General features: G+C 39.2%; 7 protein-coding genes and 1 long non-coding RNA gene across 9 annotated transcripts in view; 4 read left to right on the forward strand and 4 right to left on the reverse strand.

The window, feature by feature from the left end:
* The first annotated feature begins 6,359 nt into the window (after positions 1-6,359).
* lbx1b (ladybird homeobox 1b) lies at positions 6,360-8,738 on the forward strand. Its single transcript, XM_077571277.1, has 2 exons — positions 6,360-6,687; positions 7,521-8,738. Exons 1-2 carry the CDS (start codon positions 6,360-6,362, stop codon positions 8,006-8,008), a joined length of 816 nt encoding a protein of 271 aa, XP_077427403.1. The 3' UTR covers positions 8,009-8,738.
* A 3,547-nt stretch (positions 8,739-12,285) lies between these two features.
* On the forward strand, positions 12,286-19,173 carry cenpk (centromere protein K). The gene is made up of 10 exons (XM_077572142.1): positions 12,286-12,472; positions 14,491-14,592; positions 14,676-14,732; positions 14,986-15,049; positions 16,232-16,278; positions 16,354-16,436; positions 16,512-16,610; positions 17,775-17,904; positions 18,028-18,081; positions 18,688-19,173. The coding sequence occupies exons 1-10, from the start codon at positions 12,305-12,307 to the stop codon at positions 18,841-18,843; spliced, it is 960 nt and encodes a 319-aa protein (XP_077428268.1). The 5' UTR covers positions 12,286-12,304; the 3' UTR covers positions 18,844-19,173.
* Positions 19,174-19,729: 556 nt separating this feature from the next.
* On the forward strand, positions 19,730-29,158 carry LOC144055414 (stromal membrane-associated protein 1-like). 2 transcript variants are annotated; one of them, XM_077571345.1, is made up of 10 exons: positions 19,730-20,020; positions 20,413-20,546; positions 22,703-22,788; positions 22,998-23,073; positions 23,187-23,252; positions 23,342-23,420; positions 25,158-25,288; positions 26,931-27,141; positions 27,406-27,743; positions 28,496-29,158. In XM_077571345.1, the coding sequence occupies exons 1-10, from the start codon at positions 19,903-19,905 to the stop codon at positions 28,628-28,630; spliced, it is 1,374 nt and encodes a 457-aa protein (XP_077427471.1). In that variant the 5' UTR covers positions 19,730-19,902; the 3' UTR covers positions 28,631-29,158. The 2 variants fall into 2 exon arrangements, with proteins under 2 accessions (XP_077427471.1, XP_077427472.1); XM_077571346.1 differs by having other exon boundaries at positions 23,345-23,420.
* Positions 29,159-35,730: 6,572 nt separating this feature from the next.
* LOC144055000 (keratin, type I cytoskeletal 19-like) lies at positions 35,731-38,654 on the reverse strand. The gene is made up of 8 exons (XM_077570526.1): positions 38,110-38,654; positions 37,881-37,963; positions 37,228-37,384; positions 36,989-37,150; positions 36,787-36,912; positions 36,223-36,443; positions 36,123-36,136; positions 35,731-36,029 (listed from the first exon to the last, which is right to left on the reverse strand). The coding sequence occupies exons 1-8, from the start codon at positions 38,563-38,565 to the stop codon at positions 35,980-35,982; spliced, it is 1,269 nt and encodes a 422-aa protein (XP_077426652.1). The 5' UTR covers positions 38,566-38,654; the 3' UTR covers positions 35,731-35,979.
* Positions 38,655-52,791: 14,137 nt separating this feature from the next.
* Positions 52,792-56,191, forward strand: krt98 (keratin 98). The gene is made up of 8 exons (XM_077569923.1): positions 52,792-53,189; positions 54,442-54,524; positions 54,601-54,757; positions 55,182-55,343; positions 55,421-55,546; positions 55,626-55,846; positions 55,944-55,954; positions 56,051-56,191. The coding sequence occupies exons 1-8, from the start codon at positions 52,854-52,856 to the stop codon at positions 56,146-56,148; spliced, it is 1,194 nt and encodes a 397-aa protein (XP_077426049.1). The 5' UTR covers positions 52,792-52,853; the 3' UTR covers positions 56,149-56,191.
* An 821-nt stretch (positions 56,192-57,012) lies between these two features.
* Positions 57,013-58,987, reverse strand: LOC144054704 (keratin, type I cytoskeletal 50 kDa-like). Its single transcript, XM_077569922.1, has 7 exons — positions 58,484-58,987; positions 58,322-58,404; positions 58,070-58,226; positions 57,831-57,992; positions 57,624-57,749; positions 57,305-57,522; positions 57,013-57,218 (listed from the first exon to the last, which is right to left on the reverse strand). Exons 1-7 carry the CDS (start codon positions 58,919-58,921, stop codon positions 57,122-57,124), a joined length of 1,281 nt encoding a protein of 426 aa, XP_077426048.1. The 5' UTR covers positions 58,922-58,987; the 3' UTR covers positions 57,013-57,121.
* Positions 58,988-67,600: 8,613 nt separating this feature from the next.
* Positions 67,601-68,717, reverse strand: LOC144055181 (uncharacterized). The gene is made up of 2 exons (XR_013294783.1): positions 68,490-68,717; positions 67,601-67,861 (listed from the first exon to the last, which is right to left on the reverse strand). It is a non-coding gene; the product is annotated as an uncharacterized LOC144055181 (long non-coding RNA).
* Positions 68,718-70,036: 1,319 nt separating this feature from the next.
* Positions 70,037-70,188, reverse strand: part of LOC144055180 (keratin, type I cytoskeletal 17-like) — a 4,945-nt gene continuing 4,793 nt past the window's right edge. The window contains exon 9 of the mRNA XM_077570955.1: positions 70,037-70,188. This exon is cut by the window's right edge and continues 281 nt beyond it. The gene's annotated coding sequence lies outside the window, so the exon portion shown is untranslated.

Below are 70,188 nucleotides of genomic sequence, written 5' to 3' on the forward strand. Positions count from 1 at the left end.
GAATACAGATGTCAGCAGCAGCATCCCCTTCCACACAAAGGCCCTTCTCATGAATACTCAGCTCCACCCTAATGACTATTCAATACAGTCTTCAGGCTGCAGATGAACGGCCATTCCGCAGCGGCATCTGCTGTGGGCCCGACTCGCCAGACGCCAGCCTTGTAAGAGGCTAATTGAAAGACTGAGGCCACCTCTCGGTGTTTGTTTGTATTTATGTGTGCGTGTGACTGAAAGAAGAGAAACAAGGGGAACACAAGTGTCAAAGGGTGGAGAAAATGAGGAACAGCGAGTGCCGGTGAGTGGGGAGAAGGAGGACAAAAATACCGGCCCCCACAGAAAGAACAGCTGACCTCTCGCCGTTTGTTCCCATGCGGCCATATTGGAAAAGCCCAAATGGGCTTTGAATGATCTCAAAGGAAACCTACTTCATGTATGTAATTAGAGTGGCCTTTTTTGGGGGAATTCATGTTTGAATTACAGAGCACTTGACATACATGAAAAAAGAAGCCATAATTACTACAACAGGTGCTGCAGGTAACAATGGCTTACGATGAACAATAATTTATGATGTGTATAATATACATAGTTGTGTCTAGAAAATTCAGCACTTATTTCCCTTCTGTTAGTTTTCCTACTTTTCACCTCAAGGCATCTTTTGCCTACTTTGTAAGACTTTGCATTAAACAAAACAAAACAAAAGCTGCGCAAAGGAAAACTGAAGGATTGCTGTCATAATTCTCCCCAGTTCTCCTCTGGCAGTTTTTACTAGCAAAGGCAGTGAATAATCTTGAGCATCCAGGCCATCCCAAATAACACAATCCTTCAGCACTACAGCTTACTGTGTTTTATGGTGAAGTGCAGATGAGAAAGAAAAAACATTGAAATGATGCACTGCTCCTGCTGCTCCTGCTGCTGCTGCTGCTGCTACTGCTGCAGGATAGCATTCAAATAGTGCAGAGGAGGAATTTGCGAGTCATCAAATGTGGGAAATTAAATAAGAAGAGTGGAATATACGCTTCGTAGTTAGATTGTTTGGTACATCCATAGTAAGAGATCTATCAAAACATTGGGTAAAATGCACCAGTGATGACATTGTAGCTAGATTTTAAGTCATTAACAAATAATTAAGCACTAGACTTTACAACGATGTGATCGTCTGGATCGGACAATATTTAGCATTTTATGCAAAATTGGTGATCAATTAATTTGCCCGATCCCTCAATGATGTCATTGATCTGCGCCGCGAAATCAGACATTACATGTTCGAAAGAATGATCAGTTATCCTTTTTTTTCAAGTTCGCTATTTACTGATCAGCCAAAAATTCTGATTGTGTAAAGCCTATTAAAAGTACGTTTGATCATTTACCGGCAATATGTGTTGGCACATTATGTTGGCAAATTTAAACTGACACTTTTTAATTTTCTATTTTCTGTTTTCGCTGTAATCCTGCCAACACTGTGAACGTCTACTATTCATAACAGGGAAAAAGAGAGCCTTGGTGTAAAGTGTAAGATTAAATTATTGCCCCAAAAAATAGCAAGCACTATTTTTTAGGCACAGCAAAATACAAAATGTAATTCTTGATGTTCTTAAGTAATCGCAATTAGCTGGAATAATCATTATATAGTCAGTCATTGTAAATTGGTCATAAAAACTTTTCCTTGACAAAGATCATGCTTAAAATAATTAACATAATTAAATGAATACTTCTCTGTCTGTCTATGTTGCACTTATCTGCATCCTCCTGAAGTCTTTCTATTTTCTACCCCTCCTTTGTCAGTAAATACAATAACAAAAATATTACAAACATCTCTTGTGTGTAGTGCAGTACTACATCACTACAGACTACAATTACAATCATGAACACATTGTAAATTAGTACCTCATTCCAAGCTGCACTATTATCCATTAAGGTTTGATGCAGGTCTCCTTAGATTGTACTAGCAAATAAAGGAATCAGTCTTCAGGAGTCAGTGAGTGTCATATATCCTAAATAAGGACAACAATATTTAAAGAGGATTTACAGTACAAGTCAAAACATTTCTGACTGATGGCCACATGCAAATGCAGGAAGATTTTTTTCCCTCCGGATTAGGAATGCTCACGTTCATGCTACACTGACAACAAGTGTACATGCAGGCCCCAAACCACACCAGTATGGTCAGACATGCTGTTAGTGCCTGGCAGGGTTGACAGAGGGAAGCAACCCACCAGTGTGTGCTTCATGCACATTCTGTTAATCATGTCAAAACATTATTGTTAAAAATCGAATGGCTGAAGCTTTTGCCGCAAAATCCACAACAGTGACTTTGTCCTCCATCCAGAGAGTCATGAAAAGGTTTCTTTAAAAGGGAGTAAGACAGCATTATGCACTCTCCATGGGGCAACGTCTGTGCTTCTTGGATTTCTTGGGAGTCGGTGCACCTGTTTGTGCTTTTCCTTACATTGGGGGGAAATGTCCTGACTTGTAATTTATTGACTGTTGTGTTCAGCTGCATTTTATGTCCCTGTTTATCCATTCAACCGCCTTTCAGGGAGTTTGAAAGCTATCAGATCAATTTCATGTCACATTACCATGAATCCGCTTAGTGAATGAATCTTTAAAAGGTAGACGTGTGATATATATCATTAGCCTAATACCGTAATTGACTAGGCATTTTTAGCTTAGTGTCACAATATCAATAAAAAAAATACCAGCATACTTGCTAAAAAAAATTCTATTTTTCTCCCTCTCTTTATTCATTAAAAATTAAATATGACTGAGGCAACTATGCTATTAGGCTAACCGGTTAGTATTAATAGACATAATAGTTAAACGGTATTAATTATTGATTTTTTTTCCTCTCAAAATGGTAAAATATCCATAAAATGTGTTTTTATCCAACAATAACATAATCATATTTATTTTTACATGCACAATTTCAGTGATTTGTTGTACATATTTGAACAATTTTGGTGAATTATTTTATGACCTGTGCCTGCGGTTGTTTGTAGAGGATACTTGTAATTAGATGTTACACCAGTCTGATCAGATGGACTGGGATTGGAAGAAATTTTGCATTTATGCAAAATCAGTGATCGAATTGAATGTCTTAATTTGCGTTATCGATCCATGGTGTCATTGATCGGCTCTGCGAAATGAGACAATTACATTCTATATTTAATGTTTATCAGCACTTTTTGAAGAATTTGTGTGCTTTATTTTTTCCATGCATTTCAATTGCCACCAATTACTGTATATGTGGGTTTTTTCTATTCGTGGGCCAGGCCAGTTCCTATGTTTTTTGTTTTTATTGGTGATCGGCCAAAAATCCAGATTGTGTAAAGCCTACTTGTAATAGTTTATTGCACTTTCAAAAATGACTGTATATCACATGGAGATATGTGTGATTAATGTCCATTTATTGCCAATACTCCTGAGAAAACATAAAAGACAATGGATTAGTTGCATGTAATTATTATTGGGAAAAACAAAACTGCAATCAAGCTTGACAAAAATGTATTAAAGGTGAAAAATAAGCACCTGCCTGCATGTCTAGACATTGTACAAGAGACACGTTGGGGGATTTGAGTGAATTGACCTTGATCAAGGCCGTTGTAAAGGTCACAGCGGCATCCAGCTAAGACAAAAGGTGTGCTGAGAGGCGCAGTGCTCTTACATTGAAGGACTGTTGTTGTGAGGTTCCAGCAATACTGCCACTGTACTGCAAGGCAGGAAAAGGCGGGCCGTCAGGGATTTGTTAGGGGCCTGTTATTACATCTCCAGTCACATAAAATATGGCCGCCTCTCCACGGAGGCGACTGCCAGATAAATCCACTCTCCTCCAATCACACTGGCCCTTGCGAGGAAAGTGCCCAATGGTGCGCCTGCAGAGAGTGACCCTCTGGTAATGACGTGTGATTTATACAGTACATGTTTTATACAGAGAGACACAAGCCTGGTATCACTCTGTCTCTATTTCTTGGTATCTATATATGGTGTGCGGTGGGAGTTAAGGGGCCTTTGGGAGACTGGAGATCTGACACCCAACTTTGGGGTCTCACAAAATGGCTACAATGTGGATTGTTCCCCTGCAGCTGTCAACTAACAGCCGCCTAAGCCTGCAGTGGGTGCTGCGTCTCCTTGCATGAGGTCACTAACACATAGTAGGATGGAGCTTGGAGCTAACAGACTGCAGTGTGGACGGCCTAAATCAACACCTGGTTGGGAAGAGGTGAAAGAGGAGAGGCTATGTGCAGACTACAGAAGCACTGGGAAATGTTACAGACAGATTAGATGACAAACATGGCTTTGACTGAAAACAGGTCAATTAAGATCACACCAGCAAAATCATCTGACACAAAATAGCCAGTGTCAGGAATCACGAGAGAATGACTAATATTGTTGTCTCCTGCATGCACAGTAGAAAGACATGAAGCCACTGTGTAACAGAGCTAAGAATCGTCTCGTTGCATTAAATTAAAAATAGATAAACTTTTACATTATACACTTTAACATACGCACACACACACTAATATATATATATATATATATATATATATATACACAGGATATATTTATATGTTATAGTTTTTTATTTGAATATATATATATATATATATATATATACAGTATATATTTATATGTTATAGTTTTTTATTTGAATAATTTGCTAGGCAATTATGCAATGGATAAGGACTTATTTCTTATTTAAAATAATAACTGCTTGATAAGTATGGCATTGACTAATACAGCAATAAGCCCTCAAATTCTCATTTAACATTATTTATAGGTTTATAGGTCGAAATTTTCTGAGACTTGCATCATGAAAAAAATCATTTTACATATGCTGTGAATAATTGAACAGGGATGCGAAATGTGTCCTGTATTATTTGTGATGTTATCTCACTATATAAACCTCAAAACACATTTGTGCATAAACACATTTGTGAAGCGACAGAAAATAGGTCGCATCTCAACAAAGTACCACATAAGCAGTTACCTCTGAAATTAAACCTCAACCCCCCGCAGCAGCAAATAAAACTGACAGGATCTATTATTCTCCCCCGAGCAAATTATTGTTTTTTTATTTTGTTTTCTTATAGCATACATTTTAATATTCTCTATGAAAATAGGATAAACAACTATTAACATTCAAGCAACAAATTATATACAATATTGCAATTTACACTACACATTTTTTTTATTATTATTAATAATAATAATAATAATAATTCATCAAACAGAATGTAATGATAACGAATTTTTGCGCCAACACTTTTTGCAAATCAAATATCATTTATATTTTTGTTTTTCAAAAAAAAAAACGAATATACACAAAAAAAAAACCAATCACAATTAAATCGAACAATTTGGAACAAAATTAAAATGATGCCATGCATTTTTTTTTTTAAATCTATGTTATAAGTGTCGTAAACCTGTGATGCCAAACCTGCACGGCGCGGGGACATTTGAGAGAAGATGAAGTATTTCTTGCAAGTAATAAAAAGGAAAGTAAAGGGGGGAAAAAAAGAAGCCCATTGCCTGAATTATGAGCGGGCTTTGGTGATGCTGAGAGGGCCGCATGCTGCTCTTCTCTGGCGCCCCAGAGGAGGCATCATCAGAGCTGATATATGGCTCAGCTCGACTTTACCTTTACAAAAGAAAGAATCATCCAGCTTTGGTCGAGGGGGGAAAAACATCCTTGTGACTAACTGCGACAACTAAAACAAACCTGTGTCCACTCGTCGAATAATCCAACCTTAAAATGAAAGAACGCAAAGTGACGCCAGCTGAAAGTGAACTTTTATGCGTAAAAAGGCTTAAATAGGCTACGGATTGTGATTTCTCTCCCTCTCTCTTCACCGCCACCCTCCTCCCCTCCTTCTCCACCCCCCTACCTCCCCCCTCATTGACTCCACAAAGCTATTCTCGTAAGTCACCACACGACTAAATTAGACCAAAGATGATATGAGTACAACGCATGATAATTCCGCCGGGCTCCTCCTCCTTGCAGCCATGCATCCTAATTAATGGGACACCCCCCCCCCCAGTCGCAAAAAGCTCCGCGCTGGACTGCAACATAGTCAAAGAGTGAAAGGGAAGAGGGCGAAAGTGCCACTGGAAATAATTGATTAGCTAGCAGTCAATGATAACTTGTTAGTAATCGTCAAGTGTTTGGAGCTCGCCATTTTCACGGAGGCTTCTCGTTGCAGCGGACTCCGGAGGAACACTTTGAAGGCATCCCGTTTTGGAATAAGATTGTCCACCTCCAGTCTTCTTCTGTTATGTGACTTTTGCCACCCTTCTCCCCCCCTGCATAGCCTCTGTCGTTTTAAGAACCGATTCCCCCCACCCCGACATCCAACTCACCACCAATGATGACATCCAAAGAAGTGGCCAAATGTGATGCGGGGGAAAACAGGAGGCGAAGCCCGCTGGACCACTTGCCGCCCCCCGCCAACTCCAACAAGCCACTGACCCCCTTCAGCATCGAGGACATCCTCAACAAGCCGTCGGTGAAGCGAAGTTACACCATTTGCGGCACGGCGCATCTCATTTCATCCTCCGAGAAGCACCGAGCCTCCAGCCTGCCTCTGACCAGCCGAGCTCTCCTCACCCAAACGTCGCCGCTGTGCGCCCTCGAGGAGCTGGCCAGCAAAACCTTTAAGGGGCTCGAAGTCAGCGTACTACAGGCGGCAGAAGGTATTTGCGACTGGAACACTCTTTCAACTGCTGCATGGGTCACATATAGCCTAACCCAATTTTGGTATTTTTAAAAAATTATAAAAATGGACTGACCCGCTATACAATTTTTTCTTTATTTATATATTTAATATAAGCAACCAAAATAATAATAACAATAATAATAATAATACAGCATTTTATATTTTACAGTATTTTATTATTATTATTATTATTTTACAAAACAACCCAATATTGCAAAGCAAACCAAAGTTTGGTCGTATTGACTCAATTAACGGGTCAGTCCAATTTTTGGACCAAAAATCGGTTCTTTTTGACCTAGCAGTTATAACGGATGATAAATAATAATCTGTCTGGCAATATATTAAGACACACCTGCAAACTCGATGCTAATAAATACAGGTTCAATTGCTTTTGAAGTCATATTTTTATTTTGTTTATTCTGCTGTGGTCTCTTATTTTTTCCTTAGAACTGATTGGGGCCTTACTTGCAAAATAGATTTAATATAGGCTACACTCACCGGTCACAGCGGATTTGTTTTGATTGGTAGTTACATATATTAGTCAAACAATTGTGGTTGTAGTATGTCATCATTTTTACCACATCAAGCAGTCAAGAAAAGGCCACGTGTGCTGAAAGACTGTAAACTGCATGCTACTGCAATAATTGCTGAATAAGACCAATCAAATTGAATATTGTGCGATGGTGACTTCTGCAGGTGGTTATGATGTTGTACATTAAGCCCAATTGTGGAGTAAAACATCTCCTTTTTTGCAAAAAAAGGTATTGATATTTATTGATTTATTTTAACGCTGTCCTTCCTCCTCCCCAGGCCGGGACGGCATGACCCTATTCGGCCAGCGAACCACCCCGAAGAAGCGCCGGAAGTCCCGCACGGCCTTCACCAACCATCAAATCTACGAGCTGGAGAAGCGCTTCCTGTACCAGAAGTACTTGTCCCCGGCTGACCGGGACCAGATCGCCCAGCAGCTCGGCCTGACCAACGCGCAGGTCATCACGTGGTTTCAGAACCGCAGGGCCAAGCTAAAGCGGGACCTGGAGGAGATGAAGGCGGACGTCGAGTCGGCGAAGGCCATCGGCCAGGTCCCCTTGGACAAGCTAGCCAAGCTGGCCGACCTGGAGAAATGCGCCAATGGCACGCTGGGCCATCCGCGAGTTGAGTCCCCCACGCGGGGGGTACAGCAGCAGCGCGATCTGGGCCAGAAGCTGACGAGGTCCCCGCTGTCGCCATTCTCAGACCACACAACGAGCAAAGAGTGCTCGGAGGACGAGGATGTGGAGATTGACGTGGATGACTGATGGGCCGGCGTGGCGAGAGCCAAAAACCGATTTATCAAGAAAAACAAAAAAAGACGATGGACACAAACGGCGTCGAGGACTTACTTGTATAACTTACTGCTTATATTGTGTACCACTTTTCTGAACATGTACCAAAATGTAATTATACTTTTGTATGGGCACACATAAGCATGAATACACAACGAGAAGAAATATGCAGTGGTAATTCACAATGTAACAGACAGTCTTTGCAATCAAAGCAATATGGTCAAAAATGACACGTGTAACTTATTGTTATTATTATTATTATTATTATTATTGTCATTGTTACTTTTCAAGACTAACACACACGCGCGCACACACATACAACCTGTTCGTTCCATTACTTTTCAAAGGACCTCACCCAATTATGTTTTGCATGCAAATGCATGATTTGATTTGTGATTACTGTTCTATTTATTTTTACATTAGTTTACCCCCCAAGTTTGTTTATGTTTAATTTAATTGTTTTGTGTTGGGTGTTTGGGCCAGTGCAGACATCCCTCCTCTTTTCATCTCGTGCCGCCGCGCATGAATATTGGGATTTTTTTTTCCCTCCCACGATGATGCATTTTATTTGATGGCGATAAAACGACTTTTCATTGCGGTGATTTTTAAGTTGCTGTTTTTTTAGATTAATTTGTTTGCATACCGTTTATGATTTGAACACCTGTAAGTGCCTTTCTAAAAATCAGGATTTGAAAACCAATTAATGCACAGACTGCAATGTACATAGGCAACAATGGGAATAAAAAATGGCTTTTTTCCTGAATATTTTATTTACGTTGTAATTCTTAACTCAACATTTTTACTTTGTCGAATGGTGACTAATAAAAGCCGTGCTATAAGACACACAGCTCGGGCGCGTAAAGCCTTCAAACGCGTCTATTTAAACGTATTATACTGCACTATTTAATCCCTTTGTGTCCTTTTCTACGAGGATGCTCTAAACATATTGTGGCTCGGTCTCTCCCATGTCCTTTCACGTCTTAAATGCGTATCTTGGCTTCTTGACCCGAAGACGTGTTTCTCCATTCGGGCCAAAAATTTATGTGAGAAACACAAATCTGGCCCCGGCAAATAAAGACGAGGATGCCACGAAAACACAAAGTTTTGGCCCACTTTCTGCCGGCCTTTGGGGGTCTTTTTTTGTTCTGCGGGCCCGGGCCGTAATTTTGAGCGTAAAGCATGAAAAGCGGGGACAAATGAGCAGCGTTCCCCGATGGGCCGAGCCACAAAGGCGCAGGGCCGCCCCCCGCTGCCCGCAATACTGAGACAAGTGTGTCCCACCGCACAAAAAGGTCGCAAACGTTTGGAGGCCATATGGTTTTGGAAATTTCCTCACCATTTCAGACAATTTGATGGATTGAGTTAACCCTCCTTTTAAACAGTTGACGTGAGTGCGAACAAAGGCCATAATGCCTACATAGACTCTCCCTTCACGAGGGCATCTGCGGCTATTAATGTCTGGCCCTTTTCTTTGCCTGCCGTTTTGAACAAGTCAATGAATTACAATGAAAGTGGCCTTTTTGTGACTCGCTTGTCTTTCTCCGCTTTTGCTGCGGAATAATATGTTTGACTTCTGTCCAAGAAGGGATTCTAAACAAGAAATGATTTTTTTTACAAAGTGCTTTTAATGTTAAGTAGGCAGTCCATAAAGAGTTGAGACTGTGGCATTGATGCCAAAGTCTGGTTAGGGAGCCTTTTGTTTGTTTTCTTCCTTTTGCCTCTTTATTCCTTTTGTCTTTAAGGGGTTTAATGAAGCTGAAAACATGGTGATGTGAGAAAGAAAGAGTGTCACGAACAGCAACTCAAAAGGCTGCCTCTCGTTCAACCTCCTTTGTTCAAAGAAATGATAAGTAGACCTGTCTCTTTCTGTAGGCTTGTTTTATAGTGTTTCCCCTTTTTCCTCGTCTTAAAACTTCAATAAGTTTAGAGGACTGTGGCTATTGTCAACTGGAAGTTATAATTGAAAGCCAATTAATCTTTGGGCCATTATTAGGCACACCTATCTTTCACTGTTTCTAAAATAATGTCACGAATATATGATGCGACAACACCATACATTAATGAAGATGATGATGTGCCTATAGAGGCCCATAAGTTGTTTATATAGCATCAGTGCAAAACCCCCGGATTACTATTCATTTTAGGTAAGTCCCATCCTGAATCAAGCATATGCATGAAAGGAGAGAGTGTTAAGGCAGCCCAAGTTTATGGATTTCACTTGTTTATTTTATGAGGGCTTGTCAGGAGGCCCCATGATAAGTAATATTACAGTCTGTGGGACCACTTCATGGTAATTAATCTGGAGGTCTTAAGTGTATTTCAGTATTTCACTTCAAAATGGGAGGGGAGAAAAATCACTACTTCAATCGTCCGGAAAATTGAAGTTTGATGCATGAGTCCCTACTGAAACAATAGTACAGTCCTCCCATTGGCCCCGCTCTCGTTTCTCTCCCCCACTCCCCTTTATTTTATTATTTGCACCTTGTGGAAAACAGTCTCAGGAGGAAAGCTAAATGAATTTTTTGAACCACTGATGGTCAAATGACAGCATTGCAGCAAAGCAATGGAAAGGATGAACTCAGTGTTCAATTGTGAATTATGAAATTAATAGCCATAATTAAGACCTTGTAGATTTAACAAGAATGTTAAAGATATTTTAATATTATCAGCAATAATGACTATTATTAAAAAAATAATCACAATTGCCTTTGTTGTTAAAAAAGAAAAAAGACATATACGACTTTATATTTGCCTGGAGTTAAATCACTCTATATATCTAAATAGAGTGGGATTGCAGAGTTTTAATCATAGCCTTCCTGCAGAGCCAGTTAATACTTCAAACTTCAATTTTACGGGCGATTGAGCTAAGCATGTTTCTGACAGAATTGATGTATGTATTAATTTCCTTTAACTGTTGATTAATTAGGCTGCGCTGAAGGCTCACACGGAACGGTTTGTTGGCAAATTTGCATATTAATCAAATTCTAGTTGATCATTCAAATAAAATATCGTTGGACTTTTAAGGAAGCTTTAAAACAGCTGGAATACGCTGACCTGTCCCCCCCCCCCCACACCCCAAATGTAGGCCTATACATTTCAAGATTAGAAGGCAATAAAATGAGCAGATTGCAGTACTCCGAAACATTCTTATTATAAAGAGCTGCAGTCAATTAGTGTATTAACCCCAACCACACCTTTAGCACAACAAAATAGCACATTGCAATATATCACTGAATGAGAAGAGAAGATGCACTGAATACAGTGATAGACCTGCTGCATGTTTTACTTTGTTGGTCTCATGAAAACATATCTTCAACCTAATAATAAAACTAATTTGAAAAAACGTGTATTTATAATAATATTTTAATATTAATATTCTAGAAGTGCCACAGTTTTAGTGAAAGCAGCACTATTTGTAGGCTATTTATAAAAGTTTGATGGCGATAAATACCACACAGAGCGTAACATTGTGTATTGACATCTTTATTTAACTTTTACTGTTATCCAGGTAAGGCAATTAGAAAAATAATCTAATTTGCATTTCCGACCTGCATGGCAACAGACAACAGAGTAGAATAAAGATAAAGAAAATAAAAGAAACACAATGCAGTGAGATATACAATTAGCTTGGAACATTCTGGTGTAATGAAGATTTATGGGTTTAGCATCAGCATACAAGTCATCAGGAGTTAAGGTCAGGACCATGTAATTTTTTATAAATGTTAAGTTTATTATCAACAAGTCACTTTATTATGTATGAATATGTTAACTGCTATCACTATTGGCCGAGGTGTATATTTTATTCATATTAAAGATGTTTGGCGAACTCTATACAAAAAGTTTAACATATCTTTATCATGTTGCTTGTAGTAGATTACCTGAGGGCACGTTCACCCGATGATTTATCTTTTAATCATATAACATTTGTGATTCTTGAAATAAAGTTTGTATTCAAAGAACATCTAATATTCAGAGAGATGGATACTATCAAGGGTGTCTAACCGGGGAAAGACAACAACTGTCAGCTACTGTACTGGTGAGGAGACGAATAAACAGAGACACCTGCTGGCCAGTTGTGGCAATTCAAACCCGCGACATTAAACGCACTTCAGCCACATTTTTAGGCAGGACTTACAACAAAAGCAGCGGCAGCGGCAGCAGCAACAACAACAACAATAATAATAATAATAAATGTGAAAGTGGCCAAAGAGACACAAAAAATATTTATTTAAGATGACTCCTGCTAATTTGAAGAAATGCAGCGCAGAAATGAGGGATTATTTAACAAGAAAAGAAAAAAAGAATGCGCAGTTGTACGCAGCAGTGGTTCTTCTGAACGCCCTGCTGTTACGATGTCGCATATTAGACGACGTCATCAGCGTTGGCGGCATTTTGAAAAAAAAGAAGCGTTTGTTGTGTCTTCCTTCGTCAGATATGGTAAGTATTGAGTTCCTTTTTGCTTTGTCTGTATATTAGCTTGTGTACTATACATTTACTTGCATTACCACGACTAGTTTATGTTGGTTCAACAGTGTCACATCGCAAACTACGATCTACCGTCTTGCTACTTAACATAAGTATGCTACAACGCCGCCTGACCATAAAGTCCCAGCCTGCATTAAACTACGTAAATAAGTAAGACTAGTCCTTTGTTTACTTAATCATACTTTATAGATTCTCATTTCTAAAACAAGCAGAACACGCGTATCAGGCAACGAAAACATCTTCGAAGTAGACATTTTGCCGTGGACAGCAACTCTCCACCAAGCGCTATTTTGCCGTGAATCGCGCGAGAATTTAACTGTTTAGTTGATAATGCCAATAACAGCCTATGCTGTGATGGTGTATGGTTAGGCAGGTAATCCCGATAGCAGCAACCTACCTTCGGTGGCAAAATAAAAATGAACTTCGTGAAGACACAGAAGAGGGTGACGCGAACAGGAATTACGCCCAGTTGCATGACTCGGTACGCCGATTTACCAATCGGAGCTGTTCACGGCAAAATAGCGCGAGTAGAGTTGCCCGTCACGGCAAAAATATCCAATGCCAAACAACTTTAAATGGATACTTGACTCATTGAGCTACTTTCAGTAATAAAAATAAATAAATACAAATTCTCCAGAATTTATTTGGTAACGTCATTGTTTTTCACGTGCAATTAACACATTTAAAAACTACCGTTTCCACTTGCTGTAGACTGAAGATGACCTCACCTGTGCTGAGGAAGTAGGTATTAAAGACTAATCACGGCTCACCTGTTTTCTGGGTTTGGTCAGCAAACGGAGCCATGATTGGTCGTTAGGCTCGTTACCTACTTCTCAGCACAAGTGAGGTCATCTCACTGATCTGAATATATGACTGGATAGCCGATAGGCCAAGACGATCCTATACATTTACAGTATCGAAATTGGAAAAATTTTGAGACAGTACTTTGTAGAAACAGCATGATTTATGGTGTTTTAAATTTGTTAAACATAAACAAGAGGACTTCAGACATACGTATAATACATGTATAAGATATGCTTACTGATGTTTACAAGAGGAAACCTTTATATTTGTATTAAAGAATTACAACTGTAATTCAATGAAAGATGCCTCTGCCAAATCTAATATTGGGGTCTAAGGAACTGAGCGATAAAAGAAAAGGAGGGTCTTTAAAGCAGCACATACCGTCCACTTGTTAATGTATTTTTTTTAACTTGATAAAGAAATGGAGAACCACCCCAAAACAAACCTGCCCCCAACCTTATACTAACTACCTACAAGCTGTATATGTATCATCTGTACGTATACCGGATAGTTTATACAGTAGTCTGCTCGCGAGGTGGGAGGAGCAAGATGGCCACCCTGTGACTTCAACGGCTTGCACGGGCATGTATGGGCTATTGGCTATCTAGTCATACATTCAGGTCAGTGGGTCATCTTCAGTCGACAGTGGGGAAAAACATATTAGTTGTACATGAAACATAATGAAGTTATCAAATTAAATCTGGACAAAATATTAACTTTTTATTGCTGAAAATGGCTCAGTGAGTCAAGCTAACAACCTAAATTAGATTTAACAACTCTGATTGAAAAAAATCTTTCATAGTAATTACCTTTTGATTTTATAAGACCAAAACATTTATATTACTTCATGTAATACAGATACATTTATTTAGATATACATGGGAGGAGCACCGTGAAAAAAAATCAAATATTAAATAGAGCGATTAAGTTATTTTTTTTTTTAATCATTCAGCCCGATTTGAGATATTCATTTTGGCTTGATGGGAAGAACCCTGGAATGTGATAAATATATTTTCAAGGCAATGCACATCTTAGAGAAAAAAAAAATACACAGTGACCTCTTGTGCATATGTTTAGTGTTTCTTGAATAATGACAGTCAAAACATCACAGCACTGACTGTTAACATGACTTGGCATCCTGCATAAAGTTGCTTCTGTGTATGTAGGGTGAAGTTGGGCAAGGCAACCAGGCTCTATCTGAACTGTCAGAAGATGCCCAGAAGGAACTGTTGAACCAATGCAAGCATCAGTTTGCGCAGTTTGAAGAGGTAAGTATTTATAAATTTAAACTGTATTGATGACTTAAAATACAATTCTGTGGAAACTGAACAAAATACTTACCCTGTTGCAGCTTCAAAACAAGATTTTACTGTGTGAGCCAGACCAAGGTGAAAATACTCAAGAGCAGGTGAGATGACTGCACAGTGCACAGAACTGATTTTGTAGAAATGTTTCAGATACTTTTTAGTCTATACCTGTGATATAGTAAGGGTAGAAAGAATTGAGTTTCTTTCTGCTCTTGGTGTTTCCTTTAATCGTCCTTGCTACAGTCTAGCAATCTTTTTTAGATTGATCAATATTTTACAATGTGGCCTGACCTTGTTAATGAGTTAAAAGCAATGGTGTTTTTTTTTCTCTAATGACAAATGTAATGTTTTTAGTCAGTTAATCGGCTGTTTGCAACAGAAGCGGAAATGAAGAAGTGGCTTACAGTGGAACCGAGACGTAAGTAACCATTATAACATTTGGGTATAAAGTTAGTATGACTTTTTTTGTTTTTGTTTTACACATACAGGTTTAAAAATATCTTTGAATGGCGTAGACTTACTTGCATAATAAATCAAAACTAGAATTGGCATCAAGCGCATTTTTGAGGCGGGGCAAACCTTAACAGTTTTTACTTGTTGCAAAGACATTTCAAACATATTGAGACAATTTTTCACTGTCTGCAATGATCTTTTGAAACCTTTCACGAACCCCGACGAATACCCCAAATTAGCTAAGTTCAAAACTTCGCATGCGTTTGTTGCTCAGTGAGATACAGAGGACTTTTAATTTATGGATTTATTTAAATTTCCACTTAATAAAGGATGATGCTAACACTGAGAACTCCCTACGCTTTTTATGTTTAAAAAATAAATACAAAATTATGTAGAAATTTTCAAAAACTTTATTTACAGTTGAAAACTTTAGAAAACTATTTACTTACTTAGTTTTTGGTTTGCTGATGACCTTGGAAGCTCCCTGCTGGATTTTTTTTGTTAATTTCTTAGCAAAGCTGTCTATTCGTTATATGTTTCTTTAAAATTAAAAGAAAATACTTTTTTCTGTCTTTTTCTTTTTTCTCTTTTTTTCTTTTGACGCTAATATTTTCTGTTTTACTGCAAATACTGGTTTTCAGCCTCCTGACTACTAATAATTGGTATCGATATTGGCCCTGGAAAAAACATATCGGTCTATCACAACTTCAAATTTGCGTGTGTTTTTTTTTGGGTGGGGGGGTGCATTTGTGCAATTGTTAATATATAGACTGTTTATTGCTTTAATGAATAGATATGGAAGACTGTTGTCATTTTGGACTTCAGGCAGCAGAGCAGCTCTAAGTGAAACACACTCCTTTATCAGGATTCACGCAAAAGTGTAATGGCTTCTTCCTCGGCCCATGCACTACAAGGTGCATTTTGTCAATCTGCTCCGGTAGATGTGAATGAGCAAACATAGTGATTCAAAATGGTGAAAGGGGAAAATGATTCTGTATCTATACCTTCATTCACATCCTCATTATCCTCCACAAAATGTTGCTGTTTAACGTCCTCACCAAAAAAAAAAAAAAAAAATGAATGTACTGTATATGAATTGTGGGACTTGCATCTTTTTGATTTCCTCTATTTGTTTCAATTCATATAGTGCTGGCGGGAAACCCAGAAGTGTTACTGAAAGCTGGAAAGGAGGAGGTATATGCACCAGAAAAGTACAGCACTAAAAAAAGGAGTCGGCGTCTGACATGCCCACTCTTTTTTTTTCCGCAGATGCTCAAGCTATGCTCTGAAATGGAGATGGCTCACACTTGCTGTGAAAAAAAGAGAGACAAACTGCAAGAAACCAAAGAACTGTGCGTAACCTTTTAGTTTGCGTGCGTGCATTACTTTCTTTTGTGACGCGTTTTGTTGATCATTTTGCGTTTCAGTGAACTGAAGTGGTTGGAGGAAAAGAAAGAGGCTCTAATGGCTGTCATTGATCATGCGGAGCGACTACAAGAACAAAGTGAGAAATTATCAGAGCACGGGTGAGTGTGGCGTTCTCGACTATGGATATGGACTGCAAATTCTTGCTCTTTTCCAAGGCAAAACTATCAATACTTATTATACTTATTTATTTCTGCTAACTAAACTGTACTTGAGCAACCGTTGTCAAACTTGGAAGAATCTCGTCTTAGTTTTAAACTATTTTATTGCTTGTCCATCCATCCAAATAACCAGTATCCTTTGGTGTCATTAGTTTGTATGCAAATTTTTGTTGTTGTTGAGGGACCAGATGTGTAATTTGGATCTGATATTGTACAAAATCTGGAACGTAAATTATTTTCTAATGGTTTTTTTTTGTCCCTTGGGGGCAATGGACTATGCCACAGTAATAGTAAAAAGGTGGGGTGGGGGAAACCCACCTAGTATCAGTGAAACTAGTGAGTCATGCCAAATGACATGAAGAAAAAAATGTATATTCTTCATTTTATTTGTATTGATTTATTTATTTTTGCCAGTGTTTGTCTAGTGCTGTGGGTAAATTCTGTCCGCCCTGATGGATTTGGCGTACTTGGATAGCTTTTATACCGTAGTAAAATGTTTTTTTGTTTCAGTTTTTTGGATGGATACCAATAATTTTCCTGCTGACTTTCACTTATATTTGTGACTCTCCAACGTGAAACCGTTCTGAAGTAGCATGGAGCTAAAGACCAAAAAGCATTGACTATGTGAAAATGCTTGCTTTTTAAAATTTGGGGGATTTTTAATTCCCTTTTAGAAAATGTAGATACCCCAGTTTCTTAAATTTGACCCGGTTGATGTGTTGTCACTGTTTTGTAATGGAGGGTCACATTTTGTGTTGGAGGCTAAAAGAGCCAACCAGCAGATCAATGAAAGGTAAAAAGTTAAAACGGGTTCCTGAAAGATTAAGATAAAGTCTTTAATTCTAGAAGTTTGCTCAATAGTCGGTCAGCATACCCAACTGCAGTATTTAGTAGGGTTTAGTAAACATTTCAGTTTCTTGTCAATCATTTGAGGTGTGAATTAGTGTAAAGCTACTTTATGTATAACTGTACTAGGCTTTCTTCCGCTTTCATTTCTACAAAGGCATTACTGCACTTATCTGAAAGTACTTTAAAATGAATAGAAATGTCTGTTATTAATAGAATCCGTTTATTGTGGTTTGTGTGCGTCGACATGGATTCCAGTGTTCTGCTAGAAATGAAGGAGAAGATCAATACACTGAAAGAGTACAAGGAAAAGCTGATGAAGTCTCTGGGATACATCCTTGAAACACATGTTCCTCCTCCCTGCGATGACCTCAGCACAAACAAAAAGGTGCTCTCACTTTTGTGGTGTTTTTAACCACGTGTTGTTGAAGCTCAGACACAAGGTTTATACATACAGTATGTGGTGTCAAGTCTGATATGCTGTGGCTCATCATGATCCCAATTTCCCCAGAATATTAGGAGCAATCTAAATGAAGACTTGATTTCACTCAATGAAATTCTGGAGGTGAGTTGTGTTGCACTACTCGCTACTCAGATTTCAACGTTTAGAATTACAAAGAAGAGATTTTTGTGTCATTATGCTTCTCAGATATTTGAATGGATGAGCCGTTGATCGCTGTATGCAAAATAGCATCAGCTGCTGGTGACAATTCAGCATTCTGATTGGCTGTTATCATTGCGTGAGATAGATGTAGACAATGAGAAAAAGTAAATTAAGCTCAGTTGCTTTTTTTTTTTACTTGGTTTTGAACCACAGGAGGGCCTGTGCTTTTGTTCATTTTTGAAAATATTTTCTCTTATTTACTGTAAATATGTCTGTTTGTAAAACATGATACATTTATTCTGTGAAAGTTAAGGTTACTTTAAGCAAAAATAAAATGTGATCAAAATCTGAATCTACATACACCCACCTATCTTAAAAATGAAAAATGGTACATTCCACTTTAACCACAAAGCAACTATTTTGTATCTGCACGGTAAAGTAATATTTTTTGAGGCATCAAGCTCGGGGGCTTCTGTTGATGCTGTAGCAGAGCATAAGGCCTTCTTGCTTCATTCTTTGAGGATGGAGAGGGTATTGAATCATATCACTGCTTCCTGTTTCCTACAGTTGCTCATGAACAAGTTCCTGAAAACGCCACACGACCCTTATGTGACAATAGACTCCACTTTCTGGCCACCGTATGTAGAGATGCTGCTCCGCTATGGTGTCGCTGTAAGACATCAGGAGAATAACTTCAAGATTCGGCTGGAAACGTCTTTCTGAGGCTGTGGTGTATCGACCAATCCTGAACCTGTTTGTCCTTTTTGTAAATATATATATATTAGTGTTGCGTTTTTGCATGTACGATATACTGTACATAAGCACGTGCCAAAATGCTTTTGTTGTACACCTGCACAATCTTTTGGCATCCAGTACAAGTGTCTTTTTCAAAAACAACACGACATAATGTTTTAATTGAATATTATTTCAACAAAATGTTGTTTATTGTAGATGTTTTTTGTACCATGGAACCATAATTATTGATGCACTGCAGTTCCACTCCACTGCAAATTATAGCCATGAATCTTACAATAAAGACCCAGGCTACTTAAATTATGAGTTGAAATGGTTCTGTGACCAAGTTTGTAACCCAATTTACTTGCGTATATAAATCAGCTTTCCTGATTGAAATGTCATTGATTTGTTGGAGCACCCCCCAATTTTTTATTTTTTTTGGTTACTTTTTGTCATCAGCTCTAACTCCAGCTTCGGTTGGCCATTTATAATTACGTGAAGTTAGTTCTGTGTTGGTGTCTTCTCTGTGCTCATTGTGAATGTTTGCATTTTGTATTTGTGTCTGTTCTGTTCAGTAAACGCCTGAAAGTTTGGGCAGTCTTTAGTCAAGGTACCACGATTGATACAGCTCTGGTATTAGATTTTGCAGGTGTACTTCATGAGGTGTGTGTGGTCAAACTGTTATGGTTTTAATGTAGTGTTGTTTTTTCACATTACCGCACTAGACGTGTTCTGGTTTTAATTGTGTACAAGTTACATAATAAAAAAAAATACATTCCCAAACCATGCGTAATATTTCCTTTTATTGCAAACGTGAAGAAACCTCGTGCGTCATATAACGTCATCGGGGCCGTCCAATCCTGTGTGGCCGCCGCGTCAGCTTGTGAATTCCCGTGGGCGGAGAAGCGATTCCGGTTCCGGGTGTCTTCATACCAGTCGGAGGCGTTCGCTTTTCTGATTATGGTCTTTTATCGGAAACTTTTCTCGACTTTCGACGGATTACTGTAGTTGCTATTTTATTCGACCAGTTAAACGGAAGAAGCGAACATGACGACCCGCTCAGAGAGAGAGAAGGCCCAGAAACTGAACGAGCAGCACCAGGCCATCCTGTCCAAAATGCTCAGAGAGGAAGATAACAAGTATTGCGCCGACTGCGAGGCGAAAGGTGCGACATTCACGCTGGCTCGTATTTGTCATATTTTGTCACACAAACGATGACTTGTATTCACCGTAGGCGATAAGAACAAAAGTAGCATCGAGGTACGGAAGCGGCTCCGGTAGTCAGCTGACACCGCGTCCCTTAAAGCTAAACTAAGTGGCTAGCTAGCAGGCTAACCGTTTTCGTCATCGTTAAGAACATGCAGCAAGAAGTATGTCCTTTCACAATGAACCCGTGTCTACTTTTTTAAACGTCACACAGCATGTTTATCATGTTGTAATAGAGGCAAATCTAAAGGATCATTGTCACGTCACACAGAGATGTATAGGGCAGGATCTGTTTTTGCTACCTTTCGGGGGCTTAAGCCACCTCTTACTTTTCCGGTCCAACTTTTTCAGGTCCGAGATGGGCGTCTTGGAACCTGGGGGTATTTATCTGCATTCGGTGTGCGGGCATCCACAGGAACCTCGGTGTCCACATATCCCGAGTGAAATCAGTCAACTTGGACCAATGGACCTCAGATCAAATTCAGGTACAATATTGTTCATTTTTCTACTATAAGACTTGTATGAGAAACATGGATAAAGGCTACTTCCTGTTGTGTTCTATCACAGTTTGTCAAAACACATTCTAATACAACTCTCACAATGCAATGGGTGAATACAGTAATGCAGTAATTCCCAACCAAGGTGGCACACCACATCAACAGGGGTGGTGCGGTGTATTACCCTATTTAACATAATTTGGTCGAGACATATTAATTACAATTATTTTTGTTCATCTATTAATGCGAGCGATAGGCAGACCAATTCAATGTGCTTCCATTTAATGGCAGAAGGTAGAATGAACCTATGTATCCACCTGTTGCCATTCAAACAACAAAATAAAAGCCGTTATGTTTACTGTGTCACAGTGATGTTTGAAAGCACCTTCACTAGGAGAGGGGCTGGCAGAGTGATATTTAATTGCTATTCTGACTTTTTACTATAAATGGAATTAGGGATGGCAGCTCACAAATGAGATTAAACTCTCTAAATTCCTGCCAAGCCATTAGAATGGGATAGCCACATTCCTGTTTTTTTTCCCGATGCTCATCTGTTCCTCTTTAAAATGTGCAAAGTCGGGGCTTTTTTTTCTAACAGCAATGACAGTACATTTTCCCCAGCAGAAAAGCCTTTACTGTTTACTTCTTAGTAGAATAGAATGCCTTTATTGTCATTGTACACCAAGTGTACAACTAAATTTGGAGCACTGTTCTGTTTGCTGCATAGGAAAAAGGTAATAAAATAAAAACAGTTGAATAAAATATAAATCAGGTGGCAAAGCAGCATTAACACTTATGAATGTGGACAAGGTTGCACCAGGAAGCCATCGGCTTGTCGTCTTTGTAGGTTTCCCCACGTAAGTACCGGTAAGTGCGGTGTCAGAGGACCTTAAGAGAGATGTGGGCATTGTACAGCCAGCAAATCACATCCAGCCTATCCACAGTCTCTGACTGGCCCTCACAGAGAACACGAAGTCAAAATACAGCATAACATATATGCTTTTTGAAAGTTTTTTTTAAACCCCTCTAGTGATTATTTCCCCCCAAAAAGACTCTAGCTAAAATGACAACATTCGTCCTAATCTTATCAACATTCTTATTTCCTGCATAGTGTTGGGAAAGGGGTTCAAGAGGATTTGGCCTGATAATGCTGTATGCAAATTTACATTTTCATAGACTGTACATTTTGCTTGTATTCTAAGTCATTACTGTATTGTTAGACATCACTTACTGTATCTAAATACTGTATTTGGGAGTATTGACTAGGAGCGGCTATTAAGATTTGGTGGTCGCCTGGGGCACAAAATTAATATTAGAATTTTAAATGTGTAAATATATCATTTTAATGGATTCTTATAATTTTCTTTACAATTTATATTTCCTAATTATAACAATATATTCCTTATATACAGAGCATTTAATTGAAACAAGGTTTTTTATAAATAGATATAAAAAACAATATTAATATTGAGGTTAGCATGCTGGCCCTCGGCAAGCGCTCCAGTTCTTCATGTGATCCCATTGCAAAATTAATTGCCCACTTCTGGCATCCTACAAGTTCATGTGCTCTGTGTTTAAGAAAACAGGCCCAGAAGTCAAAGCTTAGACTATGCAGGGATAGAAGAAAGACACATATCTTAAATGATAATTTTTCTGTCTATTCATGTGCAATTGGTTAATTTCACACACTGCACCTGGTCTGTCATACCTCACGTAGTGCAGGTTTGCGGTGCCACATATTTGAGTATCACTGTACTGGACTATAGTGTAGTGTTTTATAACTTTGTATTTACTGTAACAACTTTTACAGAACTAGCCTGTTTTTTCATGTAATTGAATTTAATTTTAGCATTTACTTTAAAAGGGATAGTGCATATTAATGAACATTTACATGTAAATATGACAGTATATAGCCATCTGCTAATCTCCATTTGTAGTCCCCTGTTAGGTTGTTGCAGCATTTGGAATTCAAATATTGATAATAATTTCTGGAACTTGATTGTTGTTCTGATGTTTTTCAGGATAAGACTTTTTCAAACAACTTTTTCTTGTTCCATAAAGTATATACAGTACGAACACATGAGCGTGTGCCGATGAAAGAGTTCTGTGTTCACCCCTCTGTGGTCTCGTCTCTTTTTTTCCAGCGTATACAAGATATGGGAAACACCAAGGCCAGGCAGCTTTATGAGGCTGACCTTCCAGCAAACTTCAGACGACCTCAAACAGACCAGTATCTTTCAGTGTCTGCATTTACCTGAAAGTGTCACTTGATGTATATAAACACACTGGCCACAATTTTAGCTACACCATCCAGCATAATAATAATGACATAGTATACTTTATCGATCCCCACTGTACTGTACTGTCAACTGCGGTGTACCTCAAACTGTGGCCAATGTATTGCGTATAGTTACTATTTTTCCTTGACACTGGCCTCAGAGCAGTTGAATTCTTCATCAGGGATAAATATGAGAAGAAGAAATACTACAGCATGAATGTGACCAATGGAGGCAGCGTAAGTTTTTTTTTTTTTTTTTTGGGATGTTGCTATTTGGCCACTCTTCACTACATGTTTTTTTTTCTGGGTTAAAAACCAACTGATTAAATGTTTTATGTTGCTTTTCTCAGCCTAAAGATTGTATCAAGAAAGAGAAGGAGACAGAGCGAGGGAGCAAGGTGTCATCTTACACCAAGGTAAGTTCTCATGTACACATTCGCACAGCTCGTCTCAGTTTTCACTCATTTTTTATCCTCTTACATGACTGTTTACTTATTCATTTAAGAAGAATGAAGAGTCAAGGCCAGTCCCAAAAATCAGCCCGGTTAAGACATCAGAACCTTCAGTGAACCTACTAGCACTTGGTAAGTCTACTGCTCGTTTTCATCAGCCATGGATCCATTAAGGTATACAGGGATGTGATTTTTCCGCTAATTCGCGGAATTCCGCTTTTTTTATCCCCCCCCCCAAAAAAAATCCATTTTTTTAATTCATTTTTTATTTATTTATTTATTTATTTATTTAGTAGTTCATTGTGTATGTACATGACTCCGACAGATAACATCTTCTGCTATAACAAAGACATTTGTGGTATGCTCTAATATGAGTTACTTTTCATTTGGTCATGATACAATTATTTGTTCATGAAATTTGAACTCTTCAACATTATTTATGTGTTAACTTAATAATCACATTAGTTAGATATGATGATATTCTCAGTGATAGTTTTTAAAAGCAAAGGCAGTGCAATGTTTTTGAATGTGACTGATTTTGAGTTGACTAAAACTGCCATTTTATATGGGATAGTTCAATATACATTGAAAATTTATGCTGTTGTTTTGTCTATTTCTTTGTCATGTGAGTGCATTGAAAGTACTTAAAAACACGGAAAACCCATGAGCTCCGGGGGGCTTCGCCCACCAGGGCACTGCCCTGGACCTAGCTGGGTTCCAGCGGCCCCCAGACCCCCGGCTAAATTTTCAGATAATTTCACTTTGGTCAAATCACATCCCTGGGTATATTCTTTGTCCCCCCAAAAAATGTGTGAGGAGGCTTATGAGGGTAATGTCATTTGCACTGCATCATCATATTACCAGTAAGTTAAACTACATTATAGGGAGAAAGTAATGCATAATGCTCTTCAGATTGCCATGTTTGCAATTGTATCGTGGAAGCCAAAGCCCCGTCTGTATCAGCTACGTAAATAGTGTGACGTAATAAAATAACATTTGAACCTGATATGAATTGAACAAAGTAGAGGAACATGACACACTAAGCAAACACCGGCAGTGCACGACATGCAGCTTTTTGTGTTCTTTATTGTGTGGCTATTTATTACAAGAAAAAGGCCGAAACAAAGACCGTTTTCGTCCTTGCCATTCCTGTTGTTGCACACATATGAAGATTGTTGAGTAATCACTAACTGCTCCTCTGTACTCAGTACCATTTTGGTTAGTATTTTAACAAAAGGGCAGCAAAAGTGATATGCGTTTATTGGTATCCTTCACGACATTTTGACAATGTAAGTTCAAAAGCCATAGTGTCTATGCAAATACTACAGAACGGCACAAAACTGTTGTGTTTAAATTCTCATTAACAGCTGACAGGCAACTGTAATAGACTAAGTTGCTTGTAATGCAAGTAACTTGTTCATCCAGAAACGTTGAAGCAGTGAACCATTGTAAGATTTGGTCTGGCAGGAAGTTGAAGTTCCTGATTCAGTTTCTGACGCTTGCTGCTGACTTTTGACTTTTTTATGTTTCGACATGGCAAACAGACATCTGTGCTGGACTACATTTCCTTGATATTTACTGTTGCTTTTGTAGGATAAATTGCAGGTTGCTGCTGTTTTCTTGTGGAGCCTAAGATTTTTGGGAATTTTCTAAGTGGTCTTGCTTAACAAAAGTTAGACTGAGTGTGTTAGTCGGAAACGGGTCATAAAAGATGTTTTTATTTTTATTTTTTATTTGGGCTGTTCCTCCATTAGTTTTGTGAAAATTGCATTTTATACTTGTGACTAAGTGAACAGTTTTGTGTATGCGCTTGACAGTGTGTGGTTATTTTGCACCTGTAAAACCAGTCTTTTCACTTTTCTGTGGTAGACACACCGGCAGCTGCACCAAGCAACAATGGGATCACGAGCACAAGCCAGAACAACAACGACCTGGACATATTTGGTCCTATGGTATCCAACCCCCTACCATCATCCACGTCAGCTGCTCAGTTTCCTCAGGTACAACTTAGCATATTGCTGGTGTTGGGTGGCATCCTCACATCTCCAAAACCACCACTTTTCAGACCAGAAAAACTGCATAACTGTTAAGCCATTACAACACTTTTGATTGGTTAATCATTTGTAAAAACAAAATAAATAAATAGCAGACCCATGTGGGGTGAAAAAAATATTAATTTGACTGAATTTGAACATGGGAGGTTTTCATAATTCATGATGTTTTTATATGTGGAGACACTGATCATGTTATGATTCTCACAATTACCAACACTGACTTAAAATGGTAGGAAATATCAATATGCAACACTTTAATCTTATAAATATGTATAACATGCCACTGGTGAGCAGAGTCTTGATTCACTATTCGTGTTGACGTTAGCATGCGAGTTCCGAATTGATTGGTATATTTTGCACTTTCCCAAAAAAACTTAATAGTCCAACAGACGGAAAAAATACACTTGGATGAAAATGGCTAACAGCTCAATAAGGGGGTCCAGTCAGTGAGAGAGGTATCTCTCTATAGGCAACCATCTTTTTTTAAACACCTCAGACTTCAATTGTAATTGTGCCGTTAAGGCCTCCATTACATACACCTTAAGTTTTTGCTTCTACTGGGCCACTGTAGGTGGTTGTGGTGGTGTCCTCCATTTAATTGTCACCATTTTTCCAGCAGTCATTGACAGGATGTGTAGCAGGTATTCTTGATCTCTAGTGTACATATCCTTAGGTGAAAGATCAAAAAAGAACTGTTGAGGCGTAAATAACAAATCTAATCCCAAAGCACTATCTCGCTCTTAACCCCTTTCCAATAAGAGAATTGTTTTGGGCAGTCCCAGAATATGTGTGAATGTAGCCTATATTTTTATACAAGTTGGGCCAGGCCGGCCCGCCTTGTCACCCGCTATCACTATGAGTGTGTTGTTGTTTTTTTTACTCCCTCTAGATGGACTGTTCAGAGTGAATGCGTGTATCAAATGCACCGTACCAAAACAAGTCAAATACGAATAAATATTTAGGCAGTATAAAAATTACTCAAACACAATGTAACATTTCAGTGTTTGATAAAATGTACTGTAAAATACTGAGAGTAAATTACACACAGGTTGAATTTATTTGCTGTTTGATGAATTGTTAAGGCAGTTGATTGCTTTGTGTTGTATTTTACGGGTACAGGGCCTGAATACACATTTAGGATTTATACTTGCCTAAAAATGTTAAACATTCATCAATTTTGTTCCACTTTACAATTATATGCTACTTTGCATTGGTCTTCCATATAAAATCTCAACAAATAAACTCAAGTTTGTGATTGTAAGGTCACAAAATGTGGGAAAAATTTAAGGTGTGTGTAAACCAAATGTTTAATATTTGTATTTATCATTGTTTGTCGCTAACAACTAATAGGCACATGCATTTTAGATGCCTGTCCATGCAGGTTGTTAAATGTGGTCAGTAAATGCAAACAATGAAGTGTGACAGATAGGCAATGTAAATTCAGCTCTGATGTGGCTCCGCCTTTTCTTTTTGCCCACACTGCTGCGCATGTTCGAAATAACCCCATAGTCATTCACACGCCCTTCTGTTTACATATTACTTGTATCAGTACATCCTGTAAATAGTTTTGTGTTTTTCCTCCACCTAGGTGAGCTCCAGCAGCGTTGCAGGTACTCCCGCACAAGCCCCAGCAGCAGCATTGGGTGGAGCCACGTCAGGGTCAGGACACGGCGATCTTGACTTGTTCAATGACAGCAGCAGCACAAATAAGACAGACGATAATGCAAAGAAGCCATTGTCCAAGGACTCCATCTTGTCGCTCTACGGAACCAACAACATGTCACCACAGGCTCCAGCTGGTAAGAGAGAGGAAGTTATATGTTGCAACTGCAACTTGGCTGCATAAAAAGTTGTGCAAGTGTAAATAATAAACAGTATATAGATGTGGTCACTTGCTAGGTTGTAGAAGCCAAAAAGAGAAAGTACCGTTTGATACATTGCATGTGCTTTTCCCTACTGGCTCGTGTCCATTCTAAACATGAACATACCTGTATGTCATCATGTCACGGTACATTAACACGATTATTTGTGCAATGTCCTCTGTTTTATCCTCTTCCTGTCAGCTGGCATGTTCATGGGACCCTCTCAGATGCAGTTTCCTGTCCAGACCTCTGCTGGTTATCAGGCCTTCCCTGGAATGGGCACAGCCATGCCGCCTACGACCGTCATGGGTGCCATGATGGCACAGAGTGGAGCAGCCATGATGGGACCCAATCCAGGAATGATGGTTGGGATGACCATGCCCAATGGCTTCATGGGAAATGCCCCCGCTAGCGGCGTGATGGGCATGGCCCCCAGAATGATGGCGCCACATGGCGGTGCGATGCCTGCGGGCATGATGCCTGCCCAGGGCATGTACGCCATCCAGCCTGGGCAACAAGCGCAGTGGAACATGGCTCAGGTATCAACTGTGTGACACAAAAGCTTTAAGTCACTGCCAAAAACATAACAAAAACTGAATTGTCATTTCAGTGAGGTATTTTTGCTCCATTAGAGGGAATTTGTTTGGTCCACACAAATGATAATTTCAAGTGATGTATTTTTTTATGTCTATTGGCCTTTCATCCGTATACAGTATAAACTGTATTTTAGATATGCGACAACTGTTTCGTCAACTGCGGACAGATTTTCAAGAGCTCATTTCCAATATTTCCATGTAGATAACCAGCGATTCTGTCTTCTCCTCTTCAGTGTAAGGATTTTTTTTTAAATGTAAAAAAGATATTTAGACAGATGTATTTTGCTCAAACCTGGCAATGGTGCCAGCTATCTGATACGCTTGAGGCAAAATTTAAATCTGACTGGTGAAAGAAACAATCCCATTGCTTAATGTGTTACATCGGTCAGCGATACGGATTCTGAAGGCCCTGACGGATAGCAGTTTATAGACGTAAAACCGTTGGCAATTTTTGATGTCATTTAGCAGTAAAAAATTCTGACCATGAGACTGTGCGCACGACACGGGTCAGAATTCAGTGCCACTAAGGAAAAGCTTCCCCCCCTCCAAAAAAAAAGTTGGACGACCTGCATCTCATTTATTCCCAAGAATCTGTACAATTGTTTTATCAGCCCAGTGGTAGATAACGTGTGATTGTTGTTCAAGGTTATGTTTTCCTTCACGAGTGTTAATTGTAACGTGTTTCCCACCCACAGGTGAGCCAGCAGATGTCAGGGTTGCATCTGAACGGCGCACCCGGACACATGACCTACTCTCAGCCTCCAGCTGCAATGGGGGGTTGGGCCATGCCCGGATCCGGCCAAACTCTGAGCACACAGCTGTGGAAGTGAGCTTTTCGGTGAGGCCACGGATGGACAGAGGAAGAGTGCTGGTTGCAGAATGTGCAAAAGATCTTTTGTGTTTCTCTGCACCGCACTATGAACTGACGTCTATTTCCACCACGGACCAGCCTTCAAGAACATGAAAAATAGAACTACTCTACTACTCTCCTTTCTGTCTCTCTTTCTCTCTATTGTGTGAGTGAATTGGGAGTCTTACAACCTGGCAGATTCTGCCTGTCATATGGTTTTTGAGCATTGCTTTTATTTTCCTTTTTTGGAAAACAAATATAAGGAAATAACAGTCCCAACAAAAATTGTATTGACATATCAGAAAAGCTGCAGGACCAGTTACACAAGCTTTTATTGTATCATTGTATCAGGATAAGATTATAGGACATTTAAATAAATAGTATTTAACGGGAGAAGATGAGACTAATCCAGTCTGTCTGTACCGCTCCCAAGTGTACAGCGCTGTATAACCTTCTTTTAAAGTACTTGTGGTTCCCCTGTTAAAAAAAAATAAAAAGTCATGAGGAAGGATGTGTCATGTCTCCTTTTAATAGATTAAGAATGAATGAAAAAGGCCACGGGCGGCTGTTTACTCTAAGAAGCCATTACATGACAATTACATTGTATGTTATGTTGAGATGCAATACAAATAATGTTGGAATAACAGTTTAACATAATAATTCATTCATGTCTGAGATATTCTGTATTTTACTGTTACTGTAGGAGTTTGTAGTCAGCAGTTCTAAAACACCTAACTTAATATTAGCACAAATAATGTTTGAGATTGTATGTCATTTTTCTTTTAGGTTCCTAATGGTTTATAAAAACTTGCTGGCATGTTTTTTTGCAATACATTTAACAAAATTTGTTCCAAAATCCATTGTGATAGTCCTTTTGCGTTTCATCAGGAAATCCGGCTTTTTCCCGCAATAGTGGGGGCACTACAGATTACTGTCATTGAAGACTATGAAATTGTTTATAGGTGTGAGTGTGAATGGGTTGAATCATATCTATAATGTATGAGGACAGTCCAGGCTGTACTCCACCTCTCGCCCAAATTTATCTGCGGTTGCCATCAGCTCACGTTCAATCACAATCGCGGGGTGAGAGTAGCGAGTAGTGACCAATAGCAAAATTAATTTTAAAAAGGGGCGAGGCTATATTTCTGTAACTAAAAGACTATTATACTTGAGTATAATTTTGAATCATCTTACATTAATTTACCATTGAATATAAATGCTTTATCTATTTGATTTAAATGCGCCGGTGCAGCGAAGACTGCGAATAACACGCTAAATGTAGCTGTTTCCCCGAAATACTAAAATACTCGTCTCTTGATTTAGATACGTCTATTCAACAATGCTTTGACACCAGTGACCAATTTGCTATTAGCCAGGGCTCTGGTATATTAGAGCATTGTTGAAATAGTCGAATGGGTGAGTATTTTCAACCAATGCGGAAGGAGTTGGAGTTAACTGTAGTGTCAGAACTTTGTGAACTACCGATGAAAACCTTTGAATACGTGCTCCTGACAATGAGCACTAGGTGGGAGTATTGCATAAATTTTTGGTTGGTGGAGTTGCAACAGTCATAGACTTGAATAGATACTGTATAAATATAATCTGAGGATGTGCAGAGAATTTTACACATAATCAAATATATAGTGTCATTTCCAGAGTATCATGAGCTACAAATCAAACGAGCGGAATTATATTATGCTGTATTAGTAGCGTATGATGAAGTACAATCCCACACTGGCAATATCCACCACAGCACACAATTTGTTATCAAAAATATTATAGGCCATTACCATTTTGTTGGTATGCTTTTCAAAACATGTTCTTTTTTAACTGAGCTTGCCTGTTTTTCAATGACTAGCTTTCCAAGTGCACTGTAGCTGGTGCAATGAATGCCTTTTTGTTATATGTGTGTATTAGTCGGGCACTTCCACACAGCTTTTGGAAAATTCGTCTCATGCAACATTCCAACTCAGTTGCAGTTTGACAGGCAGGGAAAATGTTGCCTCTCTGAAGCGGAGGTTCTTTCACACAGCAATGTCAGTCAGGTTTATCAGAACAAAAGTCTGTAAATACATACTACAACTATGTTTCTCCGCCCAGCTCAAACTGGGATATGTTCCAGAACAAATAAACCCCGCCCCATTGAAGGTGTTTACAGGTGGATGTGGCAAGCTGAGCGACCCGAGCCTTTATTTGCGTAAACCCTGTTATAGTGATAGCATGCACTGTGTACAAAATGCAGTCCAACGATTCCAAGCACTACGAACCCGTGGGTCGTTGACTCCTAGGATTAAAAGTGGGCGTGGTGCTTCCAACCAGCTCTACCTGTTTAATTCCCACCCACCAGCCACCCTGCACTGCCCAGTCAACCTTGCATGTTTTGCTGATGCTGATACCAACGTACAGCACTTGAATGGTGACAAGGGAACAAAAGAGTCTTGTTCCCACATGTGCTATCTCATGCTTGGCAAGCCTGAAAACATTTGAAGTGGTTTTTGGTCCCGTTCAATTCCGACAAGTTTACTTTGAAAAGTTTGACAGTGAGGTTTGATGGTGAAACATTTGCAAGGAGGTTAGGCATTCCTCTTATCTAGTGTGTCGAAACTAGCACGGCTCCAAAATAGAGTGTAGTCCAGCAGACACGTGAAGAATGTGCTTACTTTCCTCGACTCCAGGACCCTGACACATTGCTCCTGGTAGCAGCGTCGGTCTTTTGGTTAAACTTTGGCAGGCGTGACTGATGCATAATTAAATATGTCACTGATATGAGAGATTGATTTGAATTTGTGAAATGACGACATTTCACAGGTGGGTGTTAAGAGTGACTTTTCTGCTTACGCCTTACATGCAGCAATTGGACAGTGAAGGAAGGAAAGCGGAGGCTCAAAAGAGAGCGTTTCAGAAGCAAATTTGATGAAAATCTAAGCAGCCCAAAACTTACAATGCCTGGCTTTGAAATTTATTACACATAGTTGGGGTTTCCTAATATCCGAACATAAATGTCTTTGTTCGTCCTAAATCGCTCTTCTCGGCTCAAGGCCGCCTTGCATGGCAGACGGCCACATCAAGGAAGAGAGCCCATTCACAGGATTTCCTGTCTTTTTTCTTTATCGGAATTCAGGCAAAGTCAACTTCTAATCAGCAGCTCTTATCGCTGTTGTTATTGGTATATATAAAATAAAACATACAGTTGTAAATCAATGAATACGTTTTGTCATTAAAACAAAATACAAATGCAATTCAATTTGAGAACATGAATAAAACCAGAATGTATTGATATGCAAATCATGTTAAACCAAACTGAATAGACAACAAAGATAAGATATTTAATTTTTAAACTGATAAACAATATAATTTAGCAAATAATCATTAACTTGGAATTTTATGGCTGCAACACATTCCCAAAAATCTTTGTCAGGTGGCAAAAAAGACTGAGAAAGTTGAGGAATGATCATCAAAACATCCAAAATGTTCCTCAATTGTAAGGAATTTATGGATTTCATCCTCTACGGTCCATAATATCATCAAAAAGTTCAGATGACTGTATATACATATTATTCCAGCATTATGTTGAAAACATTTACATAAAATCAAATTAAGAAGTCAAACGTAAACAAACCTGGGGCTCGTACTCTCACCTGAAAAATGATCATCCTTCACGCATAAAGCCATTGGCACTAATCATTTCCCTATACAAACACGGTATAGAATATCCAGTCAATTCTTTTCTGATGCCAGCCGAAGCGTGGCCATCCAGATGTGGTGGCCATATTGGATGGGGCAAGTTCCCATCAAAAGCAGGAGCCAATTAGATCGGAAAATTATGTCGGCTTTAATGGTAACTCCGTTTATATGTTACACGTTTAGCTAGTCGAACTCGGCTCGCTGTGACCAACCAATGAGAGGACTGGTGCTTCTGATATTATTTAGTTGTATAGGCCAGGGGTAGGCAAGTTGGGTCCGAGAGAGCCGCAGTCATACATGTTTTTGATGTCTCCCTCCTCGAACACAGCTGAGAGACTTCTGCAGAACGTAATTATGAGCTGATGATTTGAAACACCTGGCTTTGGAGGCAGGAGACATGCAGGACTGCGGCTCTCTAGGACTGAACTGGCCTATCCCTGGTTTAGGCCATGGGTCAGCAACCTTTCCTGTCAAAAGAGCCATTTTAGGCCAAATAAATACCAACAAATCTGTCTGGAGCTGCAAAACATTTAAAGATTGTTATGAAGGAAGCTGTGTTAATGTTAACCTAATGTAATGAGGGCCCAAGAAGATCTAATAATAGCTGCACCATAACACAAATTTATGCAGCATCCAATAATTTGATGTTCATTTTCTTCTACCTTTCGTCTTTTGTTTTTGATATATATAAATACATATATATTTTTTCTTCTTTTTTTGTTTTTTTTTTTGCTAATTTTTCATACTTCGATTTGCATAAATTTTTAGATTTTTTTGCCTTTATGCCCAATTTCTGCCATTTTTGGCAATTTTATGCGTATATTAAGGTCATTTTCTTGCCCTGTCTTCTCTCTATTCTTTTTTTTTTTTTACATTTAATGTCTATTTTAGGACATTTTTTCTGCCTTTTTGCTAGCAATTTTCTGACATTTTTGGCAATTTTGCGGACATTTTATTACAATTTACAGGATTTCTTCTTTTGTTGTTGGACATTTTTTGAGTGTTTTTCTTTTTTACCTTTTATTATTATTATTATTATTATTATTATTATTATTATTATTATTATTATTATTATTATTATTATTATTATTATTATTATTATAAATGTTAAGGCTCACCATTGGCAAGCTTTATTATAATTATAAATGTTAAGTCTCCCCATTGGCAAGCTTTCAAACTAAAGTTTGTCCAGTACTTTTCAAAAATTTTGGCTTTGTTGCAGTCATCCAAATTTGGAAGAACCTGTTCATTAGGTTGTGCAGGGCTGCACTAGATTCTTATTTTCTGAATCAGCTTCGCAGAATGTGCCACATTGCATCGAAGTGGATTGTTTTATAAGCTGGTAACAGAAAACTGCGTATTGGCTTAGCCTTAATTATAAATAATAAAATGCCTTTTCAGTCACGTAATGGGAAAATTCGAGTTTAAGCAACTTTGGATTCACTATCTTCCTCAAGACTCTTTATTTTGACATGTTTGAAGGAAAGAGGAGTCAAAACAGCAAGCTGGTCATTCACCTTTTATCTGCGACACAGTACAAGCCTCCCCGACACACCGAACAAAAACAGCTGAAACATTCTTAACTAAACAATATAGAGCTAATTAATTTTAATCTTATGATTAAGTTGTTCTCTCTAGAAAATTTGGTCCATAACAATAATGTAGTGTATTATTACAAAATAATTGAGTCAAGTGTTGGACATAAATAAGTTAATGATAATGTTAATGTTAATATACTTGGTACGTGCTCAAACTGGACACAATGGATTTAAATGTGCAAATATTGCTTAAAAAAAATGAAGAAGAAGAAGAAGGAGACTGGATTGAGTCCGCGTAGAGCCACTAAAGGTCCCAGCTGATATGTACGCCAACGGTGCCGGATAAACGTATTGTTACTTTATAACAACAACAAAAGCCTCTCGCATAGTTGTGAGTCATCAGCAATGCACGATCATGCTTCGTGCAATGCATTTCCTGCTTTTATTTTTACCTTTCGATCATAAAATCACATAATTGACGGAAGTTCAGTGTTTAGGAGTTAAACTGAAAGCCAAGACCCTAAAACTGGTGTTTACTGTATACTTAACAGTTCACTCTTAACTGGTGCTACTGCTGCATATCTTATCGTTTATGTAAGGGAAATATTTTGACATTATGATCGCATTGGCTTGTCAAAGTATTAGCATTGTTGGAAGCTCTTTTACATAAACAGTGTAATGTAACAGGGTGCTGGCGATGGAGCCAAATATGGGCCCGTAAAGCTTCGCAGTGGGGGTTGGGTTTTGCACTCCCACCCACTGTGTAATCGCAAAGCAAACATTACACCATTGTTTGAGAAATGTGCACTCCTCGTTTGGATTTTGATGCTTTTACTGCTCAACTCTTTTTTAGTATGTCCACATATATTTATTGTTCCTGTTTAAATGAAAACAGGTAAGATTATGTTGTTAGTGGCCATGCAGTGGTCAAGAGGCGAGGCTCAACCCGCCGCTTACTTTTTCACATCTGTACACACGACATCATAAATGGGTCTAAAGTGCAGCAACGACGCTATATTTTAACAATGCTCGTCTTTGTTCAGGTTTTCACTATTTGCATTCGGTGTGTCTATATTGAAGTATGTGTGTTCTTGTTACTAGGTAACAAAAGTTAATGTAACAGTGTTAACAGGCTCCAGGGCAAAGATTAGTCAGCCCTTAGGGTGTGTCTTCTGAGTAAATGCAGGGGTCATCACTTCTCTTTTCTCTCAAGTTTTCTGCGAGGGGAAGTTGAGGGCACCAAGTTTAACATCAATACCTTTGACCATTGTTCACCCTTTTCCTGAAAACACCGCCCTTACGTAACACACATTTCCACCACCCCATATCCCACCTCCCGCAATGTAACTCCGTTGCTATGACGACCGCATAAACAGAGCTGAAGTCAACCCCCCAATTTCTTTTGGACAATAATATGTTCTATGCAACCCCAGTAGTCTAAATATGGTATTTTGGTTAATGTTGCGTTAGTGGAATATGAGTTAGGCTGCGAAAGCCAGCAGGTTTTTTTTTTATCAATATCAGAAACCAGAATGCGGCCATTTTGCTATTTGCTGTCGAGTGAAAATGACATCACAGTTGCTCCGGTCTCAGGCAACAACCAACAACGGTTAGGTTTCAGAAAATAGGTAAGCTGTGATTGGTCGTTGCCTGAGCAACTGTGATGTCATCTTCAGTTGACAGCAAGTGACAAAATGGCCGCCCCCCTGAGATTGATAACAACAGCTGGATTTTGCCTCACAACTTATATTCTACAAATGTAATATTACTCAGAGTGAGGTCACATGTGACATATTATTGTCAAGAAATGTTTAAGGTTGACTTCCCTCTTAAGATTCAGTCTGAAAAATGACACAACTTGTAATCACCAGCAGGTTTATTTTTTAGACAAGCACAAGCAAACACACACATACAGACATTTCTTCTGTTTTATGAACTTCAACACAGCCTTTCGTCTCCTCTCGGTCTCGAGCACGGCGTTCAACTTTCATCTTCTATCAGTTACTTTTTTCAATTTCACTTCTCAGGTGTAACAGCTTTTATTAGACAGCGTGTATGTGTGTGTGTGCATGTGTTGTTTGTCTTGCCGGCTGGACTTTTGAGCCTTTTAGCTGGAAGTGCGCACAGTGGTGGTCGTGACTGTGGTCTTGGAGCTCCCTGTGAAGAAGACGAGAAGAAAAAAAATGTCAGCGGTTCAAGTTTCCATGTGGTTATGTAATGTATCACTGCGTGGCATTAAGCATCACTTACCTGAACCAATTGGCCTTAATTGAGAAAGGAAAGAGAAAATGTACAATGAATGGAGTGTTCGATGTGTATGTTCTCTCCAAATATGTCTATTAGGATCTACCTGGATTCCTCTGAGTCCAGTAGGCTCCTGTAGGTGGCGATTTCCTGCTCCAGCCTGGTCTTGATGTCCAGCAGCATCTTGTATTCCTGGCCCTGCTGCTCAATGCTGGCGCGCACGTTGGCTAGTTCTGTCTCCAGCATGTTGATTGTGTTCTGGAAGCTGGCGAGCATGGAGCTGTAGCGGGCCTCTGTCTCTGCCAACGTGTTCTCCAGCGCCCCTTTCTATAGGAAAGAAGCACGTGATTGTATCTGACAGTGTGGCTACATTGTTAAGACTTTTTACATCCTTTTTACTCACAGGCCCTTTTGAACTCTAATGACCTACAAGACCATCAAGTTCTGCATTCCTTCCCTTTTCTTCAAGCTCTTTAATGTCTACCAGAATCTTTTCCTCTCCCAATCCCCCCCCCACAAGCCCCCGCCATCTCCCACCCGCATTCTTCAGTAAAGCCCTCCTTCCGCACCCTTTATCACCGTCTCCATTTCCCTGGACAAGGGAGGCATCTGGGAATTTTGCTCATATAAGGCGAGATTGTGAAAAGGCCGTCTGGCTTTCGTCTCTCACCATGCTGAGTTGAGACTGCAGCTCGATTTCCAGGCCCTGCAGCGTACGTCTCAGGTCTCCGATTTCTGTCTTGGACGTCTGGATGGTTTCTGTGCTGATGGTCACTTCCTTGCTCAAGGCAGCCGACTAGGGAAAGAAAAGAATCATTAAACCTGCCATACTTATTCAAAGTAGTGTTTTGTTTTGTTATTTGAATAGTGACCTTCTCATTAAACCAGGCTTCCTGGTCGCGGCGGTGTTTATCTGTGATGGTCTCATACTGGGCGCGGACTTCTTCCAGGATTTTGTTGAGGTCCTGTTGGGGTGCGGCATCGACCTCCACATTGACTGTGCCGGACAGCTGTGATCGCATGGCTGCCAGCTCCTGAGCAGCCCCACCCCCAAAAAAAATTAGCATTTTTAAACCTTCTCTGAGGGAGATCTCTATGAGGTTTCTCGTACCTCGGCGTGGTTCTTCTTGAGGTAGGCCAGCTCATCTTGCAGGCCCTCAATCTGCATCTCCAGGTCAGCTTTAGTCAGAGTGGTCTGGTCGAGCAGGCGGCGCAGGTTGGCGATGTCGGCCTCCACAGACTGCCGCATCATCAGCTCATGTTCGTATCTGTTTCGTCAAAGGAAGTGGAATGAACTTGATGTTTGGAATACAAACGCTGACTAAACGTACTGCTTAAGGCATAGGACATTTATTCTTTCTGACATTTTTGGCAATTTTGCAGACATTTTATGGTCATCTCTGGATTTCTTCTTTGGACATTTGGACTTTTTTAATGTTGTCTTTTCTGCCTTTTTTAAATACGTATTTATACATAAATATATATTATATGGTAATGTTCTGCCTTTCTTTTGTTTTTGGACATTTTAGGTTACTTTTTGAACATTTTCTTTTCTGCCTTTTTCATTCAATCCTCTGACACTTTTTTTCTTGGCAATTTCAAGGACATTCTATGGTTATTTTTTGGATAAACTTGTTCTTAATTTCCTAACAACAACAAAAATTTGACATTTTTTTGAATATTTAATTATTCAGGTCTGAAACTCTGTTGGAGGAGGCCCTCGAGGACTAGGGTTTGAACCCAATGACTTAAGTTCTTTCTTACTTGGTTCTGAAGTCATCAGCAGCCAGTTTGGAGTTGTCAATCTGGAGGAGGATGTTGGCATTGCCGATGGTGGCGCCCATGATCTTAAATGGACAATTTGAGAATTAGTCGGTAGATAGCAGTTGTTTTTACTTGATAGACCCACACTACGTATGACCCCAAAACAGTATAACATTTGTAAACCCGTATCAGTCTACCATGGTAATGATTAACAGTCGTGCAAGCTCACCTTGTCCTTCAGGTCATTGATAATGGCCCAGTAGTTGCTGTAGTCCCTATCGGCTGCGGGCCCCTTCTGCTCGTAGTACTCTTTGATCTGCAGCTCCAGCTTGGCGTTGGCAGCCTCCAGAGAGCGCACCTTCTCCAGGTAGGTGGCCAGACGGTCATTCAGGTTCTGCATGGTGGCCTTCTCGTTCAGCTGAATGGCGTTCTGGTCCAAGGCGCCGGACAGGTCGAAGGAGGCCGCTCCCCCGCCGTAGCCGCCGCCAAAGCCACCGCCGTAGCCACCGCCGTAGCCGCCGCCGTACCCGGATGAGACGCTTTGCCTGGTGGAAGAGGAGATGCGAGGACCTCTGAGGTTCAGTCCAGACAAGCTCTGAGCCTTGGGGGCGCCTCGGGATGAGTAGCTGTAGCTCTGCCTGCTCATCATGACGGGCCCGCCGGTGATGCTGAAGCTGGACTGCATGGCTTGAGAGTCTTTCGAGAGAGGAGACGAGAGGAGTTGAGAGGAGTTGAGCTGCTTGAACCAGGAGTGGAGTTGGGTAGCAGCGAGCAGGCTCCTAATATAGCGCTGGTCCTGGGGCGGGTCTGGCTGGGGGGAGGGAGGGAGGGAAGGAGGGGAGAGAAGGAGGGAGTTTTTCTCTGCTGATCAGCACTGGCTTGACACAACCACCATTTGTTTTCCTTTAAGGACCAATGGTTTTTTTTCCCTTTCCCCCTATGAGGGCACGCTCATGGAATGTGTGAGTGTGTGTGTTGCTGCTTTTGTGTCCATGCTTGAGGGAGCTCGGGTTGTGCTGAGGTGTGTGCGTGTGTGTGTCATCTTTAACATTTCTGCATGCTTATGTAAATACCTGCTAGTCCACTCTCTTTTATTCTTGTTTGAATATTTGCATGCAAATATGAAGTCACTTGCTGCTTTAGTTTTCTGACTCTAGATGGCTTTCAAATCAGGCACTGAGCAAGTCTTCAAACTGTTGGGTAAAAAAAAAAAAGGGTCAAGAATTGATTGATCGACACAACTTTTTGAGTTATTTAATTCAAAAGGTTGGATCAAATTAAATCAATAGTCTAAAAGCTGCCCATAATTTACATTTTATTAAATTTTATTAAATTTTATTTGATTGTATCTAATTGTATTTAATTTCATTTATTTGGGGGTGGGGGGTTGTGAGCTATTCATTTGACCGATCTTTTTGGGCTAATTGAATGCCCTGATTGAATTGGGTCAGAAATGAACCAACCCAACTTTTTGAGATATTTAATCCAAAAAGTTGGGTCAAATTATATTAATAACACACAAAACAACCCAAAAGTGGATTATTCAGTTGACCCAATTTTTTTAATTAATTGAGTAACCCAACAGAATTGGGTCACAAATGAACCAACCCAGCTTTTTGAGTTATTTTACCCCAAAAATTGGGTCAAATGAAATTAATAATCTACAAATCAAATCAACCCCAAAATGGATTATTCAATTAATCCAACATTTTAAATTACTTGAATAACTCAATTGAATTGGGTCAAAAATGACCCAACTAATTTCACCCAACTTTATGGGTTAGATAACTCATAAAGATGCATCAAATTAAATTAAATTAATAACTCAACAAAGCAACACAATTTTTGGGTTGTATTGTAGGTTATTCATTTGGCCCAACTTTTTGGGTAAATTGAACCGTTCAATTTGGGTTGTTTTGGACCCAACTCTATTTAGAGTGTAACTTTTTTTCTGTCAAAAAGGATAGCTTCAGCCTTGCACTGTGTGGGAGGAAGGGAAGTTTTGGAAGTAAACTTGTGCCAGTGACCTCGTGCCCAACATTGAATTAAAAAATTACTTTTCATACTTATTGACAAGCCCACGAAAAGGAATCTGCGCCTCCATTGTTCACCATATCACACTGGACATCTCCCACAGTTCCTGTGTGTGCACTAACATGTATGTGTGTTCTTGAGTGTGTTGTTTTTGGCCCGTTCCAGCCTGTTTTTGGTAGGAAATGGCGCGTATGAAGGGATTGTGTTCTTGTGTGTGCATGCATGGCTGCTGGAGTGCAAGTGTGTGTGCTATTCCTTATCTGGGTTTTGGGCTGTGGGCCAACTTGCTCTGCTAGTGGAGATGGGAGAGGCCTGTGGGGTCATCACCCCTCAGCCAAAGGGAGAAGTGACTCATGCCTCTTATTTGTTGCAAGGAGCGAGCAGGGTTTGGTCTCACTCTACTGTGAGAGATCTTTCACTCACATGTTTCATGAAACTCTCTTCAGTCATCTAGTGATTGACTTGACTTTCACTGAGCTATTTTGCTCGCTATTACTATAAACGACATTTAAAAACACGTCTTTGAAAAAACTAAATGGCCCAGATCTGCCTTTTGGCCTTTGCTTGCAAATAAGCAATGAAGTTCTGTTGCAAGCAATATGAAGCAAAGTAAAAAAAAAATTGCATGTTCTTATCACGTCACAATGATGCAAAGCTGATTATAACATTCACTCCGAAAATTTGATTATGTTTTTAACAAAATGTGACCAGTTCAGTTTACCGGAGACAGCTGGTATAGCCTGCAACCCTCGTGAGGATAAGCAGCTCAGACATGGTTCGATAATAATTATCAATATGGGACACAAAATGTATTTCATTGTCAAATTCATTTTGTTCATGTGACCTCCCATAACCTCTTGTTTGCTTCTCACTTGCAACAACAAATCATGTATCCAAATTAGAAAGAGTGCATCGCACAATTGTCTCGCAAACAGACCCAGGGTGCTCCCCGCCTTTCGCAAAAAATAATTGTTGTGGCCAATGTTAGTATTTCAGAATGAGAATAAATGTTCTTCCAGTGTGCAAGTAAGCAAACACTCATCGGCTGTTTCTGCTTCAAAGCAAAATCATATGCAAATATAATTTTCAGTCAAAAGCAAGTGGCAAGATGGCCGCCCCGAGATGGATAAAAACGGCTGAATTTGCTGCATAACTCTTATTCCACAAATGTAATATTCATCAGAATGTCATGTTTAGACTAGTGAAGTCACATATAACATATTATTGTCTAGAAATGTTTAAGGTTGACTTCCACTTTAGTTCAGTATTGCAGTTAAAAATCCTTAAGTTGTCATCAGCAAGAAGCGAAGACATGGTCTCTCACGCTTTCAAAATCCATTAAATTGGCAAAAATCGTTTTTTATGTGTGTTCCAGGCTTTGGAGTGAAAGTTGAATCTAAAAGGAGAACAAAACTGTTGAAGATGCTGCTTGGTGTGTGTGTGCAGTCAGTGTAGGCCACAAAGTACAATCGCTACGTCTTTGTGAGTTTTGACACATAAAGACTGAAAAACATAAAAATATTTGTCCACTCTTAAAGTTTGACATACATTTCACTCTGCAGTCACAGCTTTTTCATGCAAGATGGAAAGTGGGCGTTTTCACCCCAAACCAAATATGACTCATTCTTACATAGTCATTATTCACTCCTGTATTTATTTTTAGTGCAATTTGTAAATTCAGATTGCAATAATTCTGGTGTTCGTGTGTGTGTGCGAGCGCGTGCAGTTTTCAAAGGAACTTCAGACGAAATCAGCATGAGTCAAACAGGATTTGGGGCAAAGTCTGCATGTCCCAATACTTACGTAGAATAAAGCCTCAAAGATTTCAAACGTAAACCAGTCGCATAGCGAAATGGAAACACACACATTGTCTTGAAAATTGACTGTATCACCCACAAATCTTCAAAAACATTGCTGCTATGTTTATTTAAATCCTTGTGTACTTTATGGGAGTGTTGAGTTGTCATAAAGTGCATGACTCTGTGAAATATCTTCTGCCCACTCCCTTTTTTGCCAAAGAAGCCAACATTAGCTCACTGCATATTTGAAGCAAACACATCCACCTGAGTGGATTTGGAGTCGACGTTTACTTTCCTCATTTCGTTTACTTCCAGCGTTATTACTTGTAATGCCGTGCGAAAGTCACATCACATTCCTATCCTATCAGTGACATTGGGCTGAAAGTTAATTAGCGAGTTGTCAGCGAGACAAGACAAATGAATGCAGTGGAACGTCCAACGTTGGTCGAAATGTGATAAGCTCACATTTCAACTAATGGTACAGACGATGCTTTAAGAAACATTTTAAGATTGCATTTGGATTCGGAGCCTTAATTCACCTCTTACTCCCACCACTATCATGTTGCATTTTTTTTTTTCATTTGGAGCAGTTTAAAATATTTTTTTATCTTACTGACATGACAAAAATATTAAATGTTTAAATGCTATAACTTAAGACTGGGTTTAAAAAAAAAGAGCCTGATATTGATTCATAAAACCATTAATTGGTTATTCTAACTCATTCACTGCCATTGACGGCTATAAACGTCAAAAAATAATTTTAAGTATTTCTATTAGTTTAACATTTTTTTTCACTTTTGTTCACAAGAGTATGAAAACCTAGACATTTTTTAAAAAATATTATTTTACTTTTTTTTTAAAGAAAGGATTATTAAAAAATTAGGGGCGTCAGGCGATTAAAATTAGTAATTGTAATAATCGCATGACTTTAATAGTTAACTTTCTAGGTTTTCATACTCTTGTTAACAAAAGTGGAAAAAAAAGTGAAACTAATAAAAATAGTTCAAATGAATTTTTGACGTCTATAGCCGTCAATGGCAGTGAATGAGTTAATGTATCTTGTTTCCATAAATAACTAAAATTGAATTTTACAGGCCAATTTTTTAATTAATTAATTAATTTAAAAGTATTTTCTTACATTAATGAACGATGACCTGACTTATTGCACTTTAAGACAATTTAAAATCTTTTAAATTTATACTTACAATTATTGAACCAGAATTATGAAAATATTTTCCTCTCATCTTTGCTGATGTCAATGCTTGTGTAGCACTTAAGTGATTATAACACGTGTTACTTTTATTCATAAACTAAATCATTTAACCAGTTACTGCCTCCACAAAATTTCATTTGGAATTTAATATTTGTGGAGTTTTTATCATGTCCTTGATATTTAAGAATAATTGATTTTCCACAGAGAACTAATATTGATTGAAGTGAAGACAATCGAATCAAATCGGGGGGCAAATCAAAATTGAATCGAACTGAACTCTTGTGAATCTAAATCAAATGGACTGAGGAAATTAGAATTGATACCCAACCCTACTATACATCATAATACTGATTATTATGTATGATAGATTATTATGTATGATGATATAATGTAATAATGTGTGCAGATGTCTCCAGTTTGCTCGTGGAACATGCTTGTTATGACCATTCCAAACAGAAGACGTAAAAATGATGACATCATGGAGGTCCGGCGGCACGCCCAGGCCCCGTGAAGACAAATTTCAAATCTGCTTGATTACAGAAACTTTCTTATTGCCAACACTTGCAATTACATCACACAACATTACTAATACTGAAAGCCCCGGGCAGAATGAATGAACATGGCGGGACATGGAGGCTAAAATCTGATTAGACAGAATTTGATGATTTATGGTCTGACATCACTCACAACTTTAACATTTCTCTCTAAAAAGCAAAACACCGCCATTCTGCCGTTGAACACTGTGCCCTATTGTCTTCTGATTTTTCACAGCCTTGCGAATGAAAGAGAAAATCACAACAGGAAGTCCGTCGTCTGCTTCTGCGTATCGCCTTGAAGTGAACTTAAGCTCCAAACAGTATCTGTTATTTTCTTGTATCCCAGCAACAAGTGGAGCGTGTCACTCACTACACCTGCTTGAATGGCACCCTTTGTCTTCCAGTCTGGTTGCATTCACTCACCTGGAAGCATACATCAACATCGTCCCTTTCATATGAATGTTGGTTAATGTTCTTTCTTTGAGCTTGTATTTATTGATGAGAATATTTTTGCCAGATTTTCTCCATCCAACAAACATGTGAATTGTTGCATGCTTGCAGAGTTGCGTTTCTTCAACACATGTTTCCCATACAGCACAGTTAGCAGGTCTGTGTGGGATCCACAATGAATCATAGCAAGGCACTGTTGCACACTCCTCGGAGCCTGCTGTCAACGTACCACACCCCAGCGAAGGCAGGCATTATCACATCCTGTTCAACTATTCGGACGGCGCTGTGCAATAACTTCCCAGCATGGAACATCTATGCCAAAAGTCCAGCACACAACGCACAGTTATTGACATGTGCAATCCAGGTGTGTGCGCACTCTAGAGTGTGCGTGTTAAACATTCATCAGGATGACAAGTGCTCATAACTGTCATCTGTTTTAATTTAAGTAGGCACACAGTTGCGTGCTTGTGTCAATAGATACCTTACTTTGACTCATTCAACAATTAATTACTCATTTAAAAAAAGATTAATGAGGAGTGAGGGTGGGGTGTTGCAGTACAGAGAAAGGTACAGTATTTTCGCAAAATAAAATTATGTTTCTGGTTGTTATATCTACAACTTGTTTGACAGAAGCGCTAATATTTTCTTTGAATGTCTAATCTCTTCTTCCTGTTGTCGTTAACATTGCAACTTGGCATAGCGAGATAAAAAAGACATTATACTGCGATCAAGGTTAAACTAAAGTCTTGATATTTCCTCCAGATGCTTTTATTTGACTTGGCAAACACATCAGTTAGTCTCAGTGCCACACCCTTCATGAAATCAGATTCCTCAACATTCGAGGTGACTTTTACTATTACACAGCCCCCTCTAGTGGAAGATCATAAAATGCAGGCAGACCAAGACAACTGAAGAGGAGGAGCTAGTGTGGGCTTTTTTTCCCCATTTCATTTGTCGTTTTAAATATAATCAAGCACCACACATGAGGGGAAAGAGTCACTGCACTTATTTTGTGTCAGTGGCGTTCCTAGCTTGAATGTTGAATGTGTTTGTTAATTTGGTGAATTTAATGAGTGTGTTTAAGCTTTACTTATCTTTCGTATGATTGTGGTGGACAGAAGCGTGAGCGGGGTTGTTTTTTTCCCACAGCGGCTGTGTACTTTGCATTGTTAGGAAACACGTCGTAAAAATTTACAATTGCCACTTCCCACTGCACTTACAAAATAAAAGTCTCTGCACGTTCCAGCTGGCAATGGTTTATTGTGATGACGTGCAATACCAACAGTGCATTTAAATGTCACGTTCACCTAAATTAAAATGATCTTCTGTAAAAGAACACACGTCAGACTTTTTTGTTTTGTTTTGTTTTTCTTTTTTAAATGACGTAATCTCATCGTGGTTATTTATCCCTGAATAAATGCGGCGTGCCCGCTCGCAGTTTTGCTCACATTTGGCTCGCAAAATATACATTTCAACAATGTGAGAGCGCTTATTTCGAGCCTTGACTTATTGCGATAAATGGCGTTTTATGATAATAATTTTGGCTTTGTCTCCCAGCGTGCTTGCATTATTTCATGTTAAGGGTTTAGCTCCGCATCCTCCAAGCATTTCTTGTACACAAGGTGGGCACCAATTCCCCATGTCATGCTGTAACACCTTAGAAAACCATTTAATTTAAGTAATATTTTTTATTTTAAGGGTGTCTTGTTCATTGTGATTTTTTAAGGGTATCTTAATGACATGCACCTGCCCAACAACGTCGCCCTGTCCACATAACGTACAGTACATACCATATTCCAATGTTTATCGTAGTACCAAGACTGACCTGTGAGAGGCAGTATGGTGGCACAGGGCATCCAGACTGCCAGAAAATTCAAAGAAGAAAGTAATCATCCAATCACTGTTAATAGTAGTAGTAATAGTAGTAGTTGTAGTGGATGACTTGTAAGGTATACAAACGCTCACCACAACCAGTTGTTCCTCTTTTTGTGTCTGGCAACACCTCAAGCTTCAGTATTGTTTACTATATGGCTGTTGTTTCGGTTTTTAGTTTTTGTTTATTTTGTTTTGTTTTCTTTTGTTTTTGTCACAGTAACAGTTGGTCTGTGTTGACCACACACGTAAGTATTTGCCATTGGAAAATGTTTATGATTGCAGTCCCATTGTTTACCCAACAGAAAAAGTTGGAAAAATCTCTCTTAGGAGACTCCACAGAATAATCGCTCAAGATAATCTTTTAGAAACATCTGATAATAGGCCTTTGTTAGTTTATAGGGAGGGGGAATTCTCAAATTTGGCCCAAATGTTGAATTAAACAAGTGAGAGCTTTAACTTGACCCCCAGGAGAACCCAACGCGGAACAATTAAAGTCATTGAATATACACTAGTATGGACATGCTTTTCACTCTCTTCCTGCGATACACACTGAGACACTGAAAGTATGCCGTTTTGCAGAAAACCACAGTGTGCATGGCTGCATGTGCACAGCGAGGAGGTGCAGAATGTGTCTGAAGAAGAAGTAAATTAAGAGCTGAGAAGACTGAAGGCCAAATCAGCTTTTGTTCAGAGTTCAGTGAGCATTCATTCTGTCCGTTCTTTTGTTGCAACTTGGGAGGAGGAAGAGAGGGCGTGCCGTGGAGGCCTGCTGGGGGTGTTGACGCATACTATGCCAAGATTGGTCACTGTGCCATTATTCTTTAAGCTTGCCTGACACGACTTGACCTTTGGACAAGAATCATGTGTGAATTTAGGCCAGCGTGTAGGCTACTGTATGTTCACAAACTTTCTGTCTCGTGGACCTACAGTGAACCCTCGATATATTTCCTCATAATTGTTATATCGAAAAGTTCTCATGCCACCTCTTCAAAAGTATTACTTTTCAACATTTTTAGATGTGCAGATGTGGCAACATGAGAAAGAGGCAATGGCAGTTTTGTGTCAAGGAAGAAGAAGCGCAGTGTCATGCCAGACCTGGCCAGCAGATGGAGCTGGAGTAGAAAAAGTCTTGAAACTGGATCATGCAGAGAAATAATGACATAGTGTAAATGTGTCTCACAGACGTTTGGAATAATTTCCTTAGTTTGTATCCCTCAGACTGTGAATAAACGGAATTCCTGCTAGCTCTCCGCGTCCTTTCTCTTCTATAAGAGGCAGCATAGCCCGCTCCTCCAAATTGCTCAAGTTTCGAGCCACAGCAACCTCGTTTCAGGGACAAAACAGGATGGTTGTGAGACAACAAGGAAAACAGGACAGGAAATTGTCTCATGCTATGATTGCTATGGATACCTTGTTAGATTTGTAAAAAAAAATTAAAAATACTTTTTTTAAAAGCCATTGGGCATGAAATTATCTGTTTTAAATCAGTGGCGGTTGTGCACTCTTAATTAAAGCATGTTCCTCTTTATGAGCATGGTTAAGCGTTATTACTCTATATTTTGAGATTTTTATTTCTATTTTTTTTTATTGTATTAATATAATATCCGTTTTTATTTGTTTATCTATTATATGTTTTCAATTTTTATTACCATTGTTCTACCAAAGGTCAAAATTAATGTACAAATTATGTTTGACGATTGATGTGTCTAAAAGAATTCTGGGGACGGGGATCAATAAGCCATGGCTTCAACCCGTCAGCCCTTCTTTCGGATGTTGTTGATGTTGCAAATGATGAGATTGGTGAAATCTGTTGTAATAATATGGCCAAAAGGATTAAAACATTTTTTAAAGGGTGCTTAATATTCACTCCCAGCCATTATCACTAAAGCAATCCCCTTCACTCCCAGCTGTTTTACTGGATTTTGGCTGACTTTGCAAGGCCCACAGAATATTGTGTTTTATTGCTATAAAAACATGAAACCTACCAAAAGAAAGATTAAAGTCTCTTCTTTTATCTGGAAAAAAGTATATTTCTATCAGTTTCCGTTTTGCAGCGATTAGCATTAGAATATAGCAAAGTTGTATCATCATTCACAAATCTATTTAGAATTAGGAGTAATTGAGGGGTTTTTCAACATTGTCCTGGTTCATTTCCTTTGCTCTGCTGCCAGCTGCTGGCCGTTTGTGTAATAACTTACATTTCTTCAACCGTTCTTTGCAGTTGAGAGGCTGCATCAAAGCCTTCTGTATGCTCTAGCTAAAAAACGTATAAATACGTCTTTGGGACACTTAAAACATTTAAAACAGAATATAGACTATAAATAATAATAATAAATAATTGAATATAAATATATATAATATAAATAATGAAGCTGTGCGTTGATGGAGAAAGTGAGGAGGACCACTTCACATCAGGATTTTCCTCAATTATGTGTTTCATTGAAAACAAAACAAAAATCTTGCATCACAAAACTATTTGTTTGACATCTGAGGCTCCTATTGAATAGTATTACTTCCGTTTTCTTTTTTTTTCACCACTAAAAGAAGGACTCATGTGCAGTATGTATGACATCATTCTGGATGGGTCAACGACTGTCAGATCAGTAGATGGCACTCAAGAGCTGCTCGTCCGGTTCGAGTACCCAGAGCAGAAATGTGCTTGTTGGCCACCACTCTATAAAATGTAGTTTACTCATTTAAGTCCATGTTTGTCTTTGAGGATGGCAGCCACTTTGTTTGGCGGCGAATAGAGTGGGCTTCGTTTATGCCCACAGCAGCACACGCAAAATGTCCCTTGTCTTGCTAATAAAAAAATTCCCGCTGCTAGTTGCACTTTTGGTTTACTAGTACGACTTTAAGATGGACTCAAACAGCTTTACACAGAACTGTGGATGCCGTGTGAGCATTTTCCAATGATATCAAATAAATGCTTGAATAGCTTTGATGTCTCCTTGTTAAAGTGTTGCTTTGAGATATGAGTGACTCGATTTCCAAGTTTTCAAGAATCAAGCCGTCATTAGACTTTCTTTCTTTTTTTTTGCTTTGATTTGCATGCACACTTGAGATACGAGCATGCTGGCAGCCAGTGGCTCAACTCACTTTACAGCAAGCAGCAGCTTGACAGCCACAATTCAGCATGTCAACTCAGATTATTTGTTTCCCCTCCATATGTTAAGTTTTTACACCTGGATCGTCTCCTGCCACCTACCAAAATGTCATAAGTAGCTTGCTTCCATGAAGAACTAAGTCATTGTGACACCAAAGGGTGTTGATGTCTGTGTGGCATGAGCAGGCAAGCAGGGTGACATTTTTGTCAAGAGCATCTCACAGAACAAAAGATCTTCATAATGAGCTACTGAAAGAAAAGCATAGGATTAAGAAAGCTGTTTTACAGGCCAGCCATGCCTATCGTGTTTCCGCATTGGTGTAGAGGCTTGAACCATGCGCAATCAATGCCATTCATTCCATACGGACTCTGTTATTGCTATTATTTGTCAGAATGGGTAAATTAATGGATTTATTGTGTTTTTGAAAATGATACTTCACATTTTTATTTCTTAATATTAATTACAATACATGCACTTTTGCAATAGATAGCACTTTCAACATACTTCGTCTCTGTCATTTTTTCCATCATCGTGCTTCCACAACTTTTTAAATAAGATAAATAAGTGTAGATGTACTTTCCATCCCCCCAAAAAAACACAAAAAAAGGCCATGTTTGAAGAAAAACAAAAAATATTATTTTCTCTATGTAAATGTCTTATCCTGAGTGGCCTTTTTTTTTAGCTTGCTGAGCTGGTGTGACGGCTTCTTGGCAGACTCCGATGTCACCTCGGCTAATGTAAATATTAAGTAGTGCTTCCGTACAACAAAGCTAGGAAAGTCTCCTATATTCTAAAAACAGCTGGGTCAAAGGTAGCTAACCCAATTATGGATAAAAAACGGACCAATCCATTTTATGGTTCAATTTGACCCAACTTTCTGGGTTGTTTTATACCAAATTACTTATTTTCTTTTTTTTTAGCATCCCAGAAAGTCGGGTCAAATTGACCCATAAAATTGATTGGTCCGTTTTTTACTTTCTTTTCTTTTTTTATCATCTGAGAAAGTTAGTTAGGTCAAATTGACCTAAGTAGACGATCCGACCCAACTTTCTGGGTTGTTTTATACAAAATGACCCAATTTCTTCTTCTTCTTCTTCTTCTTCTTTTTTTTACCCCAAATGACACAATTTTTTTTACCCAAAGTTGGGTCAAATGTACCCAAGTAGAGGATCTGACCCAACTTTCTGGGGGTGTTTTATACAAAATGACCCAATTTATTTTCTTTTTTTCTAAACCCAAAATGACTCAATTTTTTTAACCTTAAGTTGGGTCAAATTGACTTTCTTTTCTTTTCTTTTAACATCCCAGAAAGTTGGGTCAAATTGACCCAAGTAGACGATCTGACCAAACTTTCTGGGGTTGTTTTCTACAAAATTGCTTCTTTCTTTTTTTACATCCAAGAAAGTTGGGTCAAATTGATCCAAGTAGACGATCCGACCCAACTTTTTGGGTTGTTGTTTTTTTAAAAAAAAAAAAAAAAATGTACCTTCTTTTTTCATTTACCCAAACTGACCCATTTTTTTGTTTTTACCCAAGGTTGGGTCAACTTGAACCGAGTAGAGGGTCTGTCCCAACTTTCTGAATTGTTGTATACAAAATTACCATTTTCTTCCCCCCCAATAGAACAGGAAAGTTGGCTCAAATTGACCCAAGTAGACAATCTGTCTCATCTTTCAGTTTTTTATTTTTTATTTTATATCCAACATGACTCAATTTTTGACCCAAAGTTGGGTCAAGTTAATCCAAGTTGTTTTATACAGAATGATCTATTTTTATTTTTATTTTATTTTTTAGTTGCAAAAAAACCCCAAAAAAACAGGTAGTTGGGTCAAATTGACCCAATTTTTTACTCAAAGTTGGGTCAAATAGAACTAAGTAATCGGTCCTTTTTTTCCCATTTCATTCACTTCACCAGCACTCAAACGTCACAGTCAGTCTTTTGAAGTCTTGCTTGCTTAATAATTGCATAATTTGCATCAGCTCATTCACATTAGTCAGTTTGCAAGCATTGAGGCAGAATTTGCTTGCTCACATATTGAATTTGGTATGGCTTAATAAAATAATGAAGATCATTGTTTTTTAATATGCTTAAAATAAAAAGCCTTCACAGAAGCGTACAGATACATTTTCTTAACCATGTTAGCACTTGAAAGTACTTAAAAGTGTGTGCATGCTGCTGAGAGTTTTCCACAATCTGCAATGACTGAGGATATTCCTTAACGGTTATCATCCCATCTGTGTGTCATGCAGCGAGACGTCACGCCAGTTGTCAGGCTGACGGGCGACAAGACACCTGTGACACCGGCTATGTTGCTCAACGAGATGAGGCCTTCAAAATACAAACATGTAAGCGATCATTTTCCAGAGAAGACAGGATGTTGTTTCTGGCAGTTGCTGAGATGTTTCATTTGTATGTTTAATAATCAGCATCTCTGGTGAATAAGGTTCATGATTTTGCCATGTTGTAAGACATTGTTGTGAAAAACAAATATGTATATGACAAAAAATATGGTGTGTGTATATATATATATATATATATATATATATATACATGGTATCCAGTAGAGATGTTTTCTATTGCAACTTTAAGATTAAGATTGTATAGTGCACACCCTGCATTGTTTTCTCCCTATGAAAACATCATCCTGAGGGAAGTATATGATGATGCAGAGAGCATTTCAATAATTGTGCACAATAAATCATTCATCAAATTCATCACAGAAGTGCGAGCTATTTATTGGTGCACTGAGCTAACCTCATGACTGAGCCATGTTCCCACTGATGGTACGTCTTGCCATTTCACTCATTGTTTTCATCTTCCTTTTTTTTTATGTCCTATTTTTTGTCATTCATTTGGCCGCCTTTCCGAGTCAATGTGTCATCATCATCGCTCTCTTACTCTTTTTTTGGTGTTCTTTAATTCACATTTTACACATACAAAACCAACACCACATTGTTTTTCATTTCCATCCCAGGTTTTGGTATTGGGCCAATACCCGGCCTTATTTCAAGGTATCAGTACTCATAGAGGCACCTGATACCAGTATCAGGCACCCACTTTTGGCCGTTTTATGATGAGCAACTATTTAAAAAAAAAAAGAAATTTTTATTGCCATTCATTTCATGCAATTTTAAGGACAATCGCTATATTGGGACATATAGGTCATTCTTTAAGTGTATCTGTCCTTGTTTTGAGCCTGGCAAGAAAATAGTTGAAACAGTTTTAATCTTCACTTTGTCCGGGATAGGTGTAACCCAGTTTTGACTTAAAGATCAAGATAAATGTGAAAGAAGTGTATTTGCAAACAAAGCTTACAGGTTTCTCAATGTATGACAGGAATGCATGTTTAGCTTAAGGTTATGCATACCTCGACTCACACAAACGTCCATATTGTATTTGCTTGTCGTTCAATCTTGTATTTTGAAGTCCACCATGCTTGTGTGACACTTGGACGTGAACGTATTTAAATGCTGATGAGAAACAACTCCACAAGCGTCAGTAAATGCAATCTTGCACATTTCTGCTCTGATATATTTGACTTCAATAACTTTGGTCTCGACCTTTGGCCCTTGTTTGGCTGATGTGAAATTGTCACCGCTGTGTGTAATTTCTGTCACATTCATGAGTCAACATTTTCTGACATTTATCCTATAGCTGTGTGTTAGTTAAGAGTTTTGGGAATGGTAGAGAAGTATTTCAAGAATGGTCATTCATTGAGAAATGATAAAATGTGGAATCACAAGTTTGACCTGTAATGAGGGCGGATGAACCCCTCACCCACTAGGCACCACCCGTGTGGTGATGGAGCGATTGCATGGTGTAATGATAGCCACATTCTTCTCTTTCAGCTAAAACTCCTCCCACTTTACCCACTATATAACCCAAGCAGTTAAGTGATGCTCACAACTGCAGATCCTCTCTAGTATTTCCGACCTGGTCCACATCCAGATCCTGCATCATGTCTCTGAGCGCTAAATCCTACGGCCAGAGAACGCTGAGCGTTTACGGTGGAGCCGGCGGCCACGGCACCCGCATCTCCTCCGCCCAGTCATGCTACATGCCCGCTCCGGGTTTCAACCTGGCCGACGACCTGGACCTCCACGTCGGCGCCAACGAGAAGGCCACCATGCAGAACCTGAACAACCGTCTGTCTTCTTACCTGGAGAAGGTGCGCACCCTGGAGAAGGAGAACGAGCGCCTGGACAGGCAGATCAGAGAATGGTACCAGAGCAGAACTGTCATCAGCCACGACTACAGCAGTTACTTCGCCACCATTGATGAGCTGAAGGATAAGGTGAGCGTAGTAGCATTCTAGGATTAGCTGCCAAATAGTGTTTCTGTTGAATGTAGTAGAGATATGATGGCACTTACAGCTGCCAACAACTCTTGTTTAGATAACAGACAGCAAATTTCATTCCAAACTGTATCACATCATCACAACAATAACATTTACACGGCAATGCATACATACTTTTCATCCTATTTTTTAGCCAGTTGTTCAGTTGTGACAAATAAGTCGGGATGTTCAATACCACTTTTTTTTCAAACCGATACCAGTACAAGTATTCAACTCTTGAGTAGTCACCGATACCAAGTACCAACACCAATAGTACTTTGATGAATAAAAGTTCCCAAATAAACAATGTCAGTTGATTTTAAACAAAGGCCGACATATTCCAATATAATATTTTTCCTTACAATTGTATAAAAGAATGTCAATTTTCTTTTCATCTATTTTATAGCTGCTATTTCCTGATTGTAAAACGGCCACAAGAAGGCTGATACAAGTATCAGTGACTGTCACAAGTACCAATACCTTGAAATAAGACCTGGTATCGGTCAGGGGTGGACTCTCCATCAGGAATTTTGCAAATTTCCCAAACGGCCAGCCATTACCTACCCACCAACCCCCGTCAATAAATAGAAATCGCCACATCGCAACCACCACCACCTGTGCACAAATAGGATTCAGAGTATTTCCATCGTTTGCGCCCACCCCTACCCCACCCCGCCGGCAATGAATATTTTCCCAAACTGAATTTTGTTACCAGTCCATCCCTTGTATCGGTACTTGTCCATCCCTACAAATAAACAGTGTTTTTATATGCAAAATAATCCGTCCATGAAAAACAACACAGTACTCTCTCTTATATTATTATTATTATTATTATTATTATTATTATTATTATTATTATTATTATAATTATTATTATTATTAATAATAATAATATTATTATTATTATTATTATTATTATTATTATTATTATTATTATTATTATTATTATTATTATAAACTTTGCCAATCACAAATTAACCTATAAGGGGCAGCAGATTACTAGTTTTTGTGGTCATGTCATACATTTGCAGCCATTTGTTGCTCGGCACAGATCATTGGGATCAATCCTAACTGGTTTGCCTTTTTTGAATGGCAAAACTAAAACTGGAAGTCAAGCACTCAGAAGGGTACATACATCACACATGACTGTTTGAGATGCCAGTGAGCTCATGTTGTGGGCTCTCTGAAAATGTTTTTCTTTCCTTGTCAGATCTGTGTCGCCGCCAGGCTCAATGCCAAGGCTATCCTGGATATTGACAATGCCAAACTGGCTGCCGATGACTTCAGAATGAAGTGAGTGTGTTGTGTGTGTCACGTCACGTACTTGATATTTGCGGCGAGCCGCCTAACCCTCAGCGACCTGCGTCAGATATGAGAATGAGCTGGCCATGAGGATGACGGTGGAGGCGGACATCGCTGGGCTGAAGAAGGTGCTGGAAGAGATGAACTTGGCCAGGGTGGATCTGGAGTGCCAGTTTGACGGTCTGAAAGATGAGCTCATCATGCTGAAGAAGCATCACGAAGAGGTGAGGGTGTCCTGCCACTGTTTAAACAAAGGCGCTTGAGCAGAATGAATGAGTTATCTTGATCGATACATTCCAAGACCAACACCCATGATGTGCTTGAACACAATTCTTCACCTCAGTGTGTGTAGCTAACACCATCCCTCTTCTATTCATTATTCACTCTACAGTATGTGAACAGTGTCACTATTTGTCACGGTCTATTGTGGCTTCAGACAGTCCTAAAGTACACACAGGACCTCAGTCCCCTCTGAGAACACTGAGGAAATTCCATGTTAGGTTAATGTTTTTACAAACACTGTTCTCTCCTCTAAATACACTTCCTTGCATCCTTCTTTGCTTCCATTAGCATCATGCTATTTGCACTGTGCTTCCTAAGGCAGGAAAGACATCAGTTGACACGATTACTTCTTTGACCTCCTCATAGGAATTAGCTCTGCTCAGGAGCCAGATGGGCGGCCAAGTTAACGTGGCCGTGGACGCGTCGCCCTCTCCTGACCTCAACCAGATTATGACCGAGATCAGAGAACACTATGAGGCTATGATCGCCAAGAACCGCACGGAACTCGAATCCTGGTACCAGAACAAGGTGAAGAACATGGCTAATGATAACTTTCCCAAAAAAATCTGAATTTACATGTCATATTGTGTTTGGGATGTACCAAGATGGTAGCAATAGAGCAAGAAGTGAAGACACAGTCAGAGTGTCTGGTGACGTCCCACTCAGAAATCAAAGAACTGAAGAGCACCCTCCAGAGGCTTCAGATTGAACTGCAGTCTCATCTTAGCATGGTATGTGTAACTTTGCCTTTTCAAGTGAACACGTGAATAGTCATTTCACGCTCATGTCTTCTCTGTGGGGTCCCACCAGAAAGCCTCCCTGGAGGGCTCCCTAGCAGAGACCCAATCCCGCTACGCTGCACAGCTAGCAGGCCTGCAGAACATGGTTGTGAGCTTAGAGGCCCAGCTTTCCCAGATCTACGCCAACATCACCAGCACTAAACACGAGTACGACATGCTGTTGGACCTTAAAACGAGACTAGAACTAGAGATTGTAGAGTACAGACGGCTTCTGGATGGAGAGGAAGACAGGTGAGGAAAAAAAAAATTTAATTCTGTGTTAGAATCACAGCAATCACATCATCAGAATGACCTGAAATCATGTTCTGCTTTTTTTCTTCTTTGCCAGCTCAAAGCAAGGTACGTATCCTCAGAGGCACCATTAGCATTCAACAGGGTTTAAAAGGTTTAAACACAAGGGCTACCTTTGCTCATGATTCTTTTTCTTTCCTTCAGTGGTCACCAAGGTCATCACATTGGTGGAGACGGTCGTGGACGGGAGGGTGATTGAGAGCAGCAAGACTGTCGATGTAGATGTGGATGAGATTGAGTGATACCTTGGAAGAGACTCAAACCCAATAAAGATCATGCAGCTCATGCTTGTGTGCTGTAATTTCTTAATGACTTGGACTTGCTACACCTCCGGGCAACCCCGTGCCTGAAGCCGGCAGATGTGGAGAATTTGGGTCCAGAAAGTAAAAACCATAGCCACAAGTGCTTCTACTCAACTGGCAGGTCTGTGGCTAATGCCAGTCTGTGACAGGTTTTTACTTTCTGGACCTGGATTCCACAACCCTGGTGGTGTGTCCTGTGATTGACTGAAGACCAGACCAGAGTGTAGTCTGCCTTTTTCCCAAAGTCGGCAAGCAGATGCTTTATAGGAAATGGATTGATGTACTGTATCTCCAAATTGTTTTCACTCCTACTTTAATCCAAGATGATATGAAGAGAAGAATAAAAACAACCCTGGTTGGACCTTGCAAAGTTTAAAACTGATCTTGTTGAAACCAGTTCAGAGTTTGGCTCAATCTGAATTCTTTGGAGGGATAAAGGGGGCCGTTTTTCATTCCCTCAGCAAGAAACACTGGCTGCTGCTTGTAATTTGATCGGTAATGGATGTCACACACAGACACACTCAACAATTTGACCTATCACCTCGTAGGTGTTTTCAAGGCACTTTCCCAAAGCTTGTAGAACCAGTACGTCAAGTTGAGATATATCCCAACATGCACCGGGTCAAACTATAGCATTGTCTCTGAGAGTGACCACATTCATTGTTTTAATACACCCTGAAGACTTTGTGTTTTGTTCATGTTTCTACATTTATCTGATTTTAATGTCAGACCAATCATATACTGAGGTAAAACTCTTGCAGGCTCAAAAAAGTCAAACAAATGATCAAACACAGACACAAGGTGTAAGGTAGCAGACAAGGAACCTTTTATTTCATCATTTCATCTGTTTGAGATGAAAGGTCGTCTTCAGGTGTTACACCCCCTTGTGCTGCTGTTTGCTGTGTGAGGCAGCTTATGTGGAGCTGGTTGTAGAGGACACCACTTTGCCATCCACCATCTCCTCTGTGACCAATATCACTCTGGAAGAGGTGGTTTTGGTAGGACCAAAGCTGAGGAAGGACAATAACAGTGAATGCATTAAGCATGTGATTCACTTCTGATGACTGCACTTTTCTTCAAGTTAATTTGATGTTACCTGCCCTCGCCGTCCATCAGTCTCCTGTACTCGGCAATTTCCTTCTCAAGTCTGGTCTTAATGTCAAGCAGCATGCAGTATTCCTGGTTCTGGTTTTCGATCTCGGCGCGCAGTTGTGTCAGTTGTGCTTCAAGGCTCGTCACTTGTGCCTGGAGTCCATGGAGGATTCCGGAGTATCGGGATTCGGTTTCAGCTAATGTGTTTTCCAGGGATGCTTTCTGGAGGGGCAAGTACAAGTGAGACTTAAGCATTCAAGAATATGTAGATGGGGACAATGAGTCGAGTGGAAGTTCTAGCTAGAAGGCTCTGCTTTATTTACCATGCTAAGTTGAGACTGTAGTTCGATTTCCAAAGCTTGTAGGGTGCGACGGATCTCAGAGATCTCCGACCTGGAGGTCTGAAGAGTTTCTGTGCTGACGCTCATTTCCTTGTTCAGTGACTCGCACTGCAATAGACATGATGGATGGTTAGTACCATACTCAACTACATGCTACGCAACAACCAACAAACTTTCAGTGGGAATGACCTTGGCCTGGAACCAGCTTTCCAGATCTCTCTTGTTCTTCGCGGCCACATTCTCGTACTGCTCTCGGATCTCACTGATGATTTTGGTCAGGTCGACCTGTGGTTTGGCGTCTACTTCTACGTTGATCTGTCCGGTCATCTGTACCCTCATGGCTGCCATTTCCTGTCACGTAAAAATGTTGGTAAGACTTTGGACTGAGAGTAACATCAGATACAGAATATGAAAAGTTTGCTTCTCACCTCCTCATGGTTTCGTTTGAGGTGGACAAGCTCATCCTTGAGGCCTTCAATCTGCATCTCGAGGTCTGAGCGGACCAGTGTCAGCTCGTCCAACATCCTCTTCAGACCGGCAATATCTGACTCCACTGACAGGCGCATAGCCAGCTCGTTGTCATACCTGTAAGACAGCAAGAGGTCAGAAAATCCTGCTACATCACGGGTCATATGTATTTTCAGTTTCCTATCATCTTCATTGTCAGTCTTGAAGCTTACTTAGTTTTGAAATCATCTGCTGCCAGTTTAGCGTTGTCAATGGAAAGATAGATGCCTCCGTTGATGCGTGTGGCATCCTGGATCTGTGAGATTTAGAGATAGAGAATGTTAGTGACTTTTAATGACTGTGGAATACACAAAGAATAAGACATGTATTCTTACCTTTGCCTGCAAGTCGTTGATGGTGGCCTGATAAGCGGAGTAGTCACGGGCAAGGGGGGAGGCTTTGCTCTCCAAGAACTGACGGATCTTCAGCTCCAGCTCGGCATTGGCCTTCTCAAGGCTGCGCACCTTGTCCAGGTAGGAGGCCAGGCGATCGTTCAGGTTCTGCATAGTGGCCTTCTCATTGGCTCCGCTCTGGAGATCAAATCCCTCGCCATAGCCTGAACCCCCTCCGCTGGAATAACCATAGCTGCCGCCGGCACCTCCGCTGGAATAACCATAGCTGCCGCCGGCACCTCCGCTGGAATAACCATAGCCGCTGGATATTCTTGAACCCATTCCACCTGCACCTCCATAAACGCTCGAACCCTTGCGAATACTGCCAACCAGGTTTCCACCTGAGTAGGATTGGGTACTAGACCTGTATAATGATGCCATTTTGATGATTGGTCAGTGGTGTCTGCTTGCCTCAGAGAGGAGATGATGGACTGAGATACACAACACCTCCTGGCTCCCCCTTTTATGCAACTCAAACCGGATTCTGGTGCAAGTGGAGGCGTGTAGATGGGAGGAGCATTACCTGAGATTACCGGCCCCACCTTTCACACCTTATCCCTCGGTTTAATTTACCCGGTAGTATCTGAAGGAGAAAGTGGGACATGTGGAAATCAAAATCCATTAAAAAAAAATAAAAAATCTATTTCGACCACATACAAAACGTAAGCTTCTTGTTGCTTTCCCACTTTATTCTCTTTAACTCCAGTTCACCGTGAATGAAAGTCACTTTTCCTTTCCAACAACTGTTTGAAGTAGGAATAGTGAAAGGGCCGCACCCAGCCTTGAGGCAGCTTAGTCAGATCCAACCAGTTTGAAGAGTCAAGTCAGTTCTCTGACAAATGATTTATCTTCAAGGAATTACTGCCATGTTTCAACAAGACAGCCATACCTTGTGGGCTAATGGCCAAATCCTCTTGTATAAGAAACGAGTATTGCAAATTCATCAACATAAAGATCAGTTTCACTCAAGGTCAACTCTTAGTTTGCACGAATATTAACACAACCTCTTTCACCACGGAGGCTTTGCTGAACTCAGATGTCTAAATGTTAGTTTAATGAAAGCTTTTCATAGAAGTTAAATGCAGCTGAATACTACATTGAGGCGTAATTAGCAAAACCTCAGATAAGACGACACTTTGTGCAAGGCATGTCATAAAAGGAGCCTCATTTTATTTTGCTCCTTCTGAATTCAAAGTACAAATACTGAAATACTGATCTGAAGGTTTATCCATATCTGTAATTAATTAGCATTTTAGAATCATACAATATGACATGACTGCTATGTTTACCGCTGTTAAGTGTAGTTCTGCACTGCACTGTGCTTGCATAAGAGGCGAAATATGACACCGTTACTGTGACGGGTGGGCGGGGCAAAGGGGTAATAAACTAATCTGAACATGTTGCTGTGCTGGTCGAGTTGGTTTCTGGAACATGAGATGTCAATTAAAACAAGTTGGTACCTGAGGTTTTCACATGAGAATGAAGTACAATTTTGCATGAAAAGTTGGGAAACATGAGGAAAACTGCCATCATTATTGTATATGCAACAAATTAACAACCTTACTGTAGTATTGTAGTAGTGCTTACTGTTTGGTGATGGTGTCCATATTGAGTTTTGCATATGCGCAATAAACTCAAATAGGCACAGTATCTGTTTTGTTTTTTCATCTACTAATTATAGATGTGAAGATTCATTTGGATTTAAAGAAAAATATTAGGTAATGGTACATGAATATTAAGAGGCATATAGTAACATTGCAATGACGAATTACTGCATGATTTTGCAAATTAGTACAGACAACATAGCTAGAAAAGATAACTTTCTTCTTTTTTTTAGGTGGCGCAGCACCAGTTTGCCTTCCAAAAATATTGGTTAATCTTTAGGGAGAGGGGGTCACGGTCACATGATCTGTTAATCACAGAATCAGATCATTTGCAATCTGCCAAATCAAACCATGCTAAGATATAATTAGCATGTATTCTTGGGCAATCACCTCCATGTCATAAAACATAATTAACAAAGCTTTTACAATGCCGTGCCACATACAGTACTGTCTGGCAATCAAGGAGAAAATAGATGAAAGAAAAACTGAGGTTGTGTTTATTTGTATTTCGTTTTCACAGGGTTTGAAAAATGTACCCGGTTGTCTGATGGTAAAGTGAAGCATCTGAAAGCGCCTGACGTCTTTCGCCTGCTCATTGAGCTGAGTGATGTGACCTCACTATGCTCCGCACATCTCAGTCAGGACATTTCCATGGTGCCGTTGAGCAAATGAAGCATATGAAGACACTTTGTGGAAGCCAAAAGTCACAATGAGTTGCACACGTTCTTGCTTGAACGCAGCAAAGTGAACAGCGACGTTGGTATGCGAGGCATTAGAGCAAGGTGTGGCTGGAATCTCAGAGTGCAGCAAACCAGCAATTTGGTTTGAGGTTTTGAAGATTTCCTTCAACACCTTTTCCAATTCATTGCGGACATCTCTAATTGAGTCGATTCACTGTGTGTGCACTGCACAAGTGAAAGAAAGGCATGGCTGTAAACAATGAACCTCATTAGGTCAGGGGTGTCCAAACTACAGCTCGTGGGCCATTTGTGGCCCACCATCCATTTCCAGCGGCCCCTGGTGTATTTAGTTAGTTAAAGATTAGTATGAATTATTTAGTGCCATCTAGTGGTGAACTAATCATTCATTTTAAAAACCCACTACTAATTTCAATAATGTGCAAAAAAAATGTTCTATCACATCAACGTACATATTTTTGTATAATTGCAGGTCTGAAAATCACAAGTTATATTATACAGCCACGCCACGCCTTACAAAAGGCTGTCTTGTTTCACCACCATGTTTCTGCTATGTATACCCGTAGGTAGTGATGGACAAATGAAGTTTCATGAAGCACTTTAAAGATGCAGTGGAAATTTAATAAATTCCATTGCAATAGTTATTATCTTGTAAACAAAGAGCACCATCTTGAGGACTAAAAAAATATTGCAAGTGCTTCATGAAGCTTCATTTTTCCAGCACTACCCGTAAGAGAAGAACTTAGCGAACATAGTTAGCCTCTGGTGGTAGTTGCGGCTCGTGTAAGACTCAGTGGATCAACTACCACTTACCTTCCACAGAAGCCTGCAGGTGGTCATCGTTGAATCCAGTGATTCGGGCCCGCTAGTTGCTCTTGTTAGCCGCTCCAGTGAGTACTTGCTAGCCACCCTTGCTCGCCGCTCCCGCTGCTCCTGCTTGCCGGGCTACTCGCTCACTCGCTCAGTCCAAATAATAATCGTTAGTAATTGGTGATAGGCTTGCGAAGTGTGAACTCTCTGAGGCACCGTAGTGCGTGTGCTTCAAAATCATTGCAATCTATTAATTCACCACTGGGTGGCACTAAATTCTACACATTGTCCCTTTAAAAAACAAACAAACAAACAATGATAATTGCGTTATTTATTGGTATGTGAAATGAATGAATGAATGAATGAATGATTAATTAATTAATTAATTAATGGTTTCCGTGTGTTTAACAAATTAAAGTCACAGAATTTCCCCTAAAATGGAAAAGTTGAAAGGGAACATTTATCTTAGTGCACTGATGCAGCACAGATGACTTTTTCAGCAACTTTTGGAAGAAGTTGAATCTTGATTTACATTTATCAGTATATTAACTTAATACAAGTTTCATGCTATACCCCCACAATCGAATACTACATTGTTATGAGTGTTTGCACACATTTTCAGCAATCATCCTCAAGCAAGTTGAATGTATTTGGAAGCAAAACTCTGAATTCACTTTACAGGGTCTTTAAAATGGTTTTGTCCTGGTCTGACTTTTTTTTATACTGTATCTAAACAGGGATGTGAGCACATTTACTGTCTTCACTTGTTTGTCTAACATGAAAAGGCTTCAAATTCACTTTGCAATACAAAGTGCTCAGTAGACAAATACGAAGATCGCAGCTTCAGGGGAAAGCAGTTGGAGCATGTCAGAAATGTGGTTCGTGCTCTGACCTGCAAGTGAGAGAGAGCCTGAGGTGCTTTTAGCTGGGTGTGGAACTCTCAGTTTGGAGACTAAATGGAACAGGAGCCATGAAAGTGCACAATGTATTTTGCGTTCCGCCAATAAAACAGACCATAGTGAGGATTTGTTCTGTCCATGCTCCCTCCAGTGCAACAGGTTTTATGAACATTAACACTGTCTTTTTTTTATTTAATGAAATCAACTGCAATAAAACAATATTTCATCTTCGGTCTGTTTTAGGCGAAATCAGCAGGTTAGGCCTGCAACAGAAGCTGCTTTCTTTGTGGGCTTTTTTAAAAACTGCACTTGAATTCGGGTTCAGACAGGTTTGTGTGGTATGGCAACATCGCCTGCGGGTGTTGGTTCCACCCTTAAACTACTCGCAATGATTTGCGCAGCGCTGCATGCTCTCGCAGGTCTGGAAATTTCCAGCAAAGATTGCAAAAGATGTGCACAAAGCTACTTGCAACGTTTATTCGAATAAAAACAGAATAGTCACTTACTGTATGTAGATACTGTACATGGGCAGCAATATTGCTGGTGGTTATTGCAGCTGCTATTTAGTGATAGATGTACACTTGTATTGCTCTTTATTAAACATTATTATATCACTGATATAAGCTTCTTGTATTCTATTCTACACCTGTGATTCCAAAAATTACATGCTATTAGCTTCACAATCAAAATAGAACTAAAGAAGTTGCTGATAATACATTTTTAAAACCAACTCTGTTTTTTTGCACATTGACTATAAGCAAGTAAAAAAACATGCATTTTATAATGTTTGACTTCAATATGAGCATGTTATTGAAACATATACACACACATTCTATTACAATGAGAGTAAATGGGAATGTTGGCATTGGTTTGAGTGCACATGTTTTTTCTTGTGCAGAAGACATTGGAGTCGTGCATTCCTTGCACGAAGCACCTGCGGGTGTCTTGGGTGAGAAGAGCGCCCTTGTCTTGTTAAGGCAGGTTGAAGAAAATACGCACTTATTCAATTTCCTTCACATCCAGCTGAAGGTCCATGTAATAGTGGACTTTTTGTTCTCACTAATATGATAATTCAGTGCACTAGTAGAATGACTAGAGCACGGGGGGGGGGGGGCATTCTACTGTACTAGGATCATTTTTCCTTATTAATAGGACACCTACAGTACATAGTGAGGCAGAACTGTGCACTAATTGACCACCGGGCCCTATGAGTTCTATTAGATGTTAACTAGTAGAATTTTATAATCTCACTAGTGGCATGCAGTTGTCAACTAGTGTGCAGTTTTGCCTCATTCATTCTTCTTCTTATTATTATTAACATGACATAACATGTTTGTCCTACCAGTATCCTAATGTACTTAAATTGAATGGAAGGCAGTATTTTTTGTTGGGAGGGTGACATAAGGCATTCTACTAGTGCAGCCAACCCCTTTTTTACTGCAGCACATAGATTTACTAGTATGGTTTTCTTGTATACTAGCTAGCAAAAACTTCCACTAGTAGCGGGGAGGGGGAAAAAATGCTATAAGAGCATTATGGACTTTAAGTTGGATATATCAAATACGACTTTCCACGTTTATGATAGCATTAACGGCTGGCATGCACACTTCTTTGGTGGAATTTTTGCTTGCAGAGTATTGCTCATGCATGCATGGATAACTTTTCAGTTTTCGTCACCTACAAATATGCAGTTTGAACTTTTTATTAATGCCAAGGATGATTCGAATCTTAGCCACATTTGAGTGAAGGGTGTCCCAAAAACATTAGGTCTAGAATTTGAATTTCTTGAGTTTGAATAGGATGTGGGAAAACCAATTTAAAAGGACATATTGTGTTGAGTTTTTTCTTTCTTTCACAACACACTATTCCCAGGAGTCTTAAAATAATACAGGTGGTGCACATTATTTGTGAAATCAGTTGTAAAGTCTAGATCGGTTTAAATATGTTGTTTTGTCACATATTCAACATTATTCAAAATATGTCTTTTTTTTAATTTATGGTTCACTGTACTGTATATTTTTCCAAAGTTACCCATCTTGACTGGGTGCAGCTAGAAGATCAGGCCTTACTCTTGGAAAGACAAAAAAATGCCACCTGGTGGCCAAGAGGGTTTATTGTAAAATAATAGTACAGTAGAATTGTATAGCACAAAGTAAGTTCTTCATCCATTTCTCAGTGCACGTAAGAACAATTTTCTAAATTATAATCATTTAGACTCAGATGTTATTGAAATATTGTAGGATTCCCCCCTCACCACCTACAAAAGCTAGCAAAACTACATTCATAAAATTGCTTGTCTTTTCATGGTCAATTGTCAGAGATGTCCTAATTTGAATAGCCTACTGTGTGAAAACCCAGGAATGTGGAAAACATGCAAACTACACACAAGAAGGCCGGAGCCCAGATTTGAACCCGCAACCTCTCAGGTGGATGTGCCACTGTGCAGTCGGCCACCACTGTACTGCACAAATACCTAAATATTTTTAAAGAATCACTGTATTATATTTAGCCTTGGTATGAACTCAAAAGGAGATTTTCATTGTTATTTCATATTAGCAAATTTATTTTCACAGTATTAGAAAAAAATGTTGTGATTTGTGTGTATCATGCTTGGGTTTGTTGTTTTAGCTTTATGTCCTGTCTTGTTTGCTGGGTTTTGTTTGCATTTGTGCTCGTCGTCCAGTCGTCTCCCCCCAGCCACTTGTGTCTTGTCCAGGTGTCTTTCGTTGTCTCGTCGGTTGGCTTGTATTTGGTTTCCGGGTTCCGTTCGGTCTTGGTTGGATCATTGTCGCTGTCAACGCGCTTGTGTGTTGTTACTTTGATTTTTGGTATTTTCAAAACTTTGTTGGTTTTGTTCATTTAGAGTTTTTGTGTTCAGTATTACATGCATCCCTGCCGTGGTTCTTCTGCCCTCCCTGCATTTGGGTCCTCCACCCCATCGTGACAGAAAAAAAGGCAGGAAACAAATGACCAGCAGAGGGCGGAACGAAACAAGACATGATAAAAAAATATCACTATATGTAGGGGTGATTATGCAACCATTTAATTTAGGCAAGAAGAAAATGCTCAACAAATAAATAAACAAACAAACAAACAATGCATCATGTACATGATATTCTTGTGGTTTAACTATTTCAAGTTTGTTACATTTTCAAAACAAACAGGGGACTCACTAAACAACACACTAATTTAACTTAAGGTACATAACAACTTTTAGGGATCGTGCTGTTTTTCTTTCTTTTCTTTTTTTCGGTACTGTCAGTAATATTAGTACAGTATTCTGTTCAGTGACCACCTTGTTGGTTTTCACTGTAAGAGTACACATAATAGCACTGAATTTGGTCACCTGAAATCACTCGGAACAGTTAAAAAAAAAAAAAAGAGGGAAAAAAAGATCCCTACAGATATACTACATCTGATGTATCATATTGACTTGATGATAGTACTTTTGTACATTCTTTCTCAGTCACATGCATCTCTTCTACAAACTACAGTAGAGTGACCGTCACTTGCCTACGATGCAGGTTAGCGTGGGTTCGCTTCCCTATGGAGGTAAATATGGTGCAAAAGTAACTTGTACCTTTCAAAAAAAATAATCATCTAAAAATATCTCATGCTGCTTAGATGTGAAAAGTACTATAGAACTACAGAACCCTATTGAATGTTTTACAAGATAACCTAAACCTATAACCAAAAGCGGACAGTATTCAGCTACTTGTATTTGAGTAACTTTTGAAATAATAAGATTATCTTTATTTTTTCTTGTACTAGAGTAACATTATATCCAAGTATCTGTACTCTTACTATCATAATAAAATGAAAACAAAACGTTTTTACTGCGAGTGAATCTTTAAGCCGCTACAGGAATTTTAACGTCAACCCTTTATTTAATCATTTTATTTTAAATATTACAATTTCTTGATAAATGTCAGTATTTTTGCAATGTATGCTTTGCAAACACAGTTTAAAAAGGCTCTTACATTCCTAGCTTACTCATCACTCACAGTACTCAAATATTTGTGCAAGTATTTTTTCTGCACTTTTAATTTCTACTTGAGTTTAATTTTCCAATGTAACATTACTCTTATTTGAATTAAATATTGGCTATTCTGCTTTTGAAATGTTAGTCTATGTGTATCACTAAGATGTGAGCTTGCTCAAAAGGTGGAGACAACTGCTGTTGACACTGCTGAAGCATCAGTGAAAAGGATGACCCACTCCATCAGCAAGCAGGCAAGAGACTGGAGATGACACCTGGGGGTATTCCATCAAACCGGATTAAGGAAAAGACTTCTGCTAATGTGAATGTAGCAGGTGGGGGTCCCCCACCTGTGGCAGTAGCCTCAGTCTTTTTTCTGGTGGCTACAATGGTGGGCAACATATATTTACAGCGCAACACCTATTTAGTCTTATTTTTTATATATATTGTTATTGGCTACTTGTTGCCATGATCGCTTTTGGCTACTGTTGAGATGTAACAGTGAAGAATGAATATGTAGGTCAATTCGAAGTGCTTTACATTAAATCAATAATTAATAACACTATTAATGTGAAATATACATCTAACATGAAACAATTATAACTTATACATTTAGTCTGTCGGCTATTTTTTATTTTGCCAATGATTATTTCCCTCGTCTTATTGATAGCAGCAGTATTGCCTTTATTGGTGAGTTTTGAATTCCTCATACAGCTCCATCAATAACCTTTGTTCTGTTTGTGAGAAGAACACTGCTCTCGTTTTGCTGTCTTTTGACGTAATTGATCGCAATTTCGCCTATCGACTCATCGGGGCTTCTTGTCTTGGGAGCGTGTACAAAGCCAGGTTATGCAAGCCTGGCTTACGTTAGCCTCGATTAGACGCGGCTGGAAAGGGTTAGTGGATCGACCTGGAGATGGTGTTCACTTCCAGCCTCGCTTTTTTGCATGAGCCTCGCTTTCTTTAGCTGCGTTGATGGAATACCCCCCTGATCTTCAAATCAAGGTTGACACAACCACAGCAATGGATGCAGAAACGGCTCTTCTGGACATCATATAAAACATTTCAAATGATGCACAATCTTGTTTATTGAATGATACATGTTGTTTGATTTGACTATTTCAAATAACTCTCAATATGAATTAAATTGTACTCCTTTAACATTTCAAACTCAAAATTGGACGATATCTAGAAAGCATAATTTCTTCACTTTCCCAAAGGTGATTGCAGTGAAATTCTTTCAGAAGAGTAACCAGTGTATCAAGGATTCTCATTTGTTGGACTTCACAGCCGCTTTGAAGCAGGTTTGATGTCACACCATGTGCCACCATCTAGAGATGGATCAAGAAGTAGCTTTGATTGACTGCATGCTGGCATTTGTGCAAACAGAATGGTTGGGTCAGCATATTCATACAATAAAAAATAATCATAGCTTCCTAACTGGGTCATTATCAAAACACAGCCACTGACATTGTACGTAATCGGTTAAACGTTTATCTTTATCTTGTTAGCCTGAAAAAAATGAAGATTTTGTCACATCTTAATATCAGAAATAGTTTTAATACTGATAGACAGAGACTGTTCATAAACATTTCCATTTGCATTTTTTAATTTGGCTTCATTCAGTGTTGAAGGCAAATGTGTATGTTTAAGAGTGTAAGAGCCTTTTTTTTAACTGTTTGCAAAGCATACGTTGCAAAAATACTGACATTTATCAAGAAATTGTAATATTTATCTATAGTAATTTTCACATCTCAGCACTAAGCAGCAGTTTATGAGGTATTTTTAGATTATTATTTTTTACAGGTACAAGCTATTGATTGTATGTTTACACTGGTAGGCTTCAAATCTTGAAATAAAAATCGTGACTTCAATGTGTTCAGTTTTCATGACAATTAACAACATGAGATGAGCTAGCTAGCAACGGATTACGAGCTATGATCGTACAATAAATTTTACCTTCATACTAAAACTTCTTTCTTTCTGCCCACTTTGAGTGCTCTGTATGTCAACCAACGTTTAAGCTGTTCCACGCGGTGTTTGTATATTGAACCATGTTGAAATGTTCATGCCTGGGACGTCCTCTTCTTCCAAAATTGAACGTAAACTTACTGGTATTTCGGATTTATGAATGCATATTAATGATAAAAACGTTGCGTCATTTGAGTTCAACCCACTGTCATTCGCTCAACCAATGAGGTTGAGCTTTAGCCCGCCCAAATCCTCCAGAGCCCGCCCTCTTCTTCTACGAGTACTGTACAAACCACGGAGCTCTACAAGTACGAATCAGTTTTGCACTATCTGTCGCGAGAGATTTGGTGCAAGAGTCACGTGACTGGACAGCAGCAAAAAAAACACTTGTGACTCCTAGTGGCGACTTCTTTGACTACAAGTTGTCATTTCTACAGGTACAAATCCCGACTTTTACAGATACAAATTTACACTTTTTTCTACAGCTAATTTTTTTTTGTACAGGTACAAATCACGACTTTTATAGGTCCAGATTTTTTTTTACAGGTACAATTTTTTTTTTTTTTTTTTTTACAGGTACAAATCACGACTTTTACAGATACAAATTTAGTTGTTTTTTTATATACAACTAAAAAAAAATTTTTTTACAGGTACAAGATTGCACCATATTTACTTACTTTTTTATTTATATGTAGTTAACACAGCTCACTGGCAATCAAACGGCCTCCATTTTGCATTATTGTAGGCCTATATCGTACAAGTAGGGAGGTTGTGTATTTGTAAATAAGAAAACAGTGGTTTGGAAATGATTTAAATTTTCTTTCTTTCTAAAAAAAAAAAAGCTAGCAAAGGGTCATGTTTATCACTGTGTTCCATCACTTTTCATTTTAGCATTTGGGGGACTGAAGGCATTAATTGTTGAAGCTTTGTAGATGGAATTCGTTCCCATTCTTGGTTGATATGCAAGTTCAGTTTCTCAACAGTCCAGTTTTCTCCATTGACGTATCTTTCGCTTCATAATCCACCACACGTTTTTAATTGGAGACAGGACTGGACTGCTGGCAGACCAGTCTACAGTAGTTCTCGCACATTTTCACCATGGCTCGGCATTGTAAGCGGGGATTTCCCTGAAAAAGGTTTGCGACATGTCTCCAAAACCTGCATGTACCTTATAGCATTATCGGTGTCTTCACATTAACTCATTCACTGCCATTGACGGCTATAGACGTCAAAAATGAATTTGAACTATTTCTATAAGTTTAACATTTTTTTCCACTTTTGTTAAGAGTATGAAAACCTAGAAAAAAAATATTGTACATTTAGAACAGATATAAAAAAAAATATTAATCGTGAGTTAACTATTGAAGTCCTGCAATTAATTACAATTAAAAATTTTAATCGCGATTTAAAAAAAGAAAAAATTATTAAAAAATAGTTATCCATACATCACATATGATGGCTTTTGAACTTTACATCGTTAAATATATAGATAAATAAGACTTGTTGGTATATAAGTAAAAGACACACACCATAAATTTGCAGCAAGACACTTTTAATTTTGTATTGTTGTTTTGATGTTAGAAATACATATTTCCCTTCAGATAAATTGAAATATTCATTTTCATGTTATGGTCAAAACAATATTTTTTAAAACCAAAATACATATACATAACACGCATAACAAAGA

Source organism: Vanacampus margaritifer, chromosome 7 (genome assembly GCF_051991255.1).
Source record: "Vanacampus margaritifer isolate UIUO_Vmar chromosome 7, RoL_Vmar_1.0, whole genome shotgun sequence".
NCBI lineage: Eukaryota > Metazoa > Chordata > Actinopteri > Syngnathiformes > Syngnathidae > Vanacampus > Vanacampus margaritifer.

What these genes read in the sequence shown, in the direction of transcription:
- lbx1b (XM_077571277.1), top strand. Translation starts at nt 6,360, where the DNA reads ATGATGACATCCAAAGAAGTGGCCAAATGTGATGCGGGGGAAAACAGG. An exon ending in CGTACTACAGGCGGCAGAAG is followed by an intron (nt 6,688 to 7,520) that starts GTATTTGCGACT and finishes CCTCCTCCCCAG; the next exon opens with GCCGGGACGGCATGACCCTA.
- cenpk (XM_077572142.1), top strand. Translation starts at nt 12,305, where the DNA reads ATGAGGGATTATTTAACAAGAAAAGAAAAAAAGAATGCGCAGTTGTAC. An exon ending in AGTTTGCGCAGTTTGAAGAG is followed by an intron (nt 14,593 to 14,675) that starts GTAAGTATTTAT and finishes ACCCTGTTGCAG; the next exon opens with CTTCAAAACAAGATTTTACT. An exon ending in TGAAAGCTGGAAAGGAGGAG is followed by an intron (nt 16,279 to 16,353) that starts GTATATGCACCA and finishes TTTTTTCCGCAG; the next exon opens with ATGCTCAAGCTATGCTCTGA.
- LOC144055414 (XM_077571345.1), top strand. Translation starts at nt 19,903, where the DNA reads ATGACGACCCGCTCAGAGAGAGAGAAGGCCCAGAAACTGAACGAGCAG. An exon ending in GGACCTCAGATCAAATTCAG is followed by an intron (nt 20,547 to 22,702) that starts GTACAATATTGT and finishes CTTTTTTTCCAG; the next exon opens with CGTATACAAGATATGGGAAA. An exon ending in AGGTGTCATCTTACACCAAG is followed by an intron (nt 23,253 to 23,341) that starts GTAAGTTCTCAT and finishes TATTCATTTAAG; the next exon opens with AAGAATGAAGAGTCAAGGCC.
- LOC144055000 (XM_077570526.1), bottom strand. Translation starts at nt 38,565, where the DNA reads ATGCAGTCCAGCTTCAGCATCACCGGCGGGCCCGTCATGATGAGCAGG. An exon ending in GCTGATGACTTCAGAACCAA is followed by an intron (nt 37,385 to 37,880) that starts GTAAGAAAGAAC and finishes TTGACGAAACAG; the next exon opens with ATACGAACATGAGCTGATGA. An exon ending in AAGCCTGGTTTAATGAGAAG is followed by an intron (nt 36,913 to 36,988) that starts GTCACTATTCAA and finishes TTCTTTCCCTAG; the next exon opens with TCGGCTGCCTTGAGCAAGGA.
- krt98 (XM_077569923.1), top strand. Translation starts at nt 52,854, where the DNA reads ATGTCTCTGAGCGCTAAATCCTACGGCCAGAGAACGCTGAGCGTTTAC. An exon ending in GCCGATGACTTCAGAATGAA is followed by an intron (nt 54,525 to 54,600) that starts GTGAGTGTGTTG and finishes GACCTGCGTCAG; the next exon opens with ATATGAGAATGAGCTGGCCA. An exon ending in TGAAGAAGCATCACGAAGAG is followed by an intron (nt 54,758 to 55,181) that starts GTGAGGGTGTCC and finishes ACCTCCTCATAG; the next exon opens with GAATTAGCTCTGCTCAGGAG.
- LOC144054704 (XM_077569922.1), bottom strand. Translation starts at nt 58,921, where the DNA reads ATGGCATCATTATACAGGTCTAGTACCCAATCCTACTCAGGTGGAAAC. An exon ending in GCAGATGATTTCAAAACTAA is followed by an intron (nt 58,227 to 58,321) that starts GTAAGCTTCAAG and finishes GCTGTCTTACAG; the next exon opens with GTATGACAACGAGCTGGCTA. An exon ending in TACAGTCTCAACTTAGCATG is followed by an intron (nt 57,523 to 57,623) that starts GTAAATAAAGCA and finishes TTGCCCCTCCAG; the next exon opens with AAAGCATCCCTGGAAAACAC.